This window comes from Cibotium barometz, chromosome 47, assembly GCF_041138505.1.
Source record: "Cibotium barometz isolate CiBa-2024 chromosome 47, ASM4113850v1, whole genome shotgun sequence".
Taxonomy (NCBI): Eukaryota; Viridiplantae; Streptophyta; class Polypodiopsida; order Cyatheales; family Cibotiaceae; genus Cibotium; species Cibotium barometz.
This window is the reverse complement of record NC_141092.1, coordinates 36,723,713-36,795,801: the sequence shown is the minus strand read 5'-3', so window position 1 is coordinate 36,795,801 and position 72,089 is coordinate 36,723,713. Positions and strand designations below refer to the sequence as shown.

The following is a 72,089-nucleotide window of genomic DNA, read 5'->3' as shown; positions in this document are numbered from 1 at the left end:
GTGGAAATGGATGTATGGATGTGGATGTGGATGTGGATGTATGAATGTGGATGTGGATGTATGGATGTGGATATGGATGTGTATGTATGAATGCGGATGTGGAAGTGGATATATGGATGTGGATGTACGAATGTGGATGTGTATGTGGAATAATGAATGCGAATGTGTATGTGAAATGATGTGACGTCGATATGAGTGAATGGACGAGATGTGATGACATGTGAATTGGGATGTGAATAAATGATATGTGATGTGAATGAACCTGATGTGATGAGATGGAAAATGATGTGATTGGATGAGAATGAGTACACATACGAATGGAATGTGGAATAAGTAATGTGGGAACTGATGAGGGATAATGTGGAAAGACGAGAGTTCATTATAGAAACTGTATTTGTGACCTGTTTGTAAATGACTGTTTTATGTCAACAATGCTGGGGAGCATTTTGACCGTCTTGTGATTAAGGTCGTGCGGAGACCTAACTATATTTGTGACCTGTTTGTTGTAAATGACTGTTTTATGTCAACAATGCTGGGGAGCATTTTGACCGTCTTGTGATTAAGGTCGTGGAGACCTAACTGATAAAGTTGCAACAGCTGACGAAGAGTCAACGGAGGACACGGATCTTACAGTTGGTATTAGAGCAAATTAACTAATGAGGATCAACCGAGAAGCCAAGAATGTCAAAAATTTATGAAGAAGCAGTAAAAGGTTGTAATTGTGCGATAAAATTCCTACAAATTGATATTCAAACTGAAATTCGTAAATTGGTAATTGAGTCTTCAGATAGAAGTACCGCAATGGTATGGAATCCCTGACTTGCTTGAGACCTAGACATGATGGTCTTTACCTTATAATTCCAAGGACTGTGACTACCCGTATATACCGAGGGTATAATTGCAGCTCTTTACTAGCAGTATATATACGAGTAAATCTAAGACTTGAAATTATAAGCATTAATGCTATCCAGATGATGAAGTTGAATGTGGTTGATATGATTTTTAAATTATGGTTGTGAACTGAGTTGATTTGGATTCTAATTGAAAAATGATGATTCTTGAAATTTGGTTGAAATGTAATAAGCCGAACAAAACCACAATGAGGATGAATGGGACGAGTCCCTGTGATGATGTTCATAACTGGAATGATGTTAATGACTTCAGCAAATCACTATGAGATTAGTGGATTGTGCTGGCAGATTACTAATAACTTTTGATCAATGGATCAAGTTAAGGGTTGATAAATTAAAAATATGAAAAAATTGAAATCCCCAAGACTGTTCAGATGGAAAAATTCAGTCTGATGGACCATTATTGTGTTAAAGATATGAATGAGATATTCTGAATGAATTGTTATTTGATAATGCGTTCTATATGAGTATCTTTACCCCATGATTATGTGGGGAGCCGACCTATTTAAAGAACCCCAGAATTAGTTGAATCAAAAATCGGATTGAATCATAAATAAAGAAACTTAACAAGAATTTTCGTATTGATAGGAACATGGATCGAGGTCGTCGTGGTAGAAATGTTAACCCCCAACTGGATGAAGAAGAGCTCGACCTGGATGTTCGTAAAACTCTTCATAGTTCGCAGCCTGGTCCCTTCAAGGGTGAAGGGGAACAGTTAGGTGAAGTTGTAGAAAAGTGGATTGAGGCCATGGAGGAATACTTTGATGTAACTGGCCACAATGAGAGAAGGAAGATGGCTCTCGCCAGGTTAAAGATTATGAAAACGGCCAGGGTTGTGTGGAGGAATCACTGCGAGACAAACCGTCTCGACCGAAATACCCAAACCTGGATTGATCTCAAAATTTACCTAAGGACGAGGTTCTGTCCTCCCGGCTTTTTAGAAACAAAGATGGACGAATTCTTAGAGTTAACCCAGGGGAGTAGAACTATTGAAGCATATCACCAAGCATTCGCCCTCCTCCTGAGATAGTCGTCTCCGATGGATGAAGAACGGCTGATGGCCAGGTTCATTCGGGGACTGAACGAACCTTTGAATATCCTGGTGAAGAATGCCAAGCCAGTTTCCATGGCCGAAGCAGTTCGGATGGCGAAGGATTTCAACAAAGCCTTTGATGTCAAAGTCCCACACCAAAGCCAACACCATCACCTTTCAAAAGGTTTTATTCCTAGAAGATGATTCGAACCTTCCTCCGCCTAAGAGATATGAGGGTCACAAACCCAGGATATGGGAAGTTCCAGAATGGAAGAATTGTCCTTTTCCCGAAACTCAATCCCTTGGATTTCAACTTCAGAAGTTTCACCCTTGAACAAGAGAGTGAAATGCTATAACTATCAAGGATTTGGACATCGTAGTATGGATTGCTCAACTCCTTTTGGATCAAGGTTTTCAGGGCAGGAAAATCACGGATCAAGATTCTAGACTCCAGCCCCTTCCTTCCACAGTAATCAGGGTTCTATCTGCCAAAATCAGGGAAATCCCAGAGGTAGACCCTCTATCCAACCTGCAGTTTCAATCCAAAGTAATGCAAGACCTCCACCTCAAAATAGGGGAAGTCAAAGAGAGTTGTTCCCAAATCAGCCGTCCACTTCCAAGGCAGTAACGCTGGAAGTGATTGAAGAAGAAGAAGATGATGAAAGAGATCATACTCCACCTGCGAGATGAGGACATCTCACATTTTTTAAGTGGGGTAGAATGTAAGATTCCTCCCCAGCCTCTCTGAATGTGCAGTATCTTCCCCTGTAGTCAAATCCCTCTTCAGAAATATAAAAGATCTTGTTTATACCTATTTTGGTCTAGAGAGAGAAAATATTCTAGAGAGAGATTATTCAGTTCCTAAATATTTTTGGATGGAAAAATATCTCTTCATATTTAAATAAGTTCCCCCAAAACAGAAGTTCAAAAAGATTTTCAAAGGAGCATTCGAAATAAATTATAATTTGTTCAAAAGGCCTTATCCTGGGAGTCCAGATTTTCTGAAAATTTTAAATTAAGGTTTTGAGGGGCCAATCAAATTCATCCAAATGTGTGGAAAAGATAAATGGAAGAAATAAAGAAAACCCCCCAAAAATGAGTAAATACTCACATAAGATGAAGAGTTGACTAAGGACAAGGTAAATAGTTAAAAACGAGATATTTAGAAGAAATGATGCATTTTTGACACCTCAGTATGGGAGAATTCCCCTCATGAAGGAGGCACCTATTTCACATGTGTGGGAGAGTTTTAAACTCCCAAATAATGAGATATTTTTATCTCTCATCTCTCCTGTTTTAACTAGATCCAAGAAGTGAGCTAAACTGACCTAAAAATGGTCAAAAATTGACCAAACTGATCTGGAAAATTCTAGAATCAGTTTGCTTGGTTAGAGGCTCACTTTTTCCTATAAATAGAAGCCTTCCCCTTTGTTGAAGTTTAATAGTGTTTTTTGCACTGTTACCCAACTTCTCCCAAGAGTCAAAAACTGTGAATTTACTCATAATTCATTAGTTTTTGACCTTTCCCTCTTCTAAAGATTGGTGGCCACTCTTGTTTCAAACAAGAGTAGATCCCTCAAACCATCAAGCCAAAGGAAAGCTCTCAAATTCCCCTTGTAAGTTGGAGATTCTTCTCTTTTCTATTTTATTTTATGGTTTTTTATGATTTTTGTCTTCTCTAAAATGATTATGATGTTATGCCTCATTGAAAAAAGGCATTCCCCTCTCTTCTTTAGTAAATCCAACCATTCTTTATCCTAGATGAATGATTATTGGATAAAATCAAGTTTTCATAATGTTTCTCTTAAATAAGTAGAAAATGTTTACATTAGAATGATTTAAATACTCTTGGTGAAATTCTAATTAATTTTAGAGAGTTAAAATTTGAAAAATGGTCAGCCATGCAAAGGAGGTTATGGCAAAATTTTCTAAAATTGTGTACAATAAGTTTTACTTTTTTTTAATTCAAAAAGAGTAATTCCCATCGTATATGTATTCTTAAAGTGTTATTTTTCGTCCTAGGTATAGAAAAATGCATAGTAAAAATATTTTATTAAAAAAGTGTTACTTTCTTTAGAATTAAATTCTATGCATAGAAGGGAGCATATTGAAATTGTTATTTTGATTATAAAAGTGTTATTTTCATCATAAATGATTTGTATGCATAAACATATGCATAAATGATTTTTTTTCTATTAAAAGTGTGATTTTCATCATAAATGATTTTTATGCATAGAAGAAATTCTTTTATATTAAAAGAGTGATTTTCATCATAAATGATTTGTATGCATAAAAGATTTTTTTTATATTAAAAGTGTGATTTTCATCATAAATGGATTTGATGCATAATTTAGATGCATAAAAGAAATTGTTTTACTATAAAAGTGTGACTTTCATCAGAATCAGGGATTTAATATTCACGTGATCACAAGATTTTTTGTGATAATAACACATGTGAACAAGTTATTCACATGTTCTCATGTTACCGTTCACAAAATAACAGGTCACTTGCCATTTGGGAACCCCTTAAAAGCTTGGCTACATATGGGAATAAGCTATTCACATGTTCTTGACATGTTACCATCTTAAAATAATAGCAGGTCAGTGGCCACCTAAGAAGATTTTTTATGCCCGACAAATATAATTTTTTAGGCCCTTGTGAAAGCTTTGTGAATATAACATGTGATCACAAGATTTTTTGTGTTATTAACATGTTCACATGTTCTCATTTACGTCAGTGAAATCCCTGATCAGAATTGAATTTATGCATAAATAGATGCATAAAAGAAAGTTTTTATTTTAAAAGAGTTATTTTTTATTGGATTTAGTTTTTATGCATGGGAAGATGCATAAGAGAAATTCTTTTATTCTAAAAGTGTAATTCCTACTAAATTGGATTTATGCATAGAAAGATGCACAAAGAATTTTATTTTTAAGTCAAAAGAGTTATTTTCATCAATTTTGATTTTATGCATAAAGAATTTTATTTTTATTCCAAAAGAGTTATTCTTATCAATTTAAATTTTTTTGCATAGAAAGATGCATAAAGAATTTATTTTAATCCAAAAGTGTTATTCTCATCAATTTTGATTTTATTCATAAATAGATGCATAAAAATTTTTATTTTTAATTGAAAAGAGTTATTTTCATCAATTTTGATTTTATGCATAAATAGGTGCAAAAAGAATTTTATTTTTAATTCAAAAAAGTTATTTTCATCAATTTTGATTTTATGCATAAATAGGTGCATAAAGAATTTATTTTTAATTCAAAAAAGTTATTTTCATCAATTTTGATTTTATGCATAAATAGGTGCATAAAGAATTTATTTTTAATTCAAAAAAGTTATTTTCATCAATTTTGATTTTATGCATAAATAGGTGCATAAAGAATTTTATTTTTAATTCAAAAGAGTTATTTTCATCAATTTTGATTTTATGCATAAATAGGTGCATAAAGAATTTTACTTTTAATCTAAAAGAGTTATTCTTATCAATTTTGATTTTATGCATAAATAGATGCATAAAGAATTTTACTTTTAATCCAAAAGAGTTATTCTTATCAATTTTGATTTTATGCATAGAAAAATGCATAAAAGATTTATTTTTATTTCGAAAGTATTATTTTCATTGAAATTGAATTTATGCATAGATAGATGCATAAAAGATTTATTTTTATTTTAAAAGTGTTATTCTCATTAAAATGGAATTTATGCATAGTAAAATGCACAAAAGGTTTATTTTTAATTCGAAAGTGTTATTTTCCTTAAAATTGAATTTATGCATAAATAGATGCATAAAAGGATTTTTATAAAAGTGTTATTCCTACTACAGTTGTCTTTATGCCTAATTAGATGCATAAAGAATCTTTATATCAAAAAAAATAGAATTCTCTTACATTCTATAAAGAGATGTGATGAGATGTGATAGGAACCAGATATATGTAAATGGATGGATGGAAGTGATATGGATCAGATAAATGAAATTGGATGAATGGATGTGATGTCCTATGAATTAGGATGTGAATGAATGGTATAGGATATGAAGGAATGTGATGGCATGTGAATCGTGATATGAATGAATGATAAGGGATGTGAATGAATGACGGCATGTGAATCGGATGTGAGTGGATGATGTGGTTTGATGTGTGAATGATGTAGATTAATGTGGATGGATATATGGATGATGTGGTTTGATGTGTGAATGATGTAGATTGATGTAGATGGATGAATGGATGATGTGTAAATGATGTAGATTAATGTAGATTGATGTATGGATGATGTGGTTTGATGTGTGAATGATGTGGGTTGATGTAGATGGATGAATGGATGATGTGGATGTGAATGTATGAATGTGGATGTGGATGTGGAAATGGATGTGTGGATGTATGAATGTAGATGTGGATGTGGATGTATGAATGTGAATGGGGATGTGGATGTATGAATGTGGATGTGGATATAGATGTATGAATGTGAATGTGAAAATGGATGTATGGATGTGGATGTGGATGTGGATGTGGAAATGGATGAATGGATGATGTGGATGTGGATGTGGATGTGGAAATGGATGTGTGGATGTATGAATGTAGATGTGGATGTGGATGTATGAATGTGAATGTGGATGTGGATGTATGAATGTGAATGTGAAAATGGATGTATGGATGTGGATGTGGAAGTGGATGAATGGATGATGTGGATGTGAATGTATGAATGTGGATGTGGATGTGGAAATGGATGTATGGATGTGGATGTGGAAATGGATGTGTGGATGTATGAATGTAGAAGTGGATGTGGATGTATGAATGTGAATGTGGATGTGGATGTATGAATGTGAATGGGGATGTGGATGTGGATGTATGAATGTGGATGTGGATATAGATGTATGAATGTGGATGTGAAAATGGATGTATGGATGTGGATGTGTATGTGAAAATGGATGTATGGATGTGGATGTATGAATGTGGATGTGGATGTATGGATGTGGATATGGATGTGTATGTATGAATGCGGATGTGGAAGTGGATGTATGGATGTGGATGTGGAAGTGGATGTATGGATGTGGATGTACGAATGTGGATGTGTATGTGGAATAATGAATGCGAATGTGTATGTGAAACGATGTGATGTCGATATGAGTGAATGGACGAGATGTGATGACGTGTGAATTGGGATGTGAATAAATGATATGTGATGTGAATGAATCTGATGTGATGAGATGGAAAATGATGTGATTGGATGAGAATGAGAAAAAGGCAATTTCATATTGGGTGTGTAAGTGGTGTGACTAGTTTTATGTTTGCATGAACATCCGGCTAGGGGGCCTGGGAACTCTTTTCCCTGGTACCCGAGACAAAACCTAACCAAATTCCTAATTGGATCCCATCACTAGAGTGGTTGGGCGGTTGGCTAACCCATGGGACTAGATGGGGTTAGGCTGGATTGATGGATCCGTAAATCGAGATTTAATTTCTGTTTAGTTCGATACATGAAGTAAATTCCGGACAAAAATTGTTCTATGGAAAAGAATCAACGGCTGTGCCTCTCAATAAGTCTTTTTCCCTGATCTGACTATGGGACTTATGGGTTCGGTCAGATGAGCTCAGTTAGTTAAGGCTTTTGACTATGTTAGGGAAAAGTTATCCTGGTGGAATCGCCCGTACTTTCCGGGCAAAGGAAGTTTTTTCGGGTTTGGTTTTGGAAAAACCGATGGATTAGTCTCTTGTCCGGATATCCGTGGATGAGGCCCCGAGTGTGGAACCCTGCCCGTGCAAGAAGTGCTACTTCCGCTACTAGCACCCCTGAACTTGTTGCGCGGTGGGGACACGGATCTTACATCAAGGATGAGAAAGTAATTCTTTCTTTCCTGATGCAGGTGATTGGGAAGGAGCTTGCACTTGAAGAGATGAGTGCCGAGCTCAATAAGTAAGTTATGTACTTTTATTTTTGCATTCTTTTAACACAAGGTTTTTTCTTTCTATATTTATTTGAGTTTTTCTTTCCAGTCACAAAGTTTTTATGAAAATCCAAGTTATGATAAATAAGTTGAACAGCCACTCATGGGAGGAAGTACGAGAACAATATCCACACTCAAGCTCACAAGCTTCCCTTCAAGAGTTCTACTTTGCTTTTCGAGATTGGGTATGTTTTATAATTTTTAAACAGTAGTAATTTTATCCCATGTTTCTAGAAATTATTAGTCTTTTTAAATTTTTTTTACTATGGCTATTTATTTTTTAATTTTTAACCACCATTAATATTTGATTACCTTTTAGTAGAAATGTAAATTATGATTTGTTGGTGAGTGGAGATTATTTATTGATATTAATTGATGCATGAAGGTGGATATTGAATATTTATTTTGGCACTATCTAGATATTTAACATCCATTTTGTGTAAAAATGGATGTTCAACATCGAAATTGACACAAAATGGATGTTCGACATCCATTTCATTTCAAAATATATGTTGAACATCTAGTTTCTTTCAAAATGGATGTACAACATCTAGATTTATATTTATATATGCATGAAGGTGGATATTGAACATCCATTTTGGCACTATCTAGATTTATGTATTGTTAAACATCCATTTTTTTTGTCAAAATGGATGTTTAACATCCAAATTGGCACAAAATGGATGTTCGATATCCATTTCATTTAGACATATATGTTAACAATCTAGTTTCTTTCAAAATGGATGCATAACATCCTTTTTGTTTCAAAATAGATTAGTATGAGAAAAGTTTTTCTTTGTTTGTTTTCTTCATACATGTTTTCGTTTGTGCTAGGTTCTTGTGTCTAATAATTTCTAAATGTTATTTGTATTAAAGTTGGCTATTATAGTTTGAAACATTTGTTTTCTTTAATGATGGAAACCCCCCATCAAGCAATACCAAACAAAAGAAGAGATCAAGCGCTAGTGGTGGTGAGGATATTGATTGATCTCAGCAGTTCATTGTACATTTGAATCATGCTATACATGAGAACGAGCGCTTGCTCTGCTGCTTAGAAATCTTGATCCACCAATTGAAGAAGAGCTACAAGAGTTTTTTCATCCATCGAAAAAACTCTTGTTGTTGTTGCCAAATGGAAAGACGGTGTGATAATGGGATTCTGATGACCCCACTTTGTTGATATTGCATCATGTTTCTATGAGATATCAAAACCACTAGTGCCCCATAGATATAAGAATAGAGGCCCCTTAGATTAATTTGGTTATTTTGGGTGTTGCTAAAGATCCAATCTTAAAGGAGCCGATGTTTTACTTGAATCTTGCTTTGAGAGCATGCATATTGAGAGGCCTTCGTTTGTTCCTATGGGAGAACAATGCCAAATGATAGCAAACTTTGCTTTGATTGGCCTACTTAACCTTTTCATCTAGCGGAGCCTTCAAATGCTTATTTTTACAAGGTTATTAATGTGGTGACGTCTCAAATCTTGTTGATATTGTTCCTAGAAAAGAATACATCTTCATTGTGGCCAATATTCCTTATGGATTCAATATGACTTGCTCTACTAATGATGAGAAAGCCTTTGCATATAAGCAAATCTCAAAGATGTTGAAGGTTATCAAGCTTATTGTTGCAACAACTTCTCTTTTGCGAGTGGTTATTTTTCATAGTACTACTACGCAAGCAGCATCTGTCAATGCTGCTTTGGGGAGTTGCTCATCATGAGTCTTTAGTGTGGTATGTCTCATTTTTTTTGTTTAATTTATGTATTTTTCTTTAAATTATTTTGTATTTCATTATGCAAAGCTTTACATCTTAAGGACTTTACAACTTTTTACAAGGTCAAATCCAATATTGATCACGTGCTTGGGTTTCATTTTTAAAGAGCTGACTTGAGATGATGGCAGTTAGATATTATGACAAGATAGAGAAAAAACGTGTTAAGGCTCATGTTTCATAAACAAATGTCTCTAATATTTTTGTTTTTCTTGCTGTCACTCGCAAGCTTCGTCATGTAACAGAGTCCAAATCATTAGTAAATCCGTATCAGAAGCCTCACGCGCGATTAATCAATCGTTTGATTGATCTTTTCTCACTTCAAGATGATTGGGTTTTGGATCTCTTCTCTAGGACAAGTATAGATTGGATCTCTAACTTTTTTTCTTTGAGATCTCAAAGTATATATTTTTCATTTTAAATATTTAAACTTTATTGTCACGGGACGACTATAACTTGTGCATTACAACACAACCAGAATTGTGTGGCTGTGGAGCTTGATAAGGTTCAAGCGTGCTTCGTACCACCCCGGTACAAATAAAGGGCTTTTGCAGAGCTACCTGATCAAGACCAAGAGGTCGGCATAACCTCCACTGTGAATAATGAAAAGTTTCAGTTTGTTTCTAAAGAACCATTACCTCCACTGAGAATAATGAAAAGTTTCAGTTTGCTTCTAAAGAACCATTACCTCCTCTATCTGATGACTGAGGGGAATTAGCAGACTTAGCTGAGGTGGAAGGCGAAGGAGATGTCTTAATGCTTTCAAACACAAAAGAAGCTGTAATGGAGGGAGATGAAAATAATAATGGTAGGCAAAAAATTTCCCCAACCCCGGATCAAATACATGATCCCTAGTTAAGTTTTTGGTACACAGCAACAAGTAGGATTGATAGGACTTTATATTTGAGAATTGATACTTTGTAGTTGAACAAGGTGAATATACACCAATAATAGGATGTTATCATATGATTTTGATAGCTTTAAGTCGTGCTAGGTTTCTCCTTAGCAAAGTAGAAACTTCATATGTCAATTAGACTTTACTCAATATGTTTTTTAATAATGTTTTTAGCATTACAGTTTTTTCTTTGAATTTAATTGATTCTAGTCTACTTGTGATTTGAAATTGTTGTTGTTGAAAAGTGTTAGAGCACTATTTATTATCTTCAAATGATGATGCATTGTAATTGGTTTATTCAATTATAGATTTTGATATATCATTAATGAGAAATCTTAATGATTGCAATATTAATTCTCAAAATATCAAGCTTTACCTGTATAAAAGAATGTAGCATGACACAAGCTCTACAATTAACTTAAAATTTGCAAACTAAATCGCTTGATTATTTTTTCAAAGAAACTAATAAATTTATTTTCTAGCTTGTCTTTTATGTTTAAGTATTTTAAATCTTAAACATGACACATTATCGCAAAATCTCAGGAAGCCCAAAGGGGCGACACAAAATATCATCCCTCATCTACTAAGGATACTAAAGCATGCGTTATCTCGATTTGTCTTAGAGGTAAGATATGTGGAGAAAAGAAGCAAGTTAAACTAAATGAAAGAAGCATGTGGTATCGAGCTTGGGTTCTTGCAAAGAGGCAAGACAAGGGGAAAATAACCCTAGTACCTGGAGTGATCGACAACCTCGCCTTCATATGACACAATCCAAATTATCAAAAAATTAAGCATTATATAAACATAGCTATTGTATAGATGATTCAAGTATAAAAATATTGATAGATTTTGAAAGTAGTGCTTTGATTTACTTTTAGTTATTTAAAATTTAAGCAAATTTTAGTCTTTTGTGAGAATCAAATTGTAAAATTCTATCGAATACTCAAAAAAGATATATATTTTTAATATTTGGAAGGGAATCTTTCCAGGTAGTTAACTTGTATGGCATTGGCCCATTGAAGTATAATATGTATTGATATTAGGTTACTATGGTGCATAGGAAGGATAGCGAAAATCAAGCTATTCCTGTAAGAAAGGGGAGCATTTAGATGCTTCATTCATATAAGTACATTGTTTAATTCTAGGAACGAGGACTGATCATTACGATTAGCTCCAAGGACTTCTCCTCCAAGAAGCTCGAAGTGGGTTACGAAGAGCTTGCAGTTGGTTACCATGTCCAATATAGCCTTCATGAGAATCGGTGAGTTTGCTACTTGATGATGGGGGGAGGGTACCATCACTGCCGGCGAGGGCGTTATACTTATCTTTTCTTGTGAAGGTGGTGCATTCAAAGTTGAGGGTCTCGGCAAGGACGCGTTGGATGTAGTTGGCGACCTTGAAGGGGGTTTTCCCGGCAGAACAGGTGAGCTCCTTGGCTAATTCATGAAGGAAGGTGACCTCATAGACGGGGCTAGGGTTCATGAAGAAGTAGAAGCAATCCATGCCCTTCCACCCTCTTGCCGTAGTGGCATGGAACATGCTCATGTGGTTGTTCGTGGCCACGGGAACTATGTGGTCGGCTAGCTCAGCAAAGAGCGTGCTGAACCTAAGCAAGAAGGGCTCCCTGCACGTTGTCCCCTCTGGACATATCACCAGATCCCCTTCTTCCAGAAACTTTTGGATGCTCGCAGTGTCCCTCTGCCTGTCCCTCGATAGCCTCACCGTCCTAATCGGTGAAATGATTTCAGACACCCGTGACAACGAATAGGTCAGCGCACTGACCGGCCGTCCAACTGCACATGACACAAATATAGGGTCCAGTAGCGTCTTGTGTGTGCACACAAATAGTACCCCGTGCTTGCCCTCCTTCTTCTTCTTCATAGACGCAGATGGTATCCCCTTCACAATCACCCTCACTCCCAAGCTTCTAACGGCGTGAAGCACAAGGTTCATTGGTAGTAGAGCTCCTGTTGCCACCCAGATTAGGGCCAAAATGAAGCCTATTGGTAGCCAAATAACGACTATTAATGCCCATAATGGGGTTGGGCGCTTCACTAATCTCCCATCATGGAATACCATGGGCTTGGGTAGCCTGCTCTATGGTAGCGCCTCCTCTTTTAGGTGGCTTGGCACCACGTAGCCTTCCTGCCAAAATCAAGAGAAGAAAGGCTCATTATCAGCTTTTTAACCCCTTTGGCTCAAAAAATCTACGTTAGCCTATAAAAGCCTTGATAATTCCATGATTCTCCTTAAGCATCCATCATATAGCCTTATAGCTCTGCTGGCGCTGGCTATGTCATCATGTGTATTTGATTGCTAACTTGACAACTGTAGTCAAGTCAGTTGTTGCGAGTGCAATCACTTAATTACCTACCACCTTAATTTTCTTAAACCAATGCAATAATACACCCCATCTAATTAGCTCGAATTTGATCCTTTTCTAGACACCTAAGTTGGCAATACGTATCACCAGCTAATTAGCTCAAGTTTTAGCATTTTTGAGCTCAAATTATTCTAGCGATAACAGATCAAATTTTAGACGTTTACAAGCCAATTACCTTGCACGTTGCCAGGAAAGGGTAGTCACTGGGGCGATCACCCAAGCCAACATCAGGCAATGCGTCTCCAAATCGCTGCTTGAGAGCCGTGGCTTTGTTGTCGCCCACCATGACACCAGGGCTTTTGAGAAAGCCGGTGGCGCGGCCGGACTGGCTAATCTCGAGCTCAGATCAGCCGATCACCCCGTCGACACCCAGGTACTCTTTGGCGAAGGGCTCGATCATGATGCGCGGGTTGGCCGTGAGAATGTATCGACTCCCAAAAGAGGAAAAAACCCTCCACGTCTCCGGGTGCACATCTTCCACGTAGAACTTGGGCAAGACCGCCCGCGCCACCGACACTACGTCCGCCTCCCTCACACCCGCGCACGACACGAAAACCATCAGCTTTATGGCCGCCGCCTCCGACACAACGTGGTACAGAAACCATGCGACCGGAGACAGCAACAACAGAGCGGCAAACCTCACCACGCCGGACGCCTCAAAGACAAGCAGCATAAAGTATGGAAAGGAGCTGCTGCCCCTCAGTATGGTCCCGTCTAGATCCGACACTACTGTCTGCTTCTCCCTACCCTCGGAGCTACATTGATACACAGATGAGAATAACTGCTTGGAGTTACACCTTGCAAAACCCCCAATTTTTGAAACGAAGAGACAAGCAGCAATTCCTCTCTAAGTTTTAGTTCTGATCATGGGTGAGATGAATGAGCCCTGCCCCTCTCTTTATAGGGATTCTCTCTCTCTCTCTCTCTCTCTCTCTTCTCAATCGCAGAAGAGCCATAACTAGTTGGAACAGCTTGAGCTTCCATAGTTGGAACACCTTGAGCGTGCTTGTTGAGACAGCGGAGAAAAGGACAAATGTCATTTGAGATACAAAAGTCTTTAGTAGGTAGCTTGTATTTCACTTTCGGCCAGCGCCCTTCTACTATATTTCAAATTAGTGGTTGGCCTCTGCCTCTTCTTGATCTCCCAGGATATGCTCATTTGGTTGTTATGGTTGTTCACTTACCTTGCTTTGAGACTTGAGTTTGACTCTCCGTGCTTGGAGGCAAATTTGTGATGCATGGAGAATATGCTAATTTTGAGCAGAGACTCCGAGAGTCACGACTCACAATACCTTCCTTTTGGGCATAGTCACAAATTTTTAGCGTGCATTAAATGTGGCCGATTCAATTAACCCACATGGTGTATAAGGTTTTTAAGATTCTGCATACGTGATCACAAGAACATTTTTCGAGAAGAAAAAAGGAAAGCAATATATATTGCAAAGTAGTAATGTGTATTGACTATTTGATTATTTTTCTCTTATGAGTACAACACATAAATAAACAAATTACAATTAAGCATTACATCTGTTAGTATGGGTTCCATTGATTACATTTGAAAAACATGATGGCAGTGACCGATATAGTCCGACTAACCATTTTATACGTCTATTACTTACTTGAACATTATGAGAATATAGGACCTATTTAGGACTAACCATTTTATATGTCTATTACTTACTTGAACATTATGAGAATATAGGACCTATCATTTCATACGTGTTTTAATTACTTAAATATAATAGAGATAATGCCATAAGATTATCATGAAAAATAAGGTTTTAGTTAGTTCTTATTACTGTTCATAAAAAAGATAACTTCTTTCCAGCCAAAAGAATTTCATCATGTTTATGATAATTATTTCTCATTTCTCTTATCACCAACTTTATTATTTTTTAAAGACAAAGTTATTAAATTTTGATGCTTTATGACTATCAAATGTTATATACAAGCATAGTGTTCAAAAAAGAGAGGTCAAAAATGGACCCCGATAACCATGTTAAATGTGAAAATCCAAAGTCGTGTTGAAACTAGAGTAAGAAATCTATGAAAGATGAGAAAGTACTACAAGGGGTCGGGACCATACAAACGGGAAGTTCCTGACGGGATTACATGCGACATAAAGCACGTCGGTATATCTGTCTGAAAATAAAAGGATGCTAGAAAATTTCATTCGGTGGTGGTATGGATACCGGCAATATAGTAGGGTGATTTGCATCGCTAAAGATCACATCAAAGCACCATGATCGTGCTTTAGAGCTATGGTATCGTGCTTTCGTAGGAAGAATCGTACCCACTATCGTGATATACATAGCTTAATTAAAATTTTATCTTCAATTAGACATTCATAATTGACTTTCCATATCTTTCCAAACATATTTAATTACTTTTCCACGTCTTTCTAAACATGTATAATCAAGGCCGTGCACTGTTCTCTATATCTCCAAAAAGATATATGTCATCAATAACGTTTGTGGTCGGCTAAAACATGTGCTCTAGATCATTGGATGCATATGAATATTAGGATCGTGGTAAAGAAATACCGCGATCACGATAAAGAAATACCATGATCGTGTTATATTAAACAACGATTGTGGTATTTTTGCTTCTCGAATGTTCATCAATGCACATCCAATGATCCATAAGTTTTCCAAATGAAAATTTCTAATAACATTTTCCAAATTATATATACCAAGATTGTGGTGATGGTTTAATAGAATTATATGAATACCACTATCATGATTTTTCTAAAGCACTATGGTGGTTATTTACTATGATAAGTGTATTTTAAACCAAGATCATGGTATTGGTAAAGCACTATTATAGTTTTTGAAGCACGATCATGGTCTCTCATTTCATGCCACATGGACGCATGAGAATTAATCGTCTTATTATTCTCGTATTCATGGTTATTCTTTGCTTGATTTGCAATTGTAGAGCTATCCACCTATTAGCACATATGTATTCTTGCTTATTGTTTTACCCCCTCTTCAGCGTTGTCCCTTCCTACTCCTAGTAGTTCAGGTGGGTCAAATACCGTTGCATCCCTTATATGAAAGCTAAAAGCTATTAGAGGAGGTCAGCAAGATTCATAACGTTGGTGTGGACTCGACCATCACTTGCTTATTGTTTTCCCCCCTCTTCAGCATTGTCCCTTCCTACTCCTAGTAGTTCAGGTGGGTCAAATACCGTTGCATCCCTTATATGAAAGCTATTAGAGGAGGTCAGCAAGATTCATAACGTTGGTGTGGACTCGACCATCACTCCACCTTGAGAGAATGTTGAACTTCTTTTTAGCATTTACTCTGTCACAAAGGTGGACCAAAGGGCCACAGAAGCATCTGCCACACATTAGTCCTGTGGATAGATTGTCGTACAGGGAGGTGATGCAATTCCTGAAATCAACGAAGGAGTTATCTAAAGGTTGTTCATGGATAGACAAAGAGCCCTGCCTTCCCTAGGGAGAGCACCCACTGCCATATCTAGGTGCTCTTACCACCCATATTTTTACAGCAAATATTTGAGTTTTTACGGGAGGCTGATGTACAATCACGATGCAGTTGTATGAGGAGTTTATTTTGGGGAGGCAGGTTGACTACTCTACTGTTAGGCCAAGCGGAGAAGCTGGGAGAGGTTGCATGGGCAAGCAGCAGTAGCTGCACATTCCAAGACCCTCGATAGCTACATTTGTCCCTATATCTGCTGTACATGCACTAGAAACGTAGATTAGCAAGGATGTACACATGGCCACACAGTCCATACACCATGTGGTTTACCTTTTTTCACAAACACAACCAGAATACAGAGACATAGAGCAGCTGGAGTATGGGAGAGCAAAGATGAGAAGAGAGTCCAGATACATAGAAGAGGATGCAACAAAGGCTCTCTTTTCTCAGTTGCTAGTAGCAGGTCAGATTGGAGATGGATAGGCAAAAGTTGAGCTAGACCAAGCCAGAGTCGAGGTGGTCTTAGCAACATCTAATGCAAAGCAATTAAGAGCTCCTAGGAGGCAACGACTCATTGATGAGGTGATGCGACGACAAATTGCAGAGCACATAGGCGACCATTATTTACATCACAGACAGCTTGTTGATTGCATCGATGGAATTGATACTCATCCATATGTTGATTTTTATCCTCGACCAGCAAGAGAGGCTAAAGGATACTACTAGTTGGCCAACCACGCTCCAAAGAATACACGTGCGGACTTCACACTCTGCATGGTGTCAAGTGATGGGACATGTGCGTACATGCTTGCATGTGGCCATCTCTTCCACCTAGGTTGCAAGACGAAGTGCCCACTGGGTTGATACCCTATTGATGTGTCCACATATAGGGTATTGGGCATCTATTCAAATGTGTGACATATAGATCTGAACACCATGAGATGAATCACTCACTCTACCACCAGGCTGTGCTAACCTAGAGAGACTTGCTGGAAAGGTTTGATTGGACACTCTCCCTAAGGGCTTTGAAGAGCCTATCAAGAGGGCCTGGGATGAGGACGAGCATACAACCTATGTGAGTAGGTCGGGGGTGTTGGGTCCAGTGGTATTGCAGGGCCTAGTGGTGAAGGGTCCATTTTGGTGGACCAAATAATTACTCTGGAGCAGCAGACATGAGAGAAATTCTAGGCATGGGTCTTGGTAGAGTTTGCTTTATGGAGATAGTGCTTTCGGAGGCTAAACCCCACCACCAAGGATGTAGAGTTTAGGGCAACACATGTGGATTCTATAGTGGAGATTTAGTTTGCCTTAGACTCTAACCCAGGCCCATGGACATAATGTGGCCCACGAGGCTGCGGCCCATGCCCACGGCACATTTTTTGACGTGGATTCAGATAGTGACTCAAAGTAGCTAGGTTGCTCTCTATTTTATGATTGCTAATGTACTTTCATGCTAAACCCAGAGTTGTTGGGTTAGCAGAGAACAAGTTGTACTCTTGTTATATAATACATATCGAGATTCTCTATGTTCATCTAATCTTTTTTCAAATTTTTATGTGTGGATAAATCACTATGATGATATATCAAGATTCTCTACGTTCATCTAATCTTGTTTAAATTTTTATATATGTGAATAACTCACTATGATGATATATTAAGATTCTACGTGTTTGAGTTTCTACGTGTTCATCTAATCTTGTTTCAATTTTTTTTGTATGTGGGTAAATCACTCCATCACAATTAAAGCAATGTTGTGAACTTAAGTAATGTTATAAACTTCTTGAATTGTTGTGATCTAGTTTTTCTTCTCTCCCTTATCTCTAATGGATCAGCAAAGTGATGCTTGCTATCAAGAAAAGTGGGATAACATGGACTTCATGTCTTTGCTTCTTCTTTTTTCTCACCCCATGCTTTAGAACAGAAGACCAATATCATGGTAATTGGACACCACTATCTGGTTTTATATACCAGATAGTGCTGATCTCGGTGTTTATATATCAAGATTGTGGTATGTACATTATGACCATTATAGTGGTATTTATTTGATTTCCACAATCGTGATGTTTCCACAATCATGGTCAATGGTTTAAAATTTTACATGGCAAAATGTGAACCATTATTAACCCTAAATTTGCTTTGTTCTCATCGATCAATAGTTTTATCCAAAACTTCATGTAGGCGTCTTGCCAAGGATTGCAATCTTGAGCTTCGGGTAGAACTTTTAAGACAGTAATTGTGTTTATATTAGAAACAAGCATAACATAAATCCATAACATAATTGTAATATTTTAAATTAGATAAATCATAGTAATATATTTAGGAGCCGTATATAGCCAAAGCATACCATAGCTTAAAATCATAACCATAGGTTTGCCATTTAGGATTTTGTAGTAAATAAATTGAAATATTATTTTAGGCCTAATGTATAGCCATTCAGAAATAAAGCCAATGTATGGTAATTATTTTATGTTTATTAAATATTTTAAACATATTTTTTATTGAATAAAGTATAGTAATATTTTTAGGCATCACATAATGCAATGCATAGCCATAGCATACATTAGCTAGCTTAGTATTTAAAATTTTAGCTAAATAAAGTATAGAAAACTTTTAGGCATAGCATAGCATACATTTAATAAATTATAATAATATTTTTAGGCATATCATAAAGCAATGCATAGCCATAGCATACATTAGCTAGCTTAGTATTTAAATTTTTAGCTTAATAAAGTATAGTAGGGTGTAAGCATGCTAACATTTACTAAATAGCATGTCCATGGACATTGCTTGCGAGTGTATGCTATTTGTCTTTCTATTTATTTAACAAGGTGCCTTGAGTATTTACTCATTTTTGGGGGATTTTTCTTTTATTCTTCAATTTATCTCCTCCCTACATTTGGATTAATCTTATTGGTCCATAGAAACCTTAATCCCAAATTTTCAAAAAATATGGACCCTCAGGCTAAGGTCCTTTTTACCTATTTTCAATTTATTCCAATTGTACACTGGAAAGTTATTTTTGAATTTCTCTTTCAGGGGAAATCATTTTAATAAAAAGGGATATTTTTCCATCCAAAGATATCTAGAAACTGAATTATCTCTCTCTAGAATATTTTCTCTCTCTAAGCCAAAACAGATAGAAACAAGATCTGTTATTATTCCGAAAAGGGGATTGATTACAGGGGGATAAACTGGACATCTTGAGGGGCTGGGGGAGGAAAAATAGTTTTTTTTTAACGAGATGGTTTTAATACAATTTAAAAAAGAACCCTCAATAGTTACTCCCACGTCTTCCCTCCCACTCTCCCTCTCTCTGTAGTAACAAACACCTGCAAGAAAGTCCTCTCTCTCTCTCTCTCTCTCTCTCTCTCTCTCTCTCTCTCGCTCTCTCCCCCCCAAACGTGGACATTACAGGGAAGATTACATGGCTGATTGTTGAGGACAACAGAGGTGCATTCTCAGTAGTGATTGGAAGAAGTAGTGATGGAAGGGCTGATTTGTTGATACACACAACTGTTCTGGTGGACACACACACTCAGAACACCCTATCTCATTCTTCCTCTCTCTCTCTCTCTCTCTCTCTCTCTCTCTCTCTCTCTCTCCCAAACGTGGACATTAGAGGCAAGATTACTACAGGGTTGATTGTTGAGGACAAAGGAGGTGCATTCCCACTAGTGATGTGGAAGAAGGTAAATTTTTGTATTATGATTGCAATGTTCATGGAAGAAGATGGTTCATGCTACATTTTTGTATTGTTACCAAGTCACTTGACTGGATCGTAAAGCTCATTTTCACTGATTGTAGGATTTCAAAGACATGAAGATTCAGTCAATCATACCCTTTGGGAGAAACAACTTGAATCATGTGCCATCATCAGGGAGTATGAGGCCAAAAAGAAGAGAGAACAATGGGAATGAAGCAAGCGCAAGAGCGAGACTAATTTGATCCATAACTGAAGAATTGAAAGAACCAATTTACTCATTTTGGGAATCTGAGTCACATGTTTCTCCCAATAAGAAGGATGTTTGTAAAAAAAGATTAGGAGAGAAAAGTTATATCAAACACCCAGTCCATCTACTCAATGAGCCACAGGTATATTATGTTTAATTGTTATAGTTTCAAGTGTTAACCAACTTACTGATTCATTTTATGGGCACATTCTTTACCTTATTATCATATTTATCATTTGCTGATTAGCCTAAATGATACTAACTAAGTGGCATAAAAAGTTCACTTATGCTAGGTAGCATATTTCTCGTGCTAGTTAGCATTTCTATCATGTCAATTAGTATATCTATCATGCTAAATAGTATAACTCAAATTTAGGAATTTTAGAAAATATGCACAATTGTGGGACAATTCTTTGTTAGATCCAATACAATGTTTACTGTGCGATATGCAAGATTTATTATTGGATGTTCTCAACAAGCATTTGAAACATGTGATATGATTTATGTACTATTGTTGGATGTTCTCAACAAACATTTGAATAATGCGATATGATTTATGTACTATTGTACATTTGTAACAAGTATATATGATGTTGGTGGGATGTAAATTTGCCTGCACACACACACACACATGCACACCAAGAATTAAGTTTGTTTATATCACATAGTCTCTAGTTGACCATCAAACACAGAAACTTTAACAAAGAAAGGATATTCAATGTAACTTTAAGTTGTAAGAAATACTAGGTGATAGAATTAAAAAGATCACCATCTGTATTGAATCAAAATTCTTGAATAATGGGTGAACCATAAATCTAAAAGTTTAGAAAAGCCTTACAATCATAATAATGATTGAAGTATGAGTTTGGTAGCTTCATACAACATTGCTAAAAGATTATGAAGCTAGTTGCCCATGTGCTAACAAATCATTCTTGCTCAACTGCACTGACGTGTGATGGTGCCTCACTTTCATGTTGATTCAATTGATTCTGTTTGGCCTTGAGTATTATAGCATTTGGAATCTTGATTTTCTCTGGAAGTCGTCCACCCTTGGGCTTCCATGCCCAAATGATGCAGCTAGTGTCTTCCCAGCGCCGAGGATCATCCACATCACTTGCATTCTTCTTCTTTGAAATTGGTGCCCAATATTGTATCTGAACTTGTAGGTAGTTTATCGAGTTGTTGTTTTGATCAACATCACTTTTTGTCACTCCTAACCATATTGGGTAATTTGCATCATAAGGTTGTACAAGCATAAAACCTCCTTTAGACACATCAAGAGTCGGGTTGAACTGTTCAGCAGGTCTGTTGCGCATTGGACCACAATAATGGTCCTCATTTACATCAAACCTTTCATCTACATCATCCTCCACTTGAAGGTTAAGAGGCTCAACTTTTTCGCATACACTCCTTGGCCAAGAGTCCATGAAATCCAATGTCTTCCCTTGCACTAGGGGTTTGCATGTTTAGCATAAGATTCTCCCAATAGGCAAGGACCGGATTGATCCACTTAGCATAATCACTTTGGTCTCCTTTCTCTTGCAAGTGCTCTTTCCACCAATTGACATGTTTTTTAAGCCCTCCACAACCTTCTCATTTTCCTTAACATGCTCAAAGGGTGGCAATACTTTTGGAAAACCTTCAGGAAGCTTGGGTCCTCCCTGGTCATTTCTCTTCCATGACTCTATACCGCTTTCTGGTAACCAATCAACATTTTTGGGGTGTACTTTCTATTGCATCAAAGGTATTCCATCACTCATATAAAACCTGAATTGCAATGGCTTTCAATGTCCAATCAAGCTATCGGCTCCATCATGTAAGCATCCCTTGACAAAGCCTTTGAAGTTTGCCACCTTTTGTAGGAGAAAGGGTGCTGGATGCATGCTAACACACTCATTAAAGATCTTCATCAAATGTGGAAATGTGCAAATGGTTTGTTTCCTCAACTTCTCAGAGAAGCGACTAAACAATGCATCAATATCTTCATGAGTATGACCAACCATAAGAAAACCAAGCTACACCATGTCAAACACTCCTCGTGCAACCAATAGGGATAGATAGGCCAATACATAACGATTCTTATTTTCAGAACCACAATTGTCAAGTTGCAACAAAACAATGTCCTTGGCAATCTCTTGAAAAATGTCCTTGAATTTGATGGCATTAAACTTGAGGCATTGACATGGCCCCTATCCTGCACATGTGTGTTAGTATGAAAGACTGATTGCATATGTGAAGAACAATTTCCCTCTGTATCCACATTTGTTTCTACATGTGTCTCTGCATCTGCATTCTCAATGCTCTGCTTGCAATATGCATTTCTCTCCTTTAGCACTTCCATATGAAAGAATGACTGCAAATGTGAAAAACAATTTCCCTCTGTATCCACATTTGTTTCTACATGTGTCTCTGCATCTGCATCCTCAATGCTACGCTTGCAATATGTGTTTCTCTCCTTTAGCACTTCCATATGCTAATACAGGGCCCTAGTAGACAAAACACAATCAAAAAAATCAAAAAGATCTATTCGTGGTTCTGCATCTGAGTTTTATGAGCTCAAGTCACCATACATGTGCTGCTCTCCTCTTTCTAAGTTTCTTAAACATTTTGAGAGAGATGAGATTGTGAAGTTGGGATCACTTGGCCATAACCACAAGGCAAAGTGACCATAAGCTGTTTGTCCATGTCCATGAGTAAGCATTCCTGTTAAGGATGCTAGAAGCCTCTCAACCCCATCGAGAGGCTTAGGAACTGGTTTAATTTGTGGTATGGTAGTCTTGCTCTGGTCCATCTTATAATGTATAATACACAAGTACATGTTTAGTTTCATTTCGGAAGAGCTCCTCCAAGCATAGTATAGATTTCTACAACTCATTCGCTGCAACATGTGTGCCCTTCTTTGTGCCATTTATCTGGCATGCTCCACTTGATTTTTTGTTGATTCCAACTTGACCTTGATTGCCGTACAAATGTCGCATTTTGAGAAGTTGCTGGTTTTTGATAAACTAACTGTCTTGAACTCTGTGTTCCACAATCTTGAGAATGATGGTTGTGACAGTGGCCGGTATTCGAATGAGACAAGTGTGTCATTCAGTTCACGCAATATGTCCACCTGTTTGTACATTACTGGTAGAACACGTTGGGTCTCGCGGGCTCCATGCATAGTTGTCCTTGACCTATGTGGCATTTGATCGGCATTATTATCTATGAAGCCTGTATGATTGATTTTGCCATCTCAACATGTGACATGCCCTTCCGTATTATCCCACTGTTGCCATGACTTACATTACATGCACCATTCAAGAACTTCTTTCTGAGCTTATAGAACGGACTTACCAATGCCATGCATTACATACCATGCTTTACTACAAACCTTCTTCCCATCAAATGTGAACTCAAAGCACTTGTCATCTTGACCTTGTCTATAGGCCATGCCCATGCAATCCAGTACAAATGTGTATCGTGTACTATAGCTTTGTCCCCGAAAGTGTACCCTAGCTTGCATGATTTTGGATTCATCTCCAAATTGACATCGCTTCTCGCACAACAATCAATGGTTGCAACGTTGTGAATGTTTGCAACATCACATTTTTTGCTAGCTCCATGGGTTTTATCATAATTTTTCATTACCCTTACCCTATGGACATAGCTCCTTTTCTTATTTGTCCCTTCAATGATATCATAGTCAGTGATCATGGCATCATGGTGTCTGTCACATCAGAACTATCACGCCATCATTGCCCTCTACATCATCATCCTCTTTTTCATCACTTGAATTGTTTAGGCTGTCAATATTTTTTGCATAAAGTGATCTTGAATACCCTCATCAATAGAAGAAGATTCTGTGTCCTTCACTAATGGTTCACCATTCTCAAATCTGAGTTGCCTGATTGGCCAACTAACCAAATTCAGACCTGAAACGAAAGTTAAACTTGGATGCAAAGATCCTTCTATGATGACACCCAAGCTACTCTCCCCTAGTTCTCCACAATTTATAGCCTCGTATGGGTGGACCAGCAATAGTACTCCATTGCCAAGTTTTGTAGATCTCTTGTTATCCCAGAGGATGACACTTTTCTCTTTCAAGCTCTCCCTATCTATAAAGTGATCTTCTTGATCAACAAGAAGTTCTGCAAAATTATCCTCTTTGGTATTAGTAATGTTTTTGTCCATAACAAGGTTGACCAATGGCCATTTGATGATGCTTCCAACTGCTTGAGACATTGTTCTTGCATCCATTGTGGCAAATGAAATGAGAAACGTGTCATCAAAGCTTTGTTGAACATGTATTGCTGCACATGTCTCACCAATGAATTGAAAACCACATGTTTGAGATGCATCAATGGAATGAATAACCCCGCGTGCCTTCCTTGCAGAACCATCAATGAGAAACACTGAAGCACCTTGTTTTAGACCCTGCAATCCCTGAGAAAATCAAGATCTCAATAAGAAAGATTGAAGCAATGTTTTTATGGTAGTACACAAAACTATAAATGTAATTCAATCTCAACATGAGTTCAGGCTCCAACCAAAGTTTGAATCTCACCTATCAATGCTAGTTTGCTAGGAGGCTAGGCTCCATCTAAAGCTTGAGCCTTGCCTGGATATGCTAGCTTGTTAGTAGGAGGCTCCATGAGCCTCACCATCATATGTTAGTTTGCTAGGAGGCTCCAGTTAAAGTTATCATCCTCACTTGCATAATATATTAGTTTGCATATGTTAGCTAGAAGGGTAGGCTCCTCCAACAAAAGTTTGAGCCTCACCCGCGGATGCTAGTTCGCTTCTAGGAATCTAAAAGTAAAGTTGTAGGAAGCTAAAAGTATATTTGGGTGTATGGGGAAAGAGGGAAGAAAAGAAGAAATCTCAAGCTCAAGCTCAAGGCTCAAACTTGAGTTTGAGCCTTGTCTATTACACAAGCAAGTAGGAATAGAGAGGGAAGCTAGGATATTCCCAGAGAACAAGTGGGGTGTGGGTGAAGAAGGGTATATAATCAAAAGTGAAACTAGCTATAATCAAAAGACCTGAGACCTTGGGCCTGGGCTAGTTGGGCTTGGGCTTGGGCTTGGGGAATGAAATCGAAATCGAAATTTCTTTCTCTCTCGCCATCGCCCCCCTCTCCTCTCCTCTCATAGCACCCCCTCTCTCACCATCGCCAGTCCCCTCTCCCTCTGCAGTGCCCCCCTCTCTCTCTCTCGCAGCCGCCCCCCTCTATCTCTATCGCAGCCGCCCCCCTCTCTCTCTCTCGCCATCGCCCCCCTCTCCTCTCCTCTCGCAGTTGCCCCCTCTCTCGCCATCGTCAGCCCCCTCTCCCTCTGCAGTGCCCCCTCTCTCTCTCGCAGTCGCCCCCCTCTCTCTCTCTCTCTCGCAGCCGTCCCCTCTCCCTCTCTCTCTTGCAACCATCGCCCCCCTGTCTCTCTCTCTCAGCCATCGCCCCCCTCTCCTCTCCTCTTGCAGCCGCCCCCCTCTCTCCCTCTCGTGCACAGTAGCGCCCCGCCGCCCCTCTCTCCCTCTGTAACACCCCGCCCCCCTCTCTCCCTCTCGTGCATAGCAGCGCCCCGCCACCCCTCTCTCCCCTTTGCAGCGCCCCGCCTCCCCCTCTCGTGCAGTTGCAGCACTGCCCGCCCCCCTCTGCTTTCATGCAGCCGCCTCCGCCCCGCCCGTGCAGTTCATTTGGAATTTGAATTTCAAATTTTCCCCCAACTACCTGCTCGGTGCCCGCGCCCCAATTTCAAATTTTTCCCAACTACCTGCCTGCTCGGCGCCCGGCTTTGAAATTCAAATTTTCCATCACAGGTTTTGCAAGTTTCCAAGCCATCCTTCTACAAGGCAAGGTCTTGTGTCCAAGCCACTTCAGATGATGGTAATAGCTTATTCTCATTGGCGGCATGGTGGAAGCATCAATGTGGCAATACCATAACTGAAGAATTGAAACAACCAATTTACTCATTTTGGGAATCTGAGTCATGTGTTTCTCCCAATAAGAAGGATGTTTGTAAAAAAAGATTAGGAGAGAAAAGTTAAATCAAACACCCAGTCCATCTACTCAATGAGCCGCATGTATATTATGTTTAATTGTTATAGTTTCAAGTGTTAACCAACTTACTAATTCATTTTATGGGCACATTCTTTACCTTATTAGCATATTTATCATTTGCTGATTAGCCTAAATGATACTAACTAACTGGCATAAAAAGTTCACTTATGCTAGGTAGCATATTTCTCATGCTAGTTACCATATCTATCATGTTTAGTATATCTATCATGCTAAGAAATATATCTATCATGCTAAAGAGTATAACTCAAATTTAGGAATTTTGAAAAATATGCACAATTGTGGGACAATTCTTTGTTAGATCCAATACAATGTTTACTGTGCGATATGCAAGATTTATTATTGGATGTTCTAAACAAGCATTTGAATAATGCGATATGTTTTATGTACTATTGTACATTTGTAACAAGTATATATGATGTTGGTGGGATGTAAATTTGCCTGCACACACACACACATATATACAAACCAAGAATTAAGTTTGTTTATATTCTAGTTGACCATCAACTACAGAAACTTTAACAAAGAAAGGATATTCAATGTAACTTTAAGTTGTAAGAAAGACTAGGTGATAGAATTAAAAAGATCACCATCTGTATTGAATCAAAATTCTTGAACAATGGGTAACCATAAATCTAAAAGTTTAAAAAAGCCTTACAATCTGAATAATGATTGAACTATGAGTTTGGTAGCTTCATACAACATTGCTAAAAGATTACGAAGCTAGTTGCCCATGTGCTAACAAATCATTCTTGCTCAACTGCACTGACGTGTGATGGTGCCTCACTTTCATGTTGATTCAATTGATTCTGTTTGGCCTTGAGTATTATAGCCTTTGGAATCTTGATTTTCTCTGGAAGTCGTCCACCCTTGGGCTTCCATGCCCAAATGATGCAGCTAGGGTCTTCCCAGCACTGAGGATCATTTCTATTCTCTCGCCAATACTTGTTCCAGCAATCCTTATAAACCTCCACATCACTTGCATTCTTCTTCTTTGAAATTGGTGCCCAATATTGTATTTGAACTTGTAGGTAGTTTATCGAGTTGTTGTTTTGATCAACATCACTTGTTTTCACTCCCAACCATATTGGGTAATTTTCATCACAAGGTTGTACAAGCATAAAATCTCCTTTAGACACATCAAGAGTCGGGTTGAACTCTTCAGCAGGTCTGTTGTGCATTGGACCACAATAATGGTCCCTCATTTACATCAAACCTTTCATCTACATCATCCTCCACTTGAAGGTTAAGAGGCTCAACTTTTTCGCATACACTCCTTGGCCAAAAGTCATGAAATCCAATGTCTTTCCTTGCACTAGGGGTTTGCATGTTTAGCATAAGATTCTCCCAATAGGCAAGGACCGGATTGATCCACTTAGCATAATCACTTTGGTCTCCTTTCTCTTGCAAGTGCTCTTTCCACCAATTGACATGTTTTTTAAAGTCCTACACAATTTTCTCATTTTGCTTAACATACTCAAATTGTGGCAATACTTTTGGAAAACCTTCAGGAAGCTTGGATCCTCCCTGGTCATTTCTCTTCCATAACTCTATACCGCTTTCTGGTAACCAATCAGCATTTTTGGGGTGTACTTTCTATTGCATCAAAGGTATTCCATCACTCATATAAAACCTGAATTGCAATGACTTTGAATGTCCAATCAAGCTATTGGCTCCATCATGTAAGCATCCCTTGAAAAAGCCTTTGAAGTCTGCCACCTTTTGTAGGAGAAAGGGTGTTGGATGCATGCTAACACACTCATTAAAGATCTTCATCAAATGTGGAAATGTGCAAATGGTTTGTTTCCTCAACTTCTCAGAGAAGCGACTAAACAATGCATCAATATCTTCATGAGTATGACCAACCATAAGAAAACCAAGCTACACCATGTCAAACACTCCTCGTGCAACCAATAGGGATAGATAGGCAAATACATAACGATTCTTATTTTCGGAACCACAATTGTCAAGTTGCAACAACAACGTCCTTGGCAATCTCTTGAAAAATGTCCTTGAATTTGATGGCATTAAACTTGAGGCATTGACATTGCCCCTATCCTGCACATGTGTGTTAGTATGAAAGACTGACTGCATATGTGAAGAACAATTTCCCTCTGTATCCACATTAAATGTTTCTACATGTGTCTCTGCATCTGCATCCTCAATGCTCTGCTTGCATTATGCATTTCTCTCCTTTAGCATTTCCATATGAAAGACTGACTGCAAATGTGAAAAACAATTTCCCTCTGTATCCACATTTGTTTCTACATGTGTCTCTGCATCTGCATCCTCAAATCTCTGCTTGCAATATGTGTTTCTCTCCTTTAGCACTTCCATATGCTAATACAGGGCCCTAGTAGACAAAACACAATCAAAAAAATCAAAAAGATATGTTCGTGGTTCTGCATCTGAGTTTTGTGAGCTCAAGTCACCATACATGTGTTGCTCTCCTCTTTCTAAGTTTCTTAAACATTTTGAGAGACATGAAATTGTGAAGTTGGGATCACTTGGCCATAACCCCAAGGCAAAGTGACCATAAGCTGTTTGTCCATGTCTATGAGTGAGCATTCCTGTTAAGGATAGTGGAAGCCTCTCAACCCCATTGAGAGATTTAGGAACTGGTTTAATTTGTGGTATGGCAGTCTTGCTATGGTCCATCTTATAATGTATAATACACAAATACCTGTTTGGGTTCATTTCGAAAGAGCTCGTCCAAGCATAGTATAGATTTCTACAACTCATTTGCTGCAACATGTGTGCCCTTCTTTGTGCCATGTATCTGGCATGCTCCTCTTGATTTTTTGTTGATTCCAACTTGACCTTGATTGCCGTACAAATGTCGCATTTTGAGAAGGTGCTGGTTTTTGATAAACTAAGTGTCTTGAACTCTGTGCTCCACAATATTGAGAATGATGGTTGTGACAGTGGCCGGTATTCGAATGAGACAAGTGTGTCATTCACTTCACGCAATATGTCCACCTGTTTGTACATTGCTGGTAGAACACGTTGGGTCTCGCAGGCTCCATGCATAGTTGTCCTTGACCTATGTGGCATTTGATTGGCATTATTATCTATGAAGCCCCATATGATTGATTTTGCCATCTCAACATGTGTCCTGGCCTTGCCCTTCCGTATTATCCTAGTGTTGCTATGACTGACATTACAGGCACCATTCAAGAACTTCTTTCTGAGCCTATAGAACGTTGACTTACCAATGCCATGCATTACATACCATGCTTTACTACAAACCTTCTTCCCATCAAATGTGAACTCAAAGCACTCGTCATCTTGACCTTGTCTATAGGCCATGCCCATGCAATCCAGTACAAATGTGTATCGTGTACTATAGCTCTGTCCCCAAAAGTGTACCCTAGCTTGCATGATTTTGGATCTATCTCCAAATTGACAACATCCCTTCTCGCAACAATCAATGGTTGCGACGTTGTGCATGTTTGCAACATCACATTTTTTGCTAGCTCCATGGGTTTTATCATAATTTTTCATTACCCTTACCCTATGGACATAGCTCCTTTTCTTATTTGTCCCTTCAATGATATCATAGTCAGTGATCATGGAATCATGGTGTCTGTCACATCAGAACTATCGCCATAATTGCCCTCTACATCATCATCCTCTTTTTCATCACTTGAATTGTTTAGGCTGTCAATATTTTCTTGCATGAAGTGATCTTGAATACCCTCATCAATAGAAGAAGATTCTGTGTCCTTCACTAATGGTTCACCATTCTCAAATGTGAGTTGCCTGATCGGCCAAATAACCAAATTCAGACCTGAAACAAAAGTTGAACTTAGATGCAAAGATCCTTCTATAATGACACCCAAGCTACTCTCCCCTAGTTCTCCACAATTTATATCCTCGTATGGGTGGACCAGCAATAGTACTCCCAAGTTTTGTAGATCTCTTGTCATCCCAGAGGATGACACTTTTCTCTTTCCAGCTCTCCCTATCTATAAAGTGATCTTCTTGATCAACAAGAAGTTCCGCAAAATTATTCTCTTTGGTATTAGTAATGTCTTTGTCCATAACAAGGTTGACCAATGGCCATTTGATGATGCTTCCAACTGCTTGAGACATTGTTCTTGCATCCATTGTGGCAAATGGAATGAGAAATGTGTCATCAAAGCTTTGTTGAACATGTATTGCTGCACATGTCTATCGATCTCCTTTCTTTCTTAATCTCCTTCATGGCTTGGCAGCAGGAATTGGTTTTATCCATGATGATTTCTCACCTTCAAGACGCAAGCGAGTCTGTGAAGAAGGATTTTATAGAACTATATGAGCGCTCACTTTTTCCTCACTTGGGAACTTCTGTAGCTCAGACCAAATGGCGGACCTGTCGAGATATAACTAGGGTAACACCGTGGGGGCAACAGCACTTCCGTAACAATGTCCGCTTGGCTATGGTTATTGAAGCCTTGGGTTTGGGTCCCCGATACTACTGCGTGATGAGATCAAGGCATGGTGGATTTTCTGAGCGAGTCTTCTTACTAGCGTGCTTTCTTCCTCACTAGAAGATATGCCTTTATCCCATTTTCGGCTTGTCTCTTAGAGGTTCGTTTATTAGGTCACCTCATACCAATGAGATAGGTGCTGCAATAACCGGCCGAATTATTCCCATAGATGAGTTACCTTATACGTGTGCAGCTTGTGAATGCTGCTTTTGTGACCATATGATGGACGGGCTTATGGAATTGTAAAAAGTTCTATCTTTACTGTATATGTTCCAAGAGTGAATAAAGTTGAAATCTTTGTTCTTGTCTTGAGTCTTGCTCTCTTTAACACTAGTTTGGTACCAAAACAGGACACTTGAGTGTCCTTTTTTGGGGGTTGCGAAAAAAAATCAAACTCCTAATGTAGGCTTTAAAAACCAAAATGCTTCATTGGGCATGTAGAACATAACCCTATGCTTATGTAAAAAATACTAAACATATAAAATGCCTTTTTATTTGGAAGTACATAAGCAACAAAGTAGCATATGTCTTGAAAATGAACATTTTTCAGGATTTTTCCAAATATGCAAGCATCATTCTCTCAAAAAAAAATCCAATGATATCAATAGCATTTTTCCCAAGATATTTTGATAGCATACATCAGTCCAAGGAGGTAGAAGTTCACCAAAAAAATCATTTTCCTTTCCTAGAATTTTTTCCAAAAAAGTTGTATAAAATCAGCAAAAGTAACGCGTATTATCAAAACTCAATCACGCCACTAAAAAAAATTGTAGCCCTATCAATGAGAATGTTGATTATTGGTTTTCATGCTTGAGATGAGATAAATAAGCCATAATTTGATGTGTATGACACTAACTTAGCCTCCAGTTAAGTAGGTTCTTATCGCCTAGTTCTAAAAAAACTGTAAAAAATAAAAATACAAAATTTGATCATCTTTTTTCAAAAACTAATCATAACTATGCTTGCACAAGTAGTCTACACCTATAGTTACAACAAATAATGCACTTACATAGCTTTCCCCTTTGATGAAAATCAAAATTAGGCTCATAATTAGATATTTTACGTATTAAAAACAGGTTACGCAAAAGGCCATGTATGAGAAGAGGCCCAAAAAGTGGCTCTAAAGTTTTGGAAAATTCAAAACAAAGTAGTATTTACCCTATATAACATGGGTGCACCTCAAGTTTTACATTATTAGCTTGCATATGGAAGGAGAAAAATTCATGCTCCACCTGTATAAAAAACATCATTTCAATATTAGCGAGTCAGAAGTTTATCCAATAATTATCGTTTGATGATTCCAAGATTTAGTTTACATCATGGGCTTTCCATCAAGCCAAGTTTCATGATCAAACTATGTCCCTTCTAAAAATTATGTACAAATTACTACTATTTTGAAAACAGCAAAAATCATGCGTTTTATCAGCATGCGTCTAAGAAAATTAAAATATTGCCTTGCAAAAGCTAAGAAAAGTGCAATTTAAAAAATCTCAAATTTTTTTTTTTGGGTCTTGAGGAACATCTGTGGATGTTAAGCATTTCAAAACTCTTAATAGATTGCCCACAAAAATTCAAGAAAATGCTAACTTTCAGGACACTTTATGGTCCTCAGGACACTTTAGTGTCCAATTATAGAACTAGTGTTAAGACTTCTCTTGGTGGTTAATCTTAATTAAATTTTCTCTCAGTGCATCTTGCAAAATTACCCCCAGTTTGCGAGATGAGGGCATCTCGCGTTTTTCAAGTGGGAGAGAATGTAAGATTCCTCCCTAGCCCCTCAAAATGTCGAGCATCTTCCCCTATAATCAATCCCTCTTTAGAAATATAAAAGACCTTGTTTCTAACTATTTTAACCTAGAGAGAGAAAATATTCTAGAGAGAGAATATTCAAATTTTTAACATTTTTGGATAGAAAATTATTTCATCTTATTAAAATAAGTTCCCTTGAAATAGAAATTCAAAAAGAACTTTCCAATGTGCAATTGGAATTAATTGGAAATGGGTATAAAGAACCTTAGTCTAAGGGTCTAGATTTTCAGAAATCTTTGGATTATGGTCCAATTAAGGTTCCTGTGAGCCAATAGGAAGGAGATAAATCCAATTTGTAAAAGAAATTATCTAAAAATGAATAAATGCTCACATAAGATGAAGAGTTGAATAAGGACAAGGCTAATAGTTAAAAAGGGGAGATATTTAGAAGTAAATACTCACATAAGATGAAGAATTGACTATGTACAAGGTTTATTAGTAAGAAACTATGAGTATTACTAAAAAAATGAGATATATTAGGTATAATGATTCCATTTTGACACATATGTAAGGAAGGGGAGTCCATTAAAGGAGGTGCATATTTCACATGCTTGAATGAGTTTTAAACTCAAAGATAATGTGATATTTTTATCTCTTCTCTCTCTTGAACCAAACCAAATCAAAAAGGAACCAAACCGAATCAAAAAAGTAACCAAACTAGGTCCAAATCTAGTCTAAATTTAACCAAACTGAATCTGGAAAATTCTAGAAATCAGTTAGTCTTGGTTAGAGCCTCCCTCTCCTATAAATAGAACATGAGTCCTTTGAAAAAAAAGGAGGAGAATTTTACTATTCTAGAACTATGCTGAAATAATGCTAATATTTACTATTCTCTAAAATTCTCTCCAATTTGTAAGAAATTGGAGCTTCCCTCTTTCTTCAATCCCCATTGGTGGCTCCATCAACATACTAAACCAATTGATTGGTTGGGGGCCTCTATCGTGAACAAAGAATCAAGCAATTTGTAAAGTAAGTGGTGAATTTTGATCTTTTCTATAATTTCTCAATGTTTCTCTTCTCAACCCCTCTCAAGCTTGAGAAGCTTAATTGGAATGGTTTTTGAATGCTATTGAAGTTAATTGATGAACGGTAGTAAAGAATTACATAAATTTATGAATGCTATTGAAGTTAATTGATGAATGATAATGCTATAGAAGTAATTAATGAATGTTAGTAAAGAATTACATAAATTTTCATTTATGCTTAATTCTAATGGTTTTCATGTAATTTCTCTCTCTCACTCAAGAAATGGTCATACTCATGACCTATTCTCAATCCAAATGAAGCTTTTCATAAAGCTTTTTCTTAATCTAAGATTAATCTATGCTTAAGACCAAATTAATGGCTTTCCCTATGCTTTTAGTTTATGTATTTCATAAATATGGATGATTCAATCCATTATGGGTTAATGATCCAATTAGGGATCATTCTAATCATTTTCTTAATGATAAGCTTTATCTTTTAAAATAATTGAGATTTATCAGTCATAGTAGCAGAGCTATAGCAAAATCTTTATAAAAATTACTCATAAAATAATTTCATTCAAAGCATGAAAAGAGGACTTTCTACCATATTCTAGGAATTATCATCCTAGATTAATTAAAAGAATTTTATTATAATCATGGAGAGGTGGATGTATGCATGTAAATGTAGATGTATAGATGTAGATGTGAATGTGGAGGTGGATGTATGCATGTAGATGTAGATGTACGGATGTGAATGTGAATGTAGATGTAGATGTATAGATGTGGATGTGGAGGTGGATGTATGCATGTAGATATAGATGTGAATGTGGAGGTGGATGTATGCATGTAGATGTAGATGTATAGATGTGGATGTGAATGTGGATGTGGATGTATGCATGGAGATGTGAATGTATGCATGTAGATGTAGATGTATAGATATGGATGTGAATGTGGAGGTGGATGTATGCATGTAGATGTAGATGTATGGATGTGAATGTGAATGTGGATGAGGATGTATGCATGGAGATGTGGATGTATGCATGTAGATGTAGATGTATAGATGTGGATGTGAATGTGGAGGTGGATGTATACATGTAGATGTAGATGTATGGATGTGAATGTGAATGTGGATGTGGATGTATGCATGGAGATGTGGATGTATGCATGTAGATATAGATGTATAGATGTGGATGTGAATGTGGAGGTGGATGTATGCATGGAGATGTGGATGTATGCATGTAGATGTAGATGTATATATGTGGATGTGAATGTGGAGGTGGATGTATGCAAGTAGATGTAGATGTATGGATGTGAATATAGATGTGGAAGTGTATGTGTGGATGTATACATGGAGATGTGGATGTATGCATGTAGATATAGATGTATAGATGTGGATGTGAATGTGGAGGTGGATGTATGCATGTAGATGTAGATGTATGGATGTGAATGTGAATGTGGATGTGGATGTATGCATGGAGATGTGGATGTATGCATGTAGATGTGGATGTATGAATGTGGATGAGGATGTATGGATGTGAATGTGGATGGGGATGAGGATGTATGGATGTGAATGTGGATGTGTATGTATGGATGTATGCATGTGATGTGGATGCATGAATGTGGATGTATGGATGTGAATGTGGATGTGTATGTATGGATGTATGCATGTAGATGTGGATGTCTGCATATAGATGTGGATGTATGGATGTGAATGTGCATGTAGATGTGGATGTATGGATGAGGATGCATGAATGAGCATGTAGATGTGGATGTATGAATGTAGATGTGGATGTATGCATGTAGATGTGAATATATGCATATAAATGTGGATGTATGGATGTGAATGTACATGTAGATTGGGATAATGTGGAAAAATGAGAGTTAATATAGAAACTGTATTTGTAAACTGTTTGTAAATGGCTGTTTTATGTCAAGAATGCTGGGGAAGCATTTTGACCGTCTTGTGATTAAGGTCGTGGAGACCTAACTGTTAAAGTTGCAACTGCTAATGGAGAGTCAATGGAGGACGTCTCGCGTAGCAAAGTCGGCTGAGGTCTTGACCAGCCTCGATTCGATTAAAATGGTGAGCTTTCGGTACGGTGGATGAGGGACCAAGGCAGCGGCCTATGAGTGAAGCGCTAGGTCACCTGCGAAGGATCCTAGTAGAGGGTGCTGACCATACGGTGCTCGGGCTCTGGGTCGCCTAGGATACCCACACGTGTATCGAGAAAGATATTGGAACAAGGAGTAAGAGTTGTTTTCTGAAACCGGGCATGGATCTGGTTGATTGACCTTGCTGGTCTTCAATGGATGAGTCCATGGCTCTTTATATGGATCTGTTGGTTGATGTTGCTGATCTTCAACGAGAGTCCATCTTGATTTTTTATAAGTGATTATATTGCCGAGTATTATGGGCTAGGAACTATTGAAAAGGTCCCTGAGTGGACAGGTGGTGAGCGTTCTGGTTGCCAATGATGCCATAGATACTCTGATGAAGGAATGATGGAAAATTAAGAATCAACCGGATAAATTGGAAGATTGTGATCAGTGATACTGTGGTTCATTAAAGGATTGTTTTAAAACCGGTTGAATCTGTGAAAAAGGCAATTTCATATTGGGTGTATAAGTGGTGTGACTAGTTTTATTTTTGCATGAACATCCGGCTAGGGGGCCTGGGAACACTTTTCCCTGGTACCCGGGACAAAAATCAAATTCTAAATTGGATCCCATCACTACAGTGGTTGGGCGGTTGGCTAACCCATGGGACTGGATGGGGTTAGGCTGGACTGATGGATCCGTAAATCACTACAGTGGTTGGGCGGTTGGCTAACCCATGGGACTGGATGGGGTTAGGCTGGACTGATGGATCCGTAAATCTCAATTTCTGTTATTACGATAGATAAAGTAAATGTCGGATAGTAATTGTTCTATGGATAGGAATCAACGGCTGTGCCTCTTGATGGGGAAAAAAGCGTTGATCCCAATGATCCAAGTGCATGTTTCTTCCTTGATCCGACCGAGTATCTTTATAGGTGCAGTCGGATCAGTGTGATCAGTAATGATCTTGACTACGTTAGAGTAAAAAGTTATCTTGGTGGAATCGCCCGTGCTTTCCGGGTAAGGAAAGTTTTTCCGGGTTCGGTTTTAGAAAAACCGACGGATTAGTCTCTTGTTCGGATATCCGTGGACGAGGCCCCGAGTGTGGGACCCCTGACCCGTACAAGATGTGCTACTTCCGCTGCTTGCATCCGAATCCGTTGCGCGGTGGGGAATAGGGATCTCACATATGCTATCAGCACGATAGATATGCTACTTAGTATGACCTAAAGCAAGAAATATATGCTAACTAACATGCAAGATATGCTAATTAGCATGAAAGATATGTTACTTAGAGTGAAAAATACGCTAACTAGCATGTATGATATGCTACTTATCATAAAAGATACATTACTTAGCATGACTTGAAACTAGCAAGATCAAATAGATGTGCTACTCAGCATATCTTGCATGTTAGTTTCAAGTCATGCTAGTTTCAAATAGCACATCTATTTGATCTTGCTAGTTTCAAGTCATGCTAAGTAATGTATCATAAAAGATACATTACTTAGCATGACTTGAAACTAGCAAGATCAAATAGATGTGCTACTTAGCAGGAAATATATGCTAACTAGCATGCAACATATGCTAATAATTAGCATGAAAGATATGCTACTTAGGATGCAAGATATGCTAACATCATGATTTTCATGCTACTTAGCATGAAAAATATGTTACTTTAGTAATAAATATGCTAACTAGCATGTACAATATGCTATGAAAGAAATGCTCACTAAATTGAAATATATGCTACTTGACATGAAAGATATTTTACTTTACATGAAAGATATACAAGACAAATTTAGGAATTTTGGGAATTATTCGAGTCCCATTTCTTATAAGATTGGTTGGAAACTCGGTATTTTTGTGTAGTTTGAGCTAACATCTATTTGTTGGTATACTCTTTGTGCCATTAGATTATATCTTGACAAAACTATTTAGCGTATTTGTTTGTAGTTGTATAGATACATATGTCAATGCAACAATATTGAAAGGACAAGGGAAACATGACACTAAACTTAATTGAGATTATACAACACCTTTCATACGAAGAAGATAATGTTAAATACTATCTCCACTTTGAGACATTGAAGTAAAAACATGGGCTTTATTTAATTTGCCAAAAGAATTATAAATATCACTTAAAAAGGAACCTTAGAAATGAGAGATCTCTAAAGGGTGTGGTGTTAGAAACAACAACACAAAAAGTAAATCTCAATGACAGTAAAATGTGCTAAGTTTACGATTGATCCATAGATAAAAACCCATCTTAGACACTATATCAAGATTATAAACCATGATATATATGCTCAAATTTGAGGGACATTGAAGTAAAAACATGGGATAATAATGCCAAAGAACACTTGGAAAAGGAACCTTAGAATTGAGGGATCTCCAAAGAGTGTGGTGTTTAGAAACACCAGAAGCAATCAAATTTCAATGAGATTGTTACATTCAAGTTTACAATTCATCCGAAGACAAAAACCCTTTGTAGACACTTTGTCAAGATAATAATTGAGTACAAATTGTATCTCAAACATAGCGTTTTCTCATGTATTACTCCAATACATACAAAGTTTCTCTATCATAAGCTGCTTCATTTACTAAAGTGTTGCAAGTATACTCCCGTTTGTTCTTTGTGTAAATCCAACCAAGTAACCATGCACTGATTGTTGTCTCCAAAAAACTTTGAAGCTCCAATCATCTGGATAGCATTAACACTTATAATTTCAAGTCTTAGATTTACTCGTATATACTGTCAGTAAAGAGCTGCAGTTATACTCTCGGTATATACGGGTAGTCACGGCCCTTGGAATTATAAGGTAAATACCATCATGTCTAGGCCTCAAGCAAGTCAAGGATTCTATATAATTGCGGTACTTCCATCTGAAGACCCAATTACCAAATTACGAATTTCAGTTTGAATATCAAATTGTATGACTTATATCACACAATTACAACCTTTTTGTGTTTCTAGATAAATTTTTGACATATTTTTCTTCTCAGTTGATCTTTATTAACCAAATCGCTCTGATACCAACTGTGAGATCCCTATCCCCCACCGCACAACGGATTCGGATGCAAGCAGCGGAAGTAGCGCATCTTGCGCGAGTCAGGGGTCCCACACTCGGGGCCTCGTCCACGGATATCCGGAATGGAGACTAATCCGTCGGTTTTTCCAAAACCGAACCCGGAAAAACTTCCCTTACCCGGAAAGCACGGGCGATTCCACCAAGATAACTTTTTACTCTAACGTAGTTAAGATCATTACTGATCACACTGATCCGACTGCACCTATAAAGATACTCGGTCGGATCAAGGAAGAAACATGCACTTGGATCATTGGGATCAACGCTTTTTTCCCCATCAAGAGGCACAACCGTTGATTCCTATCCATAGAACAATTACTATCTGGGATTTACTTTATCTATCGTGATAACAGAAATTGAGTCTCGATTTACGGATCCATCAGTCCAGCCTAACCCCATCCAGTCCCATGGGTTAGCCAACCGCCCAACCACTGTAGTGATGGGATCCAATTTAGAATTTGATTTTTGTCCCTGGTACCAGGGAAAAGAGTTCCCAGGCCCCCTAGCTGGATGTTCATGCAAAAATAAAACTAGTCACACCACTTACACACCCAATATGAAATTGCCTTTTTCACAGATTCAACCAGTTTTAAAACAATCCTTTAATGAACCACAGTATCACTGATCACAATCTTCCAATTTATCCGATTGATTCTTAATTTCCCATCATTCCTTCATCAGAGTATCTATGGCATCATTGGCAAAACCAGAATGCTCACCACCTATCCACTCAGGGGCCTTTTCAATAGTTCTTAGCCCATAATACTCGGCAATATAATCACTTATAAAAAATCAAGATGGACTCTCGTTGAAGATCAGCAAGATCAACCAACAGATCCATATAAAGAGCCATGGACTCATCCATTGAAGACCAGCAAGGTCAATCAACCAGATCCATGCCCAGTTTCAGAAAACAACTCTTACTCCTTGTTCCAATATCTTTCTCGACGCACGTGTGGGTATCCTAGGCGACCCAGAGCCCGAGCACCGTATGGTCAGCACCCTCTAGGATCCTTCGCAGGTGACCTAGCGCTTCACTCATAGGCCGCTTCCTTGGTCCCTCATCCACCGTACCGGAAGCTCACCATTTTAATCGAACCGAGGCTGGTCAAGACCTCGGCCGACTTTGCTATGCGAGACGTCCTCCATTGACTCTCCGTCAGCAGTTGCAACTTTAACAGTTAGGTCTCCACAACCTTAATCACAAGACGGTCAAAATGCTTCCCCAGCATTCTTGACATAAAACAGCCATTTACAAACAGCATTTACAAACAGTTTACAAATGCAGTTTCTATATTAACTCTCATTTTTCCACATTAACCCAATCTACATGTACATTCACATCCATACATCCACATTTATATGCATACATTCACATCTACATGCATACATCCACATCTACATTCATACATCCACACCTACATGCTCATTCATGCATCCCCATCCATACATCCACATCTACATGCACATTCACATCCATACATCCACATCTATATGCATACATCCACATCTACATGCATACATCCATACATACACATCCACATTCAAATACATACATCCACATTCATGCATCCACATCACATGCATACATCCATACATACACATCCACATTCACATCCATACATCCTCATCCACATCCACATTCACATCTATACATCCACATCCACATTCATACTTCCACATCTACATTCACATCCATACATCTACATCTACATGCATACATCCACCTCCACATTCACATCCACATCTATACATCTACATCTACATGCATACATCCACATCTCCATGCATACAACCACATCCACATTCACATTCACATCCATACATCTACATCTACATGCATACATCCACCTCCACATTCACATCCACATCTATACATCTACATCTACATGCATACATCCACATCTCCATGCATACATCCACACATACACTTCCACATCTACATTCACATCCATACATCTACATCTACATGCATACATCTACCTCCACATTCACATCCACATCTATACATCTACATCTACATGCATACATCCACATCTCCATGCATACATCCACATCCACATTCACATTCACATCCATACATCTACATCTACATGCATACATCCACCTCCACATTCACATCCACATCTATACATCTACATCTACATGCATACATCCACATCTCCATGCATACATACTCATCCACATTCACATTCACATCCATACATCTACATCTACATGCATACATCCACCTCCACATTCACATCCACATCTATACATCTACATCTACATGCATACATCCACATCTCCATGCATACATCCACATCCACATTCACATCCACATCTATACATCTACATCTACATGCATACATCCACCTCCACATTCACATCCACATCTATACATCTACATCTACATTCACATTCACATCCATACATCTACATCTACATGCATACATCCACCTCCACATTCACATCCACATCTATACATCTACATCTACATGCATACATCCACATCTCCATGATTATAATAAAATTCTTTTAATTAATCTAGGATAATAATTCCTAGAATATGGTAGGAAGTCCTCTTTTCATGCTTTGAATGAAATTATTTTATGAGTAATTTTTATAAAAATTTTGCCATAGCTCCGCTACTATGATTGATAAATCTCAATTATTTTAAAAGATAAAGCTTATCATTAAGGAAATGATTAGAATGATCCCTAATTGGATCATTAACCCATAATGGATTGAATCATCCATATTCATGAAATACATAAACTAAAAGCATAGGGAAAGCCATTAATTTGGTTTTAAGCATAGATTAATCTTAGATTAAGGAAAAGCTTTATGAAAAGCTTCATTTGGATTGAGAATAGGTCATGAGTATGACCATTTCTTGAGTGAGAGAGAGAATTTACATGAAAACCATTAGAATTAAGCATAAATGAAAATTTATGTAATTCTTTACTAACATTCATTAATTACTTCTATAGCATTATCATTCATCAATTAACTTTAATAGCATTCATCAATTTATGTAATTCTTTACTAGCATTCATCAATTAACTTCAATAGCATTCAAAAACCATTCCAATTAAGCTTCTCAAGCTTGAGAGGGGTTGAGAAGAGAGAAACATTGAGAAATTATAGAAAAGATCAAAATTCACCACTTACTTTACAAATTGCTTGATTCTTTGTTCACAGTAGAGGCCCCCAACCAATCAATTGGTTTAGTATGTTGATGGAGCCACCAATGGGGATTGAAGAAAGAGGGAAGCTCCAATTTCTTACAAATTGGAGAGAATTTTAGAGAATAGTAAATATTAGCATTATTTCAGCATAGTTCTAGAATAGTAAAATTCTCCTCCTTTTTTTTCAAAGGACTCATGTTCTATTTATAGGAGAGGGAGGCTCTAACCAAGGCTAACTGATTTCTAGAATTTTCCAGATTCAGTTTGGTTGAATTTGGACTAGATTTGAACCTAGTTTGGTTACTTTTTTGATTCGGTTTGGTTCCTTTTTGATTTGGTTTGGTTCAAGAGAGAGGAGAGATAAAAATATCACATTATCTTTGATTTTAAAACTCATTCAAGCATGTGAAATATGCACCTCCTTTAATGGACTCCCCTTCCTTACATATTATCTTTGAGTTTAAAACTCATTCAAGCATGTGAAATATGCACCTCCTTTAATGGACTCCCCTTCCTTACATATGTGTCAAAATGGAATCATTATACCTAATATATCTCATTTTTTTAGTAATAATCATAGTTTTTTACTAATAAACCTTGTACATAGTCAATTCTTCATCTTATGTGAGTATTTACTTCTAAATATCTCCCCTTTTTAACTATTAGCCTTGTCCTTATTCAACCAGCTTATGTGAGCATTTATTCATTTTTGGATAATTTCTTTTACAAATTGGATTTATCTCCTTCCCACACATGGATTGATCCTATTGGCTCACAGGAACCTTAATTGGACCATAATCCAAAGATTTCTGAAAATCTAGACCCTTAGACAAAGGTTCTTTATACCCATTTCCAATTAATTCCAATTGCACATTGGAAAGCTCTTTTTGAATTTCTGTTTCTGGGGAACTTATTTTAATAAGATGAAATAATTTTCTATCCAAAAATGTTAAAAATCTGAATATTCTCTCTCTAGAATATATTCTCTCTCTAGGTTAAAATAGTTAGAAAGAAGGTCTTTTATATTTCTAAAGAGGGATTGATTACAGGGGAAGATGCTGGACATTTTGAGGGACTGGGGAGGAATCTTACAACATATCTTTCAACCCAAGTAGCACATCTTTCATGCTAAGTAATGTACTTTTTTTTGGTTTTTTTATTTGTAGCTTGTTGAGTTGTTTCGTAGATTCAAATCTTGTCATCCAGAATGCGAAGCCTTTCTTTGTTCGTCGAGTGAAGGACAAATATACATGTTACTATGAATATCACGTGTAGATGTCTTTCTTGAAAGATGCACTCAATGACATGTGCTCTTAGAAGTTTGGTCTCCATGGGTGTGGATGTCCATGGAGTTGTGAGATTTGTGCTGGAGATGGTACCAACAAAACATGCTCATCTATAGGGCATTCCTTCAATGGTGTCACACAGTTGTGGGAGTCAATAGTCTGCCCGAAGCAAGAAGATGAGTCCTTTCATAACAGAAAGTGCTTGATGGGACAATGCAAAAATTATGGTGTGAAGAATTTGGCATGCTGTCCTTTGGAGACAAGAAAGGGAGGGAATTATATGATTGTGAAGGTATTTGCATTTGTGGAGACTATGGACAAAGAAGGAAACAAAAGGAAGAGGAAAGATCTTTTAAACAAAGAGATGTAGTGTTCGGAGTTTCTTGCACTTTTGAAATTCAAGCTATGTCTCTTCATTACTCATAATTACGTTGCCCGATGGCAAGCACAATAGTTTAAAGAATGTATTCAAAATTTCCCTGATGATGTGGTTGTATATGTGATCGACTTTGCTGAAAACTATGCTTTTAAAGAGAATAATGAGATCCAGTCTATGCATTGGCATTCGACACAAGTTACCATGCTTGTACACAACTTACTACACAGGAAGGCAGGTGAACTCATCAAAATTGTCCACTTCTTCATTTTAGATGACAGAGTTCATGACACCTTGTTTGTGCAACATTGCGTTATGTTGCACTTTGAATGGTTGAAGGAACAAGGGGTAACAATTAAATCACATTGGGTGTGGTCTTATGGTGTTGCTTCACAGCTCAAGGCACACGTCATTCTATTTTGTAGCAAGGTATGCAGGTTTGACTGGGATACAAATGAGTCATTTCATCTCAGCATCAGGACATGGCAAGGGAGAACATGACGGAGCAGGAGTTGTGGTGAAGAGAACGTTGACACATGAACAATTAAAGCCAGACGGTGCTACCTTAAAGTGTGCTACTGATTTAGTCGCTTATTGTAGGGCCAACCTATCAGAGGGTGTTGAAGCTTGCTATTCTTCAAAACAGAGAAACTATGTCCGTGTTTTTTAGGAGGTCAAAGTAGGAGATGTAAATAGGGAGGTAAGTGGAATTGTGAACCTATCCCAAAGTCACGCTCCGTGCATGCCATTCGTGCTCATAACCCACGGGATTCTACAGGACTTGCCATTAGACATTTGACTTGCTTTTGTGATGCATGTATGCATGGTCGTTGGAATAGATGTGTCAACAAAGCACATGTTCTTTCCTGGAATTATCATATTTTGCAACCGTTGCCTGATTCTGAACCCCTTCCTGATGAACTAAGATGCATATGATGAAGTGTCATATGAGGGACATCATGATGTGTTGAGCAATGCACTACAAATTGGTAACAATTTTGCAGTACAACCAGATGCTGTAACCAATACAGAGACAATTAAGTTTTACCTCATCAAATGTATTGCAAAGAAGGATGAGACTAAAGACAATTATGTGGATGAATGGCAGAATAAAATTGCTAAAGGAACATATGTCATCAAGGGTTTGTATTACAACAGTCACCTTTTCACTAGCATGCTATCAACAGAAGTCACCTATGTTAGTTAACAGTATACCAGTCTTCTATTCTCTAGGAAAACAAAGAGGCTAGTTAGTTAATAGTATACCTGTATGCTAGTTAGTTCTCTATCTAGGTAGTTACTAGTCACGTGTATGCTAGTTAATAGTTACCAATATGCTAGTTAACTGTTACTTGCATGGTAGTTAGCAGTCACTTGTATCCTAGTTAACAGTCACCTGTCTTCTAGTTAATAGTCACCAGTCTTTTTTCTAGGAAAACAAAGAATGTGCAATCTATTGAACCGTGCATTTATTAACACATAGTTTATGAAAAATCGTAGTTTGTTTAAATGCGGTTTATAAAATGCCATGTATTAAAAATGAGTCACATATCAAATGGCATGCTATTATAGATTGCCTCATAGGTTTTTGGAGTGATACAGTATAAAATTCTTTTTCTGGGGATATGCTCCATGGGTATCTTAATACAACGCACAAGATGTGATAGTATGTGAATTGGGGGCATATTAGAAAGAAGATTAAAGGAATATGCATCTCTCTGCTGTTAACTAGCATACTTGGGATTGTTAACTAGCATATTGGTAACTATTAACACTAGTTCTATAATTGGACACTAAAGTGTCCTGAGGACACTTTAGTGTCCTGTTTCTCTCCAAAACTTTGGAAATTTTTGGGAAACCTAGAAACAACATTTCAACACCTTGTTTCAACCATAGGTTGGTTAAAAGTCAAAAAATAAAGGGGATTTTTCATGATGTCAAAACACAAGCTATATTAGAAATTTGACAAAAAACTCTAACTTGAAATTTTCATTGAAATTTGAAGCTGTTTTGTCAAAAATCCCATAAAATGCCTATAACTTCTTGAATAAATCATGTTTTCATGTTTGTAAACGTCAATTGGTAGAACTTGGGGTTTCAAAACAACACAATCTCCTTTAGGTCCTAGTTCCTAAGCTACTTGTGAACTATAACAAAAATCTCATAATTACCAAGATGCTGAAAAAGAGGAAAGTTTTGGCCTTCCAAAGGTACTTCCATAAAACTAGGGTTATGTTAGTACAAATTGGCAATCGAAAATGATTATATAGTTCAAAACCAAGTTAATACATATTTTTTGGGGTCCCAAGCTCAAGTAAATCTTGCTACTTGAGTGCTATCTTAGTTTTTCAATCGTGCTACATTTTTCAAAATTTTAAATTCTCTCTCAACAACCATGAAACAAAGGTTTTAGGTGCCCAAATTATGTTTGTACAATGTATCTTAGCGGAATTATTCTATACAGACAAAATGTTGCAAGTTTACTAAGGAATGTAATGCGTATGACTCAAGAATCTAAATCTAGAATTTTTGTTGTGTGCAGTTTTGACATTTTGAAACAATTAATATTTGTAGCTTACTAAGGGGCTTTTACATATAACTTTAAGATCTCAATGGATAGAGTAAGCATTGTATCACCTTAAAAAACTTGCAAACACATTAAAACCATGTATTGGTTTGGATACAAATGGATGCTAAAAAGTGGTGTATCAAACACACACAACTTCCTACTATTTTAGACACTCTCAATTGAATTTTATTTCATGTGAAACTTGGCAAAATCTTTGACACAAATATGAAATAATTATTTAGAATTTTTCACGGGGCTTAGTGATTTTTTTCTGTAAGCTTATAAGGCGGTTTTCAAAAACCTGAGTTGCAGTCTCATGCAAGTCCTATTTATGGGTGTAATTCCTTATCGTGCCAGCATCCAAATTGCAAGGTTACATTTTTTAAAGACACACTATGTCACATATTCAAACTCCTCAAGAGGGATTTTGAATATGTCTTTCCTAGCGCAAGTAGCATTTTATTTCCATCGTCCATAAAAGGACACTTAAGTGTTCTTTTTTGGTACCAAACTAGTGTTAACTAGCAAACATGCGACTGTTAACTAACTGACTATTAATACACATATTAGTAACTATTAACTAGCATAGAGGTGAGTGTTAACTAGCATACTAGTAACTGTAAGCTAGCATACAGGAGATGGTTAACTAACTAACTAGAGAGAACATAATAGGTGCCTCTTTGTTTTCCCAGTGAAAAGAAGACTGGTATACTATTAACTACCATACTGGGGATTGTTAACTAGCATACTGCTAACTCTTAACTAGCTTACCAGGGATTGTTAACTAGCACTAGTAACTGGCTATTAGCTAGCATACAGGTGACTGCTAACTAGCATACTAGTAACTGTTAACTAGCTTACCAGGGATTGTTAACTAGCACTAGTAACTGGCTGTTAGCTAGCATACAAGTGACTGTTAACTAGCATACTAGGGACTGTTAACTAGCACTGGTAGCTATTAACTAGCATACAAGTGACTATTAACTAAACATATTGACTAACTAGAGAGAATAGGTGACTATTTTGTAACTAATCAACAAGTGACACAATTGAACAAACAACACTCTTTCATAAACTATACATGTTAGTTTATACACCCTTTAATAGACTGCACATTCTTTGAATGTATATTCATTGTAATGATTACATATTGGGCCAAAAATGCACAAAATTCCCTTGAAAAGGTCGCAAGAGGTGAAAAGAAGTATTGATTATATATTGGGCCACAAATTTACGAAATCCCTCTAAAGCTACTTTTTGGTTACCATGTAAAACACTTCCAGGCTCTCTTTGTCCAAGGGTGTACACATAAGATTGGCGATTGCATGCTCTGGACAGTTCTCTGCAACAAGCAGCCAATGCCAAATCCAATTAAGAATCTTTTCATTAAGAAACCCTGCGATTTCTGACGTTTCCACCTCTGCAAGCTTTGGAATGATTAAACAACAATGATGTGGGTTTTTGAAACACTTGTAAGCTGTAAGTGTTCGAATCGCTAAACTTCTTGTAGTGGCTCCAGAAATCAGACACGCACTTAAAAAAAATCGGCTTTTCTGTTCCAGGAAATTTTGTGTTGTCTTCATGTCTTTGACAATGTTGCTGGGACAAAATTTTGCTTGCTAATTTGGTTGCAAACTTTGGAAATGCTGCCCTTAACAGCTTGGCTACATTCTTTGACCTTGCACAACTCCATATAAACACAATGAAGTTCTCCATGCATCATAGCAAAAATGCAGAGGCTCCCTCATGGACAAATACTCGCTCTCCAGGGGCATATGTCACCTCTTTCATCCATGTTGCATACCTTGGAATGTATTCACCTTCCCTAAAATGGCACAACAGCACACCATTAAGATCTAGTATCAATGCTCTGCGATCATTCTCCTCTGAAGCTGGTTCAAATCTGGCTCTTCACATGTTACCGCAAGTAGTAGCACTCGATCAATCACACTATTTCTTCCACTTGCCTGACTACCTGTTTTCTTTTCTTTTGTTCTTATTTCTTTACTGGGACCCAGGGGCCAAAAATGGCATTAACAGTTCATCATCAACTATGATCGGTATGTTTAGATGTGTAAACACCTCACTAAACTGATTTTGCAAGCTTGAAAACTTGCATCCAAACACAAAACTTGAGGCATCCAAAGAACATGCATTAAACCCCCTATTGAGACAAGTCAACTGCAATGCATAAACATGGGGGGCACCCACATTACTAGGACAAAGTATTCTGCAAACAAAGTTGTACTGCTTAGGCACTCATACACAAAATTGGAACTCATGGATTAAAAAATGACATTTTTTATTATATCGTTGGTTTACAAAACATAGTTCCAATATAATTGAGAACTACAAAATACACCACCTCCATGAGGTGTGCAGCTACTAGGAGGGACAAAAGAAAGACCTAGCCTTGTTACCTCACAGTTTCTTGCATGCATGAGTTTTGCCAACTTTTACACTAGGTGATTTTGGTTTCTAAGATTTTGTTGTACCTGCTGTGACCTTCCATTTCTTTGCAGGAGATGCTCAGCTCACAATGTGCTCACGACCCTTCTTCCTTGCAATCTGACCTACAAGGTGTCCCAAGGGAGAGTCATCTCCTACATTCACAATCTTTGGATCATACCCTTGACTTTCCAACTCCAAGAAATCAGAAATTTTATATGGGGCAGACGGTAGTGCATCCTCTTGTAGGTGGTCTGATTATCCTGTACCTTTTCCTCCTCCAACTCTTGTGTCTCACTATAATTCAGGTCTTGTATGTCACCTTTGTGCTCCAAATTTGACATGTTGTAAATAGGGTGTATGTCAACACCGACACTATCAGTAGCATTCTTCAAATTGGCCAAATCTGCAAAAGAGCCGTTGTCTTCACCACCCTTATCCTGCATGTGCATATGACTCGCTGTTACGCTGCTCTCCATTTTCCCACGTGAAAACATATTTTGGGCATTTGTTCTTGATGAGCTGCATGTCAACGAATATCAAAAATAGACAAACCAACTGGAAAACATAAATACACACTTTAAAAATATTTGCTATCTAACATATGAGTCTAGGGAGTAGTTGATTGCACTAGCATATGAGTGCTATGTACATATGAGTGCTAACTAACAGACCCTGTCAAATACTAGTGAACAAAACATACTCGAGTGCAAACGAACATAGCTGACTGTTGACTAGCATGCTAATGAATAGGTGATTGTTAACTATTAATATTTAAGTGCTAGTAGCTAACATGGGTGGTTATTGTGGCTAGCATGCTAGTGAACAGGTGGTTGTTAAATAATATGTTGGAAATTGTTAACAAGCATACTAGGGAGTGTTAACTAGCATACTGGGTACTGTTAACTATCATGCTTGTTAACAGGTGACTCTTAACAAGCATAGTGGGCATTGTTAAGTGGCATACTGATAAGTGTTAACTAGCATACTGGGGACTATAAAATAGCATAGTGGGGACTATACACTAGCATATTGGACACTATTAACTATTATGGTTCTTAATAGGTGACTATTAAGAACAAGCATACTAGCATACTTGGCACTATTAACTAGCATACTAGTAAGTGTTAACTAGCATACTAGGGACTATAAATTAGCATATAGGTGACTGTTGACTAGCATACTATTGAATAGGTGACTTCTAACTAGAAAATGTTGAGTGCTAATTAACATAGGTGACTTTTAACTAGCATGTTAGTGAATGTTAACTAGCATACTGGATCCTATCAACTACCATACATGTGAGTGTTAACTAGTATTTAACTAGTATATTGGTGACAAATTATATACATGTAAAAATGAAACAAAGGTCTTTACCTGCTCTCCAAACCACACTCAAATGAGCACTGCGTGGAATCACCATAGCACAATAGGAAAATATACATCGATCCCTAAGAGTGCATAATGATGCAAAGCACATTGAGTGATATGAGTGCTTGCATGGAAGTACCATCAACATCAAGGTTTCATCAACGTTGAAACCCTGCCCACACCCAACACACTTTCTTGCTACAGTAAGGTTGTCTATGGTGTGGGAGACCAGAGAAGGTGAATATGGGAAGAGGCACACTTGCTGGCTCGCTTCGACTCTACTAAGCATCTCTACAAGCAAAGCATGTTGCATTTCTAGCTCCTTGATTACAACCGCCTGTAGCTCCTTTATTACAACCGCCTGTAGCTCCATATCAACTTGCAGTCAATCAATATCCATATATAAACCACAGCAGTCAATCAAAATGTACACACATACCATTTGTTCTTTTAACAACTTGAGGGCTTTGGCAAATTTCTCCTCACTCAATTTCTAAACTTTTGCAGCCTCCAATTTCTTCTCACAAATTGCATATGCATCCTTGGCCTCTCTCATTCTTATTTCTACATCTTCAATTAGTGCTTTCATCTTCAAGGCCTCAGACATATAATCTGCATGCGGGAAACTTAAGCTCCTGCTTCCTGCTGCTCTTGAGTTAGGAGTTTCTTCAATTTGGAGTTGTGCCCCTTTGTTGTCCTCCACAACACGACACTGTCCATGCCACCATTGTTTACCTTCCAAACAAAGGAAATGGCTGTCAAAGTAGCTGCCTTTTCGAAGATCATTGTTGTGATCTTTGGCAACCACAGCCCAAGCAAAAGACATTGCCTTTCCTGCTCTGACAACACTTGGACTGAATTGCAACACATATTTTCTAGAGAAAATGAGAGGTTAAACTCCATGTTCGTAGGATGCTTCTGGTGTACCTTGTTGTAAAATATCAAAACGTCATGGAACTGCTTTGCTCGAATACTACTTCACTTAATCCGATATGCACTTGTCTCCCTCATGTGCTTGAATACTGACAACCAATCAGATTCGGAGACATCTGAATCCCTTAAGAGCCTTGGGTCCTTGCCTTCTATGTCGAGGCTCTACTGTGTGTGGAAATCCCCTTTTGTTAAGCAGAAAGCAGTTTGAAGTGGATAATATACCTTAGGGGCCTTCCATCTTGTTGTAGAAATGACATGCAAGAAACACATATCAGAATTATATAAATGAGAAGAAAGAAAGAGAACACATTCTATAAGTTAGAAACCTACTTCCTGAGGACAACTTGTCTTTCTTCAGCATCTTCTCTTCTTCTTTGTTTGACTCCACCTCGATTGGAGGGGCTGCTCGGGCTCGCTTTGGTAGTCTTTGGAGAGCCTGCTGCTTCAAATTTCTTCGCTCACTTTGGTGTTCTTTGATCTGCTGGGAGAGCCTGCTGTTTCAAATTTCTTCGCTCGTGGTGTTCTCTACTCGGTTGGAGAGCCTGCTCTTTTCCTCTACTGCTTCATCCTTTCACATACAGAACGTAAGCCTCGCGCGTGATGCCCACAAAAATTTCAAAACGTTACTTTTACAAGAGTAAGACTTATGATTCACATTTCGATTCCCTTACTCCTCGTCCATCATTAAGAATAGTGGTAGAAAACTTGACGTGACATTTCACACATGGTAAATGTACTATTAAGATTTATCATATTTTAGGCTATTATAATATCACCCGACACAACTGCTATATTCTATGCTAGTTAAAGAAGCTTTTGAAATGTGCTAACAAGCATAAATAGCATACTATGTTAACCTGCTTACACCCAGTAATATTTTTAGGCATAGCATGAAGTAATGCATAGGCATAGCATACATTAAATAAAGTATAGTAATATTTTTAAGCATAGCATAATCTAATGCATAGCAATAGCATACATAGCATAGCCATACATAGCATAAATAGTTTTTAGTAATAATTTTTAGCTAAATAAATTATAGTTATAATTTTAGGCATAGCATAGCACTCGGGGGGGTCACTCACAAAAAAATGTGAATATCACGTGCGTTCAACAGAAGCATAATTTTAATTTATGAAACTTACAGAAATATATTTACATAAGGGTATGATTTAAAATTTTTTCAAAAAAATTTACAGATTCATAAAGAAAAGGGGATATTATATAGATTAAAAAAATTCACAAATAAGGGATTTAAAATATAGGCCTTGAACGCACGCGATAGGGATATTTTACATATAGTGACCCCCCCCCCCCCCCCCCCCCCCCCGAGGCATAGCATAAGGCATGAAGTTTAGTTAGCTTTCTATATAGCCATAGTTAGCTTCATACGTAGCTGAGAATTTCATACTAGAAATGAGGTTATGTGAGCACTAAACTTTTAGCTTATAAATTTTCAAGTTTATCTTCTACAAGATCTATGGTTCCAAAAAAAAATACTGTAATGTCTATCCCTTTCTCAAACAAAGTTTTTTCATTATCGTTGTCGTGATAGATTCATGATCATGATGTTATTGATCTTGATTTCCATGATCATCGATTATTTGCATCCTAGTTTCCATCTTTAATGAGTTCAATGAACTTGTTGGAATTGAGTCATCTCCTAGTTCTATCTCTTTATCTTCGTACATTTGTTTTCTTCTTGTAGTAACCTAGATAACATACCACTAGATTCTATGTAAAGGATCTGGTTGGAATATAATCTTGTAGTGAAAATGTATAAAAATGTTCAAAAATGTATATGCATAGGATCAAAAAACATAAATTGATTATTACAAATGATATGCATATTGTACTTACTCACATTGTGTTGGTAGGACAAATGTGTCAGTGATATCTATCCATAGTTTAGTTGAGTTAAACTCGTTGTCCATAAACCTACTTTGATCTCTTCTAGTTGTGGCCTAGGCCCATCCTCGTCACGACTTTGAACCCCTCCACATTGAAGATGAACATGTTTAATTATCTAAAATATACTTGAATAATCTCTTTAATTTTTCAACAATATTCCATTTTATCTTGAATCATGTTATTTTCACTATCTCAAGCCCTACTTTATTGCTCAAACATTGCCATTACTACTGAACAACGTGTTGTTCTTTGCTTGTCTATATGCTCCACATAAAAATGACGGCCTCCCAACTTTAGAGGTCCAAATTATTGATACTACATTTGGAAAGTGCATGTGCATGTGCATGTGCATAAGGACAAAAAGAGTTAAAAAAGGAAGGGGTTAGAGTCACCCATGATTAGGTATACATATGTTTACTCCATGGAGTGGTACTATTGTTTGATGAGTGGAGTGGATGGAGATGGTGTGCATGTGCACTAAAATATGTTATTTTTAGTGTGCATGTGCGTGTGCACTAAAATATGCTATTTTTGATCGGAGAAGGAGTCGCAATTAGTGCTTCAAAAAAAAATCAACCAATCAAAATAAGGAAAACTCTTAAATCTATCCGGTTTTTATTTTTGAAATCTCTACAGTATGCCGGTTGTAAAACTATATAAAAAATCACTCCTTAAAATAAGGGCTACTTATTATCTTAGCCAATTTTTCTCAATTATGGAGCCTAGTAAAAATACACTCGAATGTCATTTTTTTTCAAGCACTAGTCACAATATCTTCTCTTTCGGCATATTCTTAAATTTTAAGTAGTGTGTATTAAATTTAATTAATTTACGTGGCATAAGATATTCAATATTTCTCATACTTGATCATCACAATGAGTCCTCAAAAAGAGAGTCAAGTAGTAGGTTATCATTTTCAGAAATCAAAATAAAATATTAAAATTCAAGGTAATTTCACATTAATATTCAACTTAAGAGCATAAAAATGTTCAATAAGCTTTATAACTGCTTAAATGGGGATTCTTTTTGTAGTTACAAGAAAAGTTTGAATTCATAGTGTGTCTATATCGCCAAAAAATGCAAAAAAAAGTTAAACTTTTTGGTTAAATATTGATTTGTCCAAAAAATCCAAAAAAACAAGAAAATAACAATGTTTATAAAAATTACACCATCACTAATTTGATCAAAACTTAGAGTAGTTTATTAAACCAAAAGCCAAATTATTGTATACCAATAACTTCAATTTGAGAACGTGAAAGCAAAGAAATATATTGCCAAGTAGTAATATGTAGTGACTATTTCATGATTTTTTTTCTTATGACAGGACACATAAATAAGCATTACATTTGATAGCATGGGTTCCATTGATTACATTTTTAAAACATGATGGTAGTAGTGGATGCATCCATTCATAGTTTCATATATATGTAAAAAATATGTGTTTAATTTATAAATAATCCATGTATATATATGTGAAATACTGTTATGATATCCAATTTTTTTGAATGAAATATACATAATTAAAAAATATATTATTATACATATATGAATTACCTTAAAAATATTTTTAGAAATTAAATATATATATATTAGTTTTAAAAAATTTTAATATTAATTTATATATATATATATATAAAGTTAAAGGTAGTCTTTTTCAAAATTAATATTCAATTTTTTAAAACTAATATATATATATATATATTATTTTAAAAAAATATTTTTTTTAAATTAATATCTATCAATCCATAATCATCCAATTGAATAAGGAAAATCTTTTCATGTGATTGGAATAGAAAATCTCTTGCTCGTGAGGCTCAAGAAGATGAGAGAAAGAGCCTGTAGCATTGGCAGACCAACACCACCCTCACCTCCTCCACATGAGCCTCCCCCACCTCTCCCTACTATTGCCCCCCTTGGTTTGGATAAAGCATGTGAGTCCTACTTTTTTTCTCCTCCTCCTCCTCCACCTCCTCCTTCCACCAGTAGTGAGAGTGTGGATGCAAGAGCCACCATATGCAAGCTATTCATACGCCGTTGTGTGTCCTCGATCAATTGTAACTTTTTTTAGGATCTTACTCCCTTGTCATAATCTATTATTCTTGCATCCCTTATGGACCATTGTGACCTAGCCAACAATTGTAGGGTTATTGCTAGGATTGCTGAGAGTATCAAGAGAGGAGAGAATATGCCAAGGTCCTCAATAGTCTTTATCACTCAATGACATATGCATCCATTAAAAGGAGGAATAGTTTAGATACATTGGCCACTCATTGCACCTATTATAGCGGCGATATGTAGACCCTACATGGAGCTACCTCTCGCATTCTTCGCTTAGCACCATGCACTCTTAGAGGTGGTTCCTTGAGCACACAAATTCTAGATATAAATGAGATTGGGGTATTGTGGGGTTGTAGTGGTTTTTCTCCTAGGTGTAATGGTTTGATTTAATGATAGCACCAAGGCACTACTAGTGAAATTTTCGGATGAGAATTGCAAAGCCTCACTAGTGTTCAAGAAAGCATTGCAAAAAAGAGTCTCAAAAGGCATGGTGAGAGGCTGAAAATTCTTCTTCTTCACACAACAAAAGAGGTCTACAAAGAAGATAAAGTGATTAACACACATAATAGAGTATATACAAGCGGTCCATAATGTCGGTCCATAATGTGAACACGCTAAGAAGAGTGGGTAGATATGGACTAGTCACTGTAGTCTAGTTGTAGAATCTCTGGCGAAGGTATGCCGGTGCTGCCAGCTACCAAACGCGCTAGTGATATAAATGTCGAACGATCACGCAGGCGCCTTGTGAGTGTCAGCTTATGTTGAGCTTGACATCTCAACACCCCCTCAAGCTCAACTCCATCTCATGAACTCCAAGCATATCTCAAAATCTGCAAAGCTTCTTAGCTCCCAAGGCCTTCGTGAAGATGTAAGTAACCCGATCCTGTGTGTGCTGATGTAGGCCAAGTTGATGTTGCCTACCAAGACTCCCTCTCTGATGAAGTGGTAATGCACCTCAATGTGTTTCATCTGCGCATGAAAAATTGGGTTCCTAGCCAACTGTATACTGCTAACAGTATATGATAATCTTTCTCTCCACATGCAACCCCAAATCAGCAAAAGTAGCTTATGTAACCAAGCTACCTCACATGCTGCCACCGTAGCTCCTGTGTACTATGCCTCTGTACTCATCGACAAGGCAACTGAGAGCTGCTTCTTGCTGCTCCATGTCATAGCAGCACTCCCCAATGAAAACATAAATCCACTCCTAGATCTCCTATCTGAAATACTACCTACCCAATCTACATCTGTGGACCCATATAGATCCAATGATACACCTGCTGCATAAAACAATGCATAATCAAAAGCAGCCCTCAAGTATCGAAGTGTGTGTTGCACATTGTCAAGATGTGGTTTGTGCGAGAATGCGGACGAGGGGGATTTCTGAATCCCAAGGCCTCCGCTGTGTGCGAAAGGCGCCGCGGCCAAGTCTAAACCCTAGAAAACAAACCCTAGAAAACTTTTTTATCCATTAAAAAAAAAAGAAAAAAAGAAAAAAAAAAGAAAAGGCAAAATTAAATTTGAAATTCAAAAAAAAATAAAAAATAAAAAAACAGAAAACGAAACGTGGTGAGGAAAGATATTTTTTATTTGGAGAAAAGAATTTTGGAAAGAAAAAACCCCCAAGTGACCTCGACCCCGGCCTCGGTCTTTTGATATATAGCTATAGGAGAGTGAGCCTCCGTAGCTTTCTTTCAAGTGAGAGCTTAAGGGAAGTGGAGCTCTATATGTAGTCCACCCCCCAAGGAGTGAAGTGAGCATGTGGGATAAAGCCTTCACCCTTCCCCCACAAGCATGTGGGATACAACCTTCACCCTTCCCCCACAAGAAAATAGACTGTTCTGAGGACCACGAGAGCTTCGGATAGGCAAACACTGTGCTGTAAAGCACACTAGGACCCTTTAAACGATATGCTCGTCTCGAGCTATCACACGCCCTAGTCCAAGTTTGACCGTAAGTAAGGGGGCTAAAAACGGGTTAAAAACAATATAAAAACAAGTAAAAATGGGGTGCGGAACACCCGAGAATACCACTTGGGTGGGCTTCAAGGGTAGTTACCAATGCCCGTAGGGTACCCACGTCACATACATCTACGCTCTGGTCGGGTGCTAGAGTCTGAGCCACTAGAAAGCATTTCAGTTTACGCAGGCTCACACCATCCCTCCACGTTAGCATCTTGGCCTTCAGCTGGAACCTAAGGAAGTGCAACCCAAGATCCACGAATAGCGGATAGTGACTCGTCCTCTGACTCAGAAGCCATGGAAGGGCACCCTACCAAGAACCCTGAGGAGGCAAGCCAAAACATGCCAGTCTGGGCCCCACAACCCGGATCTAGCATGTTTAGTCGTCTAATAGAGACCTTTAGTAGAGCTACACGCTTTGAACATGCAACAAGCGAAGTAAACGAAGAAGGAGGGGTAGTAGATTCGCCATTCACATCTCACGTAGACCCTACCCTCCCAAAGAGTGTCCATGTGGATATTCTACCCACTTCGTTTAATGAAGGCCCTGCTGAGCTACCACCTTCTGACGCTTTCCCTAAAGTAGAGGTCTTTAGAAGTCAATCCATAAGAAGTGACATTGCGTCCACTTCAAGAGAACCGTTTGGCACGCCAAGTCTAGATGGGATATTTCTCAATGAAAATTGGGAATATTATCTACACACGGAGACTCTGACTGACCTATACACGGGTTACACATACCATGTAGGTTGGTTAGAAGTCATACAATCTACATCTAGTGCCACTAATCTAGAGGAGCAACAACAAATGATATGTGAGGTTATTCATAGAATTATCCAATTTGAGAGGCAAAATAGGGGAGTGAACCTAGTTTCCACTGGCCCTATGAAATTTTTGGATACGGGCAAGGCAAAACAACCAACCCTGTCACAATTGGAGACTCCCTCGGTGAGTCCCATAGACCCTTCGTATGTTGTTTTGCCTGGAGTTTTAATGCAGGGTTGAGCCCACGAGCAGTAACTTTAGCTTTCCAAACTTGGCTCAACTTTCCATTAAGGAATCCACAATGCCTACTCCGATGATGAGCATGATCGAAAGTGCACCTGTGACCACTGTAGTTAGTACGACACCGCTACCTAGTGGAATAGTACCTACAATAGTGCGTGCCAGTGCCTATCGACCATATGTACCTATCGCAACTCATGCTCATGTAGCTTCTACGCCTCTTGTTATGCCAATGGCATATGCTCCACGACCGCCTTATCACAACCCTTATCAAAGAGGAGCTAGGCCTAGTCACATATCATATCCTACGTCAGCTACATACATACCAAGATCAACTCCAACTCCTATCAACCAGGCTGTCCCAGAAGTGCCTCCACCAGCTATGTCTGCTCACCTAGATGATCTCGCAGCGTTTGCCCAGACGATCAGATGATCTATCGCGGAAAACATGCGTGGCATGCTTGAGAGAGAGCCTAGAAGCAAGGCAGTACAAGTGGCCAAGCTCACTCAGAACTTCAGTGGTAACGAAGATGTTAGGAAGCACATTGAAGTTTTTGAACACGTGTGTGATTCCTTGGAAGAGCACAATGAGCTACATAAGTGTAAAGCCTTAGGCTTAACCTTGAGTGGAAAAGCCAGAGATTGATATCGAACCTTAAGGGTTTAAGAGCGTACTCACTATCCCACTCTCAAGAGATTGTTCTTGAAAGAATACATACGTGAGGGTGTGCTTTGGGGAGCAGCATCTCAAATCCAAAAAGCTGAACGCGAGGAAGGGGAGTTAGTTCAGACTTTATTAGTCGATTAAAGCATCTAAATTCTCGCTGCACTCCCGATGAGCGCTTCAATAACAACCAACAACTGCTCGATAGATTCATCTGAGGATTGTGCCACGAGGACATATACAATGGCCTAGTCATTAGAGGTCTTATGACGTGGGAAGCAGTCACACTGCCAATGCAATCCAGTTAGAAGACAACTTGATGATTGCAGGTAAAAAGGTGTCTTCGGAGACAAAATCCGTTAGTTCGCAAAAGTATCTAGGCACGAGCCAATGACGGTAAAACTTATTACCAAGGAGCCCAAGATATCCGAAATGTCTATGACTGACCTTACTAAGGCTCTCCAAGAATACTTTAGGGGTAATCGAGCTCCTCAAAATAGCCATATGTACCCAAGAAGAGAGCAACAATGGTGTTTGGTTTGCTTAGGACCACATAGCACGAGTGAATGTCCCACATTCAGAGTTAAATTCAATGGGAATTGCAATGCATGTGGTAAGTATGGCCATCAATCTAAGGATTGCCTAGTACTTAAGCGTATGTTAGCAAATCAGGTACCATTAGCCTGGTCAAACACACCTCAAGTACCCGCATTGATGCCTGCACCACCAGTCGAGCAACCGTCACAACACATAGTTCCAAGGAACCCAAATGTAGGCCAGTCTGTGCCGTTACCACCGCCAGTGCGAGGACCACAACCTCCACATCCAAGGATTACTCCTATGAACCAGATGGGTTGTGAGTCACATAGTGCGTGTGGGGATTATGAAGAGGAGATAGACCCCACTCTTCAATATGGGATTGATACGTTTGAAATGACTCCCCAGTACTACATGGAGGATCATTTCGGGCAAGTCAAGCCTGTATATCAAAGCGGTTGCTCTTGCCACAAGAGGACAAAACCTTAATACCTTGGCAAGGAGACCCCCTCTTCAATGCTACGATTGTGGTGGACCGCATCGTGTAGCGGAGTGCCCTAATAGGCTATAGAAGATAGCTACTCAAATGTAACCAAATCAAGGGAGCACATCGAGAATGCCGGTACTTACATGTAATCGTTGTGGCATAGATCATTTGATTGCTCAATGTTCACATAATCCTAGTGCACCCAAGATTACGCCATTGAATTTGGTTGAGGTCACCAACCAGGCAGCACGAGGAACCACACCTGTTGTACCCGTGAATGTAGTTACATCGTCAATGCTTCAAAATCAAAACTACATTCTCGAAGAGAGGGATACTGCATCAATTGCTCGAGCAAAGAAAAAGAAAACGTGGCAAAAGAGATCGCTTAATGCCACGAGCTCCAAGCCTAGTTCAAAGACTAACATAGGGACAGGAGATGACCCCGTGTATATGAATGATCGTGAAGATGATTCTGATTCAATAGAAACCATGGGGACCAAAGCCACTACCTTAAGGGAGGAACCCACTCGGGAGCTCAACGAAGGGGAATCAAGCGAATACATAAATCAGGGGAAACAAAAGGAAACTCCCCCGGCCCCACAACCAAGTCAGCTAATGCCCTCTCGGCCACCCAAACTGACTGAGACTCCCCAAGACAAGCCACATGGGCCAAAAACCCTCAAGAAAAAGATTGGAACTTACCCAAACCTAGTTGAGGAGATTGAACAAGTGCAACACTTAAGGGGTTTGGTGGAAGAAACACAAAGAGAACTGGAGCCAAACCCTAGAAAAATCCAAATTCCAGACACAGTGTTTCCTACGCAAGTTCAGCCTCACAGGAACCATAAACCGTTAGCTATACCTAGTATCATTCGGGAAGAAAGTGAGGATAGGATATCAGGAAGTGGGCAACCACCCTTCTTGCTTGAAAGAATGTTTAGTGAGGGAATGCCTGACCCCATCGAAGAGGAAGTGATTCCATCTTCACCAGTCCCTAGTCAAGGGGCGATATCTCGAAAAGTACCGTTGAATGTGTCCAAGCTAATGGATTTTATGTCCTCTGAAATCAGAACCACGATCATATCCAAGTTATACGGAGATCCTGAGCTATTCTTAGCTCTTCGGGCATTTCTCTATTTGCTTGGACATATCATGATATGAAGGGTGTTCCACCCTCGGTGGTGCAACACACGATTCTAATGATTAGCACTACTAAACTAGTCTAGCAACGTCCCTACCCAATGAATCCTAAGTACGCAAAGATTGTACAGGAGGAAATTGAAAAGCTTGTAAAATGTGGATTCATATACCCTATTGAGCACTCACAATGGGTTTCTCCGATAGTCATCGTACCAAAGAAGAATGGGAAACTCAGAGTGTGCGTTGATCTCAAAAAGGTTAATGCAGCCACCAGAAGGGATCATTACCCCTTGCCGTATTCTGAACATGTGCTTGAAAGAGTTGCAGGCAAGGAGGCATATAGCTTTTTAGATGGGTACTCTGGTTATAATCAGATCACAATTGCAATAGAGGACCAAGCTAAAACAGCATTTATCACAGAGTTTGGAGTGTTTGCCTTTCGCGTCATGGCCTTTGGCTTGACCAATGCACCTGCAACGTTCCAACGATTGATAAACACAGCCTTTAAGGAATATCTAAGAGACTTTTGTGAAGCTTTCTTAGATGATCTTTGTGTTCATTCCTCTTGGGATGAACACTTGATGTGTTAACAAAAAATATTTGAAAGGTGTAGACTATATCGCATCTCATTGAATCCTTTCAAATGCCAATTCTGGGTTAAACACGGAGTTATCTTAGGGCATATAGTGTCCAAAAATGGGATTTCCACTAACGAGAGTAAAATCAAGGTCATTCTGGAATTGCCCCCACCCACCAACTATAAGGGAGTCCAACGCTTTATGGGCCATGTTGGTTATTATCGAAGGTTTATTCTATTCTTCGCTGAGATAGCTCGACCATTGTATAAGCTTCTCATCGATTTTATTTGGACTGACGATTGTGACCGTGCATATGAGCTATTAAAGAAGGCCTTGGCGAGTGCTCCAATCTTGCGAATGCCTAACTAGGATTTAATCTTCCATGTGCATATTGATGCGTCAAACTTTGCTATTGGGTGTGTACTAACTCAACCTGGAGAACATAAACTAGACTACCCCATTAGCTTTGCCAGTCGCCAGTTGAACGATGCTGAGATGAACTACACCACTACGGAGCGAGAAGGGTTGGCAATGATATATGCAGTAAGGAAATTTTGTTATTACCTCCTTCCCACCAAGTTTGTTTTCTATGTGGATCATCAAGCATTGTTGTATCTAGTAAACAAACCATGCTCCAAAGGAAGAATCACACGATGGCTATTGAATCTTCTTGAGTTTGATTTCACTGTTGTTGTGAGACCTAGCAAAAAACATGTCATGGCTGATCATTTGTCTCGCATACCTAATGGTGAAGCTCCTACGGGAGTTGATGAGATGACTTACCTGACACTTCCCTGTTCATGGTGGGGACAATGCCTGAATGGAGTGAGAAGATTGTTAACTTTTTGGTTAATGACTTTCCACCCAAGGAGCTTCGTAAAGATCTAGCTCGAAGGCTGATCAAGGAATGCGAACCCTATTTCCTAATAGCCGGGACTCTTTATAAAAGAGGAAAGGATGACGTTCTTAGGCGTTGTGCACGAGAGGATGAGTATCTATACATTTTGCAAGAGGCACATATGGGTGTAGCCGGTGTCACTTCTCAGGAGACTTAACTGCGTGAAAAATCTTACAATCAGGGTATTGGTGGCCCACTATGTTCCAAGATGCATCACTTTTTGTGAAGGGTTGCGATGAATGCCAACGATACAAGAAACCCCAGCGGAAAGATCAGATGCCCCTACATCCAATGAAAGCAAACCAACCATTTGAAAAGTGGGGTTTAGACTTTGTAGGTCCGATTAGCCCAGCGGCCCGCAACACAGAATCTCGCTATATTATTGTGGCCACTGACTCTATGACCAAATGGGCTGAAGCGAAAGTGACACGTAAGGCAGATGCAAGGACAACAGCCAAGTTCCTCTTTGAAAATATAATCACACGCTTCAGTTGTCCTTTTGAACTTGTGAGCGACAATGGTACGCATTCTATAAATGAAGTGATTAAGGAGCTCACAACAAATTTCACGATATCCCATCATAAATCTACCCCTTATTATCCGCAAGCGAATGGCCAAGCCGAGAGCACCAACAAGACCTTAATCTCTGTTTTGACACAAAGACAGTTGAAGCTCATCGCACGGACTGGGATCTAAAGCTTACGACAGCTTTATGGGCCTATCGGATTGCGTACAAAGTGGCTATTAACTGCACACCATTCAAAATGGTATATGGCCAAGAAGCAGTCATGCCGTGGAAATTTGTCATTCCTAGTCTTCGTGTTGCTACTCAAGAGGGTTGGGATGGTAATCCCTTAGTAGAGCGTCTATATATCCTTGAGCGGCTAAACGAAGAAAGACAATTGGCTGTGTACAATGCCCTTGTGGAGAAGGATAGAAGGAAAAAATGGTTTGATCGCCACTTGAAAGACAAGGACATCAAGGTTGGGGATAAAGTCCTGATGTATGGAGTGCGTAACGAAAAGAAGAAGCTCAAATATGTTGGTAAGGAACCGTATAGAGTATGTGAAATTACCCCGCAAGGTACAATCCGAGTGGAGACTCTCGACGGCAAAGTAGTAATGTGTATTGACTATTTGATTATTTTTCTCTTATGAGTACAACACATAAATAAACAAATTACAATTAAGCATTACATCTGTTAGTATGGGTTCCATTGATTACATTTGAAAAACATGATGGCAGTGACCGATATAGTCCGACTAACCATTTTATACGTCTATTACTTACTTGAACATTATGAGAATATAGGACCTATTTAAGACTAACCATTTTATATGTCTATTACTTACTTGAACATTATGAGAATATAGGACCTATCATTTCATATGTGTTTTAATTACTTAAATATAATAGAGATAATGCCATAAGATTATCATGAAAAATAAGGTTTTAGTTAGTTCTTATTACTGTTCATGAAAAAGATAACTTCTTTCCAGCCAAACGAATTTCATCATGTTCATGATAATTATTTCTCATTTCTCTTATCACCAACTTTATTATTTTTTAAAGACAAAGTTATTAAATTTTGATGCTTTATGACTATCAAATGTTATATACAAGCATAGTGTTCAAAAAGGAGAGGTAAAAAATGGACCCCGATAACCATGTTAAATGTGAAAATCCAAAGTCGTGTTGAAACTAGAGTAAGAAATCTATGAAAGATGAGAAAGTACTACAAGGGGTCGGGACCATACAAACGGGAAGTTTCTGACGAGATTACATGCGACATAAAGCACGTCGGTATATCTATCTGAAAATAAAAGGATGCTAGAAAATTTCATTCGGTGGTGGTATGGATACCGGCAATATAGTAGGGTGATTTGCATTGCTAAAGATCACATCAAAGCACCATGATCGTGCTTTAGAGCTATGGTATCGTGCTTTCGTAGGAAGAATCGTACCCACTATCGTGATATACATAGCTTAATTAAAATTTTATCTTCAATTAGACATTCATAATTGACTTTCCATATCTTTCCAAACCTATTTAATTACTTTTCCACGTCTTTCTAAACATGTATAATCAAGGCCGTGCACTGTTCTCTATATCTCCAAAAAGATATATGTAATCAATAACGTTTGTGGTCGGCTAAAACATGTGCTCTAGATCATTGGATGCATATGAATATTAGGATCGTGTTAAAGAAATATTGCGATCACGATAAAGAAATACCATGATCGTGTTATATTAAACAACGATTGTGGTATTTTTGCTTCTCGAATGTTCATCAATGCACATCCAATGATCCATAAGTTTTCCAAATGAAAATTTCTAATAACATTTTCCAAATTATATATACCAAGATTGTGGTGATGGTTTAATAGAATTATATGAATACCACTATCATGATTTTTCTAAAGCACTATGGTGGTTATTTACTATGATAAGAGTATTTTAAACCACGATCATGGTATTGGTAAAGCACTATGGTGGTTATTTACTATGATAAGAGTATTTTAAACCACGATCATGGTATCGTTAAAGCACTATTATAGTTTTTGAAGCACGATCATGGTCTCTCATTTCATGCCACATGGACGCATGAGAATTAATCCTCTTATTATTCTCGTATTCATGGTTATTCTTTGCTTGATTTGCAATTGTAGAGCTATCCACCTATTAACACATATGTATTCTTGCTTACTGTTTTCCCCCCTCTTCAGCATTGTCCCTCCTACTCCTAGTAGTTCAGGTGGGTCAAACACCATTGCATCCCTTATATGAAAGCTATTAGTAGAGGAGGTCAGCAACATTCATAACGTTGGTGTGGACTCGACCATCACTCCACATTTGGTCTCCACCTTGAGAGAATGTTGAACTTCTTTTTAGCATTTACTCTATCACAAAGGTGGACCAATGGGCCACAGAAGCATCTGCCACACATTAGTCCTGTGGATAGATTATCGTACAATTCGTGAAATCAACGAAGGAGTTATCTAAAGGTTGTTCGTGGATAGACAAAGAGCCCGGCCTTCCCTAGGGAGAGCACCCACTGCCATATCTAGGTGCTCTTACCGCCCATATTTTTACAACAAATATTTGAGTTTTTACGGAAGGCTGATGTACAATCACGATGCAGTTGTATGAGGAGTTTTTTTTTGGGGAGGCAGGTTGACTACTCTACTGTTAGGCCAAGCGGAGAAGCTGGGAGAGGTTGCATGGGCAAGCAGCAGTAGCTGCACATTCCAAGACCCTCGATAGCTACATTTGTCCCTATATCTGCTGTACATGCACTAGAAACGTAGATTAGCAAGGATGTACACATGGCCAGAGAGTCCATACACCATGTGGTTCACCTTTTTTCACAAACACAACCAGAGTAGAGAGACATAGAGCAGCTGGAGTATGGGAGAGCAGAGATGAGAAGAGAGTCCAGATACATAGAAGAGGATGCAACAAAGGCTCTCTTTTCTCAGTTGTTGGTAGCAGGTCAGATTGGAGATGGAGTAGGCAAAAGTTGAGCTAGACCAAGCCAGAGTCGAGGTGGTCTTAGCAACATCTAATGCAAAGCAATTAAGAGCTCCTAGGAGGCAACGACTCGTTGATGAGGTGATGCGACGACAAATTGCAGAGCACATAGCCGAGCATTATTTACATCAGAGACAGCTTATTGATTGCATCGATGGAATTGATACTCATCCATATGTTGATTTTTATCCTCGACCAGCAAGAGAGGCTAAAGGATGCTGCTAGTTGGCCAACCATGCTCCAAAGAATACACGTGTGGACTTCCCACTCTGCATGGTGTCAAGTGATGGGACATGTGTGTACATGATTGCATGTGGCCATCTCTTCCACCTAGGTTGCAAGACGAAGTGCCCACTGGGTTGATACCCTATTGATGTGTCCACATATAGGGTATTGGGCATCTATTCAAATGTGTGACATATAGATCTGAACACCATGAGATAAATCACTCACTCTACCACGAGGCTGTGCTAACCTAGAGAGACTTGCTGGAAAGGTTTGATTGGACACTCTCCCTAAGGGCTTTGAAGAGCCTATCAAGAGGGCCTGGAACGAGGACGAGTCCTCAAGGAGAGCAAGCATACAACCTATGTGAGTAGGTCGAGGGTGTTGGGTCCAGTGGTATTGCAGGGCCTAGTGGTGAAGGGTCCATTTTGGTGGACCAAATAATTACTCTGGAGCAGCAAACATGAGAGAAATTCTAGGCATGGGTCCTGGTAGAGTTTGCCTTATGGAGATAGTGCTTTCGGAGGCTAAACCCCACCACCAAGGATGTAGAGTTTAGGGCAACACATGTGGATGCTATAGTGGAGATTTAGTTTGCCTTAGGCTCTAACCTAGGCCCATGGACATAATGTGGCCCACGAGGCTGCGGCCCATGCCCACGGCACATTTTTTGACGTGGATTCAGATAGTGACTCAAAGTAGCTAGGTTGCTCTCTATTTTATGATTTCTAATGTGCTTTCATGCTAAACCCAGAGTTGTTGGGTTAGCAGAGAACAAGTTGTACTCTTGTTATATAATACATATCGAGATTCTCTATGTTCATCTAATCTTTTTTCAAATTTTTATGTGTGGATAAATCACTACGATGATATATCAAGATTCTCTACGTTCATCTAATCTTCTTTAAATTTTTATATATGTGAATAGCTCACTATGATGATATATTAAGATTCTATATTAAGATTCTATGTGTTTGAGTTATCTTGTTTCAATTTTTTTGTATGTGGGTAAATCACTCCATCACAATTAAAGCAATGTTGTGAACTTAAGTAATGTTATAAACTTCGTGAATTGTTGTGATCTAGTTTTTCTTCTCTCCCTTATCTCTAATGGATCAGCAAAGTGATGCTTGCTATCAAGAAAAGTGGGATAACATGGACTTTATGTCTTTGCTTCTTTTTTTTTCTCACCCCATCTTTTAGAACAAAAGACCAATATCATGGTAATTGGACACCACTATCTGGTTTTATATACCAGATAGTGCTGATCTAGGTGTTTATATATCAAAATCGTGGTATGTACATTATGACCATTATAGTGGTATTTATTTGATTTCCACAATCGTGATGTTTCCACAATCATGGTCAATGGTTTAAAATTTAACATGGCAAAATTTGAACCATTATTAACCCTAAATTTCCTCCGTTCTCATCGATCAATAGTTTTATCCAAAACTTCATGTAGGCATCTTGCCAAGGATTGCAATCTTGAGCTTCGGGTAGAACTTTTAAGACACTAATTGTGTTTATATTAGAAACAAGCATAACATAAATCCATAACATAACTGTAATATTTTAAAGTAGATAAATCATAGTAATATATTTAGGAGCCGTATATAGCCAAAGCATACCATAGCTTAAAATCATAACCATAGGTTTGCCATTTAGGATTTTTTAGTAAATAAATTCAAATATTATTTTAGGCATAATGTATAGCCATTCAGAAATAAAGCCAATGTATGGTAATTATTTTAGGTTTATTAAATATTTTAAATATATTTTTTATTGAATAAAGTAGAGTAATATTTTTAGGCATCACATAATGCAATGCATAGCCATAGCATACATTAGCTAGCTTAGTATTTAAATTTTTAGCTAAATAAAGTATAGAAAACTTTTAGGCATAGCATAGCATACATTTAATAAATTATAATAATATTTTTAGGCATATCATAAAGCAATGCATAGCCATAGCATACATTAGCTAGCTTAGTATTTAATAGCATGTCCATGGACATTGCTTGCTAGCGTATGCTATTTGTCTTTCTATTTATTTAACAAGGTTGCTTGAGTATTTACTCATTTTTGGGGGATTTTTCTTTTATTCTTCAATTTATCTCCTCCCTACATTTGGATTAATCTTATTGGTCCATAGAAACCTTAATCCCAAACTTTCAAAAAATCTGGACCCTTAGGCTAAGGTCCTTTTTACCTATTTTCAATTTATTCCAATTGTACACTGGAAAGTTCTTTTTGAATTTCATTTTAATAAGAAGGGATATTTTTCCATCCAAAGTTATCTAGAAACTGGATTATCTCTCTCTAGAATATTTTCTCTCTCTAGGCCAAAACAGCAGATAGAAACAAGATCTGTTATTATTCCGAAAAGGGGATTGATTACAGGGGGATAAATTGAACATCTTGAGGGGCTGTGGGAGAAAAATTAGTTTTTTTTTAAACGAGACGTTTTTAATACAATTTAAAAAAGAACCCTCAATAGTTACTCCCACGTCTTCCCTCCCACACTCCCTCTCTGTAGTAACAAACACCTGCAAGAAAGTCCTCTCTCTCTCTCTCTCTCTCTCTCTCTCTCTCTCTCTCACTTGCTCTCTCTCTCGCTCACTCGCTCTCTCACCCCCCAAATGTGGACATTACATGGAAGATTACATGGCTAATTGTTGAGGACAACAGAGGTGCATTCTCAGTAGTGATTGGAAGAAGTAGTGATGGAAGGGCTGATTTGTTGATACACACAAATGTTTTGGTGGACACACACACTCAGAACACCCTATCTCATTCTTCCTCTCTCTCTCTCTCTCTCCCCCAAACGTGGACATTAGAGGCAAGATTACTGCAGGGTTGATTGTTGAGGACAATAGAGGTGCATTCCCACTAGTGATGGAAGAAGGTAAATTTTTGTATTATGATTACAATGTTCATGGAAGAAGATGGTTCATGCTACATTTTTGTATTGTTACCAAGTCACTTGACTGGATTGTAAAGCTCATTTTCACTAATTGTAGGATTTCAAAGACATGAAGATTCAATCAATCATACCCTTTGGGAGAAACAACTTGAATCACGTGCCATCATCAGGGAGTATGAGGCCAAAAAGAAGAGAGAACAATGGGAACGAAGCAAGCGCAAGAGCGAGACTAATTTGATGGAGATTGATGAATCAATAAAGCAGCGAATTGTCTTTGAGACAGTAAAGTTCTTCAATGACCGGACGCAAAGCATGGAAAAGAAACTAAAGTGTGAAATCTTCAATCAAATTCTACAACACCCTGCAGTGCTAAGATTACGAGATCAATCATCTAGAGAGGAGCTGCAAGTGCAAGCAGCTCTACTAGCCAATGTGCGCAACACATTGGCGATTGTTAAGCAGCCAACAAACAAAGAAGAGTTGTTCTTGAAGAAAAGTAATTTGACCATGCTGATGAGCTCAACTGAAGACATGTCCATTACTAAGGTGGCAAGGGTTTTGCCAGTTTCCAAGCCATCCTTCTACAAGGCAAGGTCTTGTGTCCAAGCCACTTCAGATGATGGTAATAGCTTATTCTCATTGGCAGCATGTTGGAAGCATCAACGTGCCAATACCATAACTGAAGCATTGAAAGAACCAATTTACTCATTTTGGGAATCTGAGTCACATGTTTCTCCCAATAAGAAGGATGTTTGTAAAAAAAGATTAGGAGACAAAAGTTAAATCAAACACCCAGTTTATCTACTCAATGAGCCGCAGGTATATTATGTTTAATTGTTATAGTTTCAAGTGTCAACCAACTTACTAATTCATTTTATGGGCACATTCTTTACCTTATTAGCATATTTATCATTTGCTGATTAGCCTAAATGATACTAACTAACTGGCATAAAAAGTTCACTTATGCTAGGTAGCATATTTCTCATGCTAGCTAGCATATCTATCATGTTAAGTAGTATATCTATCATGCTAAGTAATATATCTATCATGCTAAATAGTATAACTCAAATTTAGGAATTTTAGAAAATATGCACAATTATGGGGCAATTCTTTGTTAGATCCAATACAATGTTTACTGTGCGATATGCAAGATTTATTATTGGATGTTCTCAATAAGCATTTGAATAATGCGATATGATTTATGTACTATTGTACATTTGTAACAAGTATATATGATGTTGGTGGGATGTAAATTTGCCTGCACACACACACACACATGCACACTAAGAATTAAGTTTGTTTATATCACATAGCCTCCAGTTGACCATCAAACACAGAAACTTTAACAAAGAAAGGATATTCAATGTAACTTTAAGTTGTAAGAAAGACTAGGTGATAGAATTAAAAAGATCACCATTTGTATTGAATCAAAATTCTTGAACAATGGGTAAACCATAAATCTAAAAGTTTAAAAAAGCCTTACAATCTGAATAATGATTGAACTATGAGTTTGGTAGCTTCATACAACATTGCTAAAAGATTACGAAGCTAGTTGCCCATGTGCTAATAAATCATTCTTGCTCAACTGCAGTCACGTGTGATGGTGCCTCACTTTCATGATTCAATTGATTCTGTTTCGCCTTGAGTATTATAGCCTTTGGAATCTTGATTTTCTCTGGAAGTCGTCCACCCTTGGGCTTCCATGCCCAAATGATGCAGCTAGTGTCTTCCTAGCGCTGAGGATCATTTCTGTTCTCTCACCAATACTTGTTCCAGCAATCCTTATAAACCTCCACATCACTTGCATTCTTCTTCTTTAAAATTGGTGCCCAATATTGTATCTGAACTTGTAGGTAGTTTATTGAGTTGTTGTTTTGATCAACATCACTTGTTGTCACTCCCAACCATATTGGGTAATTTGCATCACAAGGTTGTACAAGCATAAAATCTCCTTTAGACACATCAAGAGTCGGGTTGAACTCTTCAGCAGGTCTGTTGCGCATTGGACCACAATAATGGTGCTCATTTACATCAAACCTTTCATCTACATCATCCTCCACTTGAAGGTTAAGAGGCTTAGCTTTTTTGCATATACTCCTTGGCCAAAAGTTATGAAATCCAATGTCTTCCCTTGCACTAGGGGTTTGCATGTTTAGCATAAGATTCTCCCAATAGGCAAGGATCGGATTGATCCACTTAGCATAATCACTTTGGTCTCCTTTCTCTGCATGGCAGACTTGGGTTAAGACCATGAGGCTATATGCAAAAGGCTTGCTACCAAATACAAAGGGCGAAACTCTAACTAAAGGTCTTCATCAAAATCCCAAACTTCCAACTTTGAACAGTGGGCAAATTCAGCAAGGCACTAGGAACAGTCACGCTAGGCCCAACGTTGTTTAGGTATATTTTAGGCCTTCAAAAGAGTGAAGTTTTGGAAATTCAAATAGCACTTCTTGATAATAGAATATTGCTTAAGAAGAGAAAGCAAACCCATCAAAGAATGGATATGGAGGAGATGGCGTGGAAGCTAAAAAAAGATAGAGTGCTCAAAGATGCAATAACCACCTTCTATTTTGATCTGACAAGGGAAAAGATGACTTGGGAACACGTGTGTGAGACATATAAGCTAGGGGAGTATGAGTATAATCAATTAAGGAGCTAGAGCCACTCCTTTGTTTAGGGACGCTCTCAATCGTTCAAAAAAAAATCCTTCACTTCCAAAAAGTGTAGTAACTTTACTGAATCACCTATATAGAGCATCTATGGGTATTGTATCTCAACAAGAGTCTATTCCTTGGACAATTAGGGGGGTGGGTTTTGATATTTCAAAGATTATAGCCTTCTGCAGTGAAGAGCATGTACCATTTCAACTGGCAATCATGGACCTACATGGTACAAAGGAGCAGCTCTCCTCAGAATTTTTCTCCAAGTTGGCACTTGCTTTGAACACACTAAACTCACAATAAGAGTATATTCTTGTGTGTTTTGTTGATTTCATCACCATTGGAATGCTTATCGAAGGGATTTCTAGCCAATCAACAAAGGTGCACTATGAATTTGGCGTGATCCACACACAAAAGATGATGCCAGGACATCTGGAACAGTTGAGATTGCAACTGTTATTCTTTTCATCAGAGCAAGGTTGACAAGTTTGAGGCCATTGAGATAAGGTTCTCACACAAAAATTG

At 38.0% G+C, this 72,089-nt stretch overlaps 1 pseudogene; it reads right to left on the bottom strand.

The window, feature by feature from the left end:
- Positions 1 to 11,601: 11,601 nt before the first annotated feature.
- LOC147611648 (glycerol-3-phosphate acyltransferase RAM2-like) lies at positions 11,602 to 50,419 on the bottom strand (annotated as a pseudogene).
- Positions 50,420 to 72,089: the final 21,670 nt, after the last annotated feature.